This window comes from Clupea harengus, unplaced genomic scaffold (assembly GCF_900700415.2).
Source record: "Clupea harengus unplaced genomic scaffold, Ch_v2.0.2, whole genome shotgun sequence".
Lineage (NCBI taxonomy): Eukaryota > Metazoa > Chordata > Actinopteri > Clupeiformes > Clupeidae > Clupea > Clupea harengus.
The window spans coordinates 24,448-96,536 of record NW_024879663.1 but is presented as its reverse complement, the minus strand read 5'-3'; the positions used below and the strand labels follow the sequence as shown (position 1 = coordinate 96,536).

At 45.2% G+C, this 72,089-nt stretch overlaps 2 protein-coding genes across 2 annotated transcripts; one reads left to right on the top strand and one right to left on the bottom strand.

Annotated features, from left to right (window-relative positions):
- The first annotated feature begins 23,126 nt into the window (after positions 1-23,126).
- On the top strand, positions 23,127-31,588 carry fscn1a (fascin actin-bundling protein 1a). The gene is made up of 5 exons (XM_042704426.1): positions 23,127-24,133; positions 27,933-28,089; positions 28,400-28,521; positions 28,725-28,892; positions 29,148-31,588. Exons 1-5 carry the CDS (start codon positions 23,311-23,313, stop codon positions 29,354-29,356), a joined length of 1,479 nt encoding a protein of 492 aa, XP_042560360.1. The 5' UTR covers positions 23,127-23,310; the 3' UTR covers positions 29,357-31,588.
- A 7,290-nt stretch (positions 31,589-38,878) lies between these two features.
- Positions 38,879-65,418, bottom strand: rnf216 (ring finger protein 216). The gene is made up of 17 exons (XM_042704425.1): positions 65,314-65,418; positions 64,019-64,186; positions 63,574-63,719; positions 62,560-63,261; positions 61,434-61,510; positions 61,212-61,311; positions 60,910-61,071; positions 59,727-59,841; positions 59,430-59,563; positions 58,958-59,008; positions 57,515-57,652; positions 56,859-57,007; positions 56,513-56,591; positions 45,550-45,647; positions 43,317-43,539; positions 40,079-40,145; positions 38,879-39,483 (listed from the first exon to the last, which is right to left on the bottom strand). Exons 2-17 carry the CDS (start codon positions 64,083-64,085, stop codon positions 39,194-39,196), a joined length of 2,598 nt encoding a protein of 865 aa, XP_042560359.1. The 5' UTR covers positions 64,086-64,186; positions 65,314-65,418; the 3' UTR covers positions 38,879-39,193.
- Between the last annotated feature and the right edge of the window lie 6,671 nt (positions 65,419-72,089).

Here is a 72,089-nt window from a genome sequence, read left to right as displayed (position 1 = left end):
GCCCCCTTGGAAGATATTAACTCTTCAAATTCTTTGATTCTCAGTAAATATCATTATTTTATATATATAAAAAGGTGTTACGGTCAGGATCATGGAGTATATGTGTGTGTGTGTGTGTGTGTGTGTGTGTGTGTGTGTGTGTGTGTCTGCTGTCCTTGAACATTCTGTGTGTGGAGATGGAGATTTCATGACCATTTTCCTCAAAAATGATGTGGTGAATTTATGTGGAAAGTCAGATACCAAGGTTTTTCCCTCTTTACTGGATCATCTTGAAACTGCAAGGAGCCAGAGATTTTCTTCCATTCAGTTTCTTCTTCTGTTCTAGCATTTCAACATTTTTAAGATGTAATGCTAAATGAAAAGACACAAATAACAATAAGCATTAAACATATTTCGTATACTTTCAGTCCTTTGTCTGCCATCATCATTGTCTGCCTTGAGAAATGAGCACTGACATAATTAGGAGTAGTTAGAGAGGCAAGGCACTGAAAAAAAAGAGTTTTGGCACCCTCCCTGTTTCCCTTGTCCCTAGCTGGCCAGAAACTAGCCAGTCTGCTCTCCCTCTGGCCTTTGTGAGGATTACCCAGAGGCACACCCCATCCTCCCCCAGTCCCTTTGGAATGCTAGGCAGACACTCCCTCTTGAAGTCCAGCTAACAGCACTGAGCCACTGGCCACATCCCCATGACTGCAAATGGAGCATTGATTAGCTATCGTCAGCTATCACAGTCAAAAAATACATTGATCTTCACATTCAAGTCATTTGTGAGTGGTTTTGGGGGGGGGGGGGGGGGTTCTGTGGTTGGAGGTTGCCTGCATAAGTCAGATGCCAGAAGCAACACCAGAATCTTCCGAACGGCCTCTTAGTGGATAGATCGGATTAGCCCACTATTGAGGGTTTAAAAGGATCCATATCCTTCTGCCTTGTCCCCTCACCAGTCCTCAACATGCAAGTAATAATTAGGCCAGCACACATAGCAAGGCATATCAGGGTGGCAGATGACGCCTGGCCAAAATAACGATAAACGTTTTATTAAACTCTGAAGTTACTCTGGCTCCTCCAGAATCAAGGAATTCTTGGAGTGTTTATATTTATTATGATTATAATAACTTCCAACTTCGGACACAATCATCAATAAAAACGCAAATGATTGTCCATTTACCCATATTAAGTTGTATCCAACTTCTAGGAGGTCATTTAAAGACATTTGCTGGTTTTCACTATGAAAAAGAACCTAAAACCTTCCCTAAAACAATCGGCACACAGCTCATGTCTGCCCTTTTATGAGCATAGCTGTGCATTGGTTGAACATCCCCAAAACAAGGAAATGAGCCTGACATGAGTTCCTTATTCACGTAACTTGGCCCCTACAGTAGTGACTGTGTTCAGTGTGCTTCTACATGGCAGCTTCACTTCCTCTTTGCGGAGTTGTCACAAGCGGATAGGCTCACAGGTGCCATTTATGGTGCTTGAGATTTACACGGTGTGGAGAGAAGGTTGTCAGCAGATGCCCGTCACCCACTTGACTCAGTCCGTTGACGCTGGCGCCCTGCTAAGGTGACACTGCCGAGTTTAGACTCATCACCTCAGTGATATACTGGAGCGTGTGGCCACTCAACGCCTTCTCACTTCTGACCCCCGTCTCGCTCTCTCTCTCTCTCTCTCTCTCTCCCTCTCTCCCCTCTGCTTTACATGACAGCCAGCGCAGCTCCTGAGAGAGTGGGCATCCCAGTCTCTCTGCAAAGGGAGATCAGTGGAGATCAGCTTATTAGCGTCCTGCTGGGTTGACAGAGGCCGCTAACTGGAACTAAGTTACCCAAGTAACCCTTCCTCTTCTCCCTGACTATCCTTCTAGTGGCTTAGCACCCTTCCAGATTCATAGAAATAACTGAGCTCACAACTGAATGAATGTCTGTCATACAAATGTATGTGTCAGATGCATATCTAGAAAGTTCCTCCAAAAGCTTTTCAGATAAACAATATCAGTATTCAAGACAGGGCCTGTCAGGGCTGAACAATACTTTAGCGTGTTTATCCGTGATATTGACTGGAATATGCCATTGGACGGCTACACATGCCAAGGTATGGAACACGCCCAGGCCCTGATGGCACAGTTTCCAAGGCAAGGATATCTGCTTTTCTAACCCATAAACCTGGGCTTCCTAATCTGTCCGGCACCATCTGTCCATGCAGTCCAGTGCACCGTAGAGGGGAGGGCGGAGCGGAGTGCAGGGGATTGGCTCAGGGGAATGAATCAGACTAGCACGTCCTCAGCTCTTGCTCACAGCACACGGCCTTCGAATCAGCATGGGGAGAGATTACTGTGCCAAGCAGCCTTCTTAGCATGCTGCCACAGGAAGTTGAGTAATAGCAGACAAGAGGGAGAAAGCACACTATTGCAGAAATCCATCCGGACAAAAGCCATTAACTCGCTTACAGCAGCTTTTGACCAAATTTGTACTATTCTTTTTCTGTGATAAAGGGAATCCTGACAAGATATTTAGTATCTAACGCCCTTGTCTATTTAGGCCAAAGCCCCCTTAATTCAGACATAGGCTGTAGGCCTGGCTCAGCCTGAAAGCCAGATCAGAGAAAATGAAGCATAATCTATAAGTATAATCCCACTGTTGTTCTCAACCTCAGTCCATGCTATGTTAGCATTTGTGTTTCCCTGAGGGTTCTTTTCCAAGTTTTGGTCAGAACCAGTTTGGTGGCCCAATCATGAGCAAAGCCAAATGAACCTGTACTACCAGTGTTGACTAATCACCATCAAAGGTAGTTACTGTGAATGTATATGGTAAGGTCTTGCGTAGTGGAGGTACAGGGAGAGCCCTGAGGTGTGTCGCCTCTTACGCAAAATCCCGCTCCTTTTGAGTCAACTAGGATGGGAACCACTTCAGCCTGTAAGGCGCGGTTCCAGTATCAATATTTGGCTGAGGGCTATATTTGGAAATCTCTCGGTGAAAACATGATTGTGCAGTCCACGGTAGAGGAGCTGGCTATTGCCACTAATATTATGTGTGGGTAAAAGAGTAACTTTATTTAAACAAGTCTAAGATGTTGGGTTTTTAAGTTCTTTTGACTTTCACACTCTTCATTAGACTTTTCTCGCTTTATTTGCTTTTTAAGTTGTTGTTTGATACAGTTGCACCTTATGACAATGCCTTCTAGTATGAAGCTAAAACTGGTTTCCCTTCTAAAAATCACAATCTCTTCGCAAATCATTGAGATATGCGGTTGCGACTACAGGCCATTTTTGGATGCCAAATAAGGGAATGACCCACACATCTGAACAGGAACTGAGTAACTCAGGGATGCCTATTTCTTCAGCAAGTCCTCACAGGAAATCACATTCAGCCCTTTTAGCCCCGAGTGTAAGCTAAGCCAACCCAGGAATGTGCAGCTCAGTGGCATGCCTGCGCTGACTGCTCCTCGACATGCTCTTCAATAAACCTGCCCGTTGCCACAGTAGTGTGAAAGGGAAACACCAACAACAAGCCGTGTGGACAACTTCCACCCCCACGCCCTGCAAACTATGACCCCCCTCATTTAGGACCTGCCATTGTTTTAGCTAGACAATTTTCAGAGCAGTAAAGTTTAATAAATAATCCAAACACAGCTTCTTCAGTCACTAAATATGTGAGGCCTTGAATGATAAGACATGCTCCTATCCAGGTCTGTGTTTCCCAAAAGCGTCATTGACCAACTGCTCTGGTAACCAGGGAGATAAAGTGTTCAAAATAATAGCCCCTCTATCATTTAACTATGGTAGCTGTTCAACTATGCTTTCAGGAAACACAGCCCAGTGTGTTCAGCCTTGTGTGTTCTCCATAGTAAGTTATTAGGGAGTGTCAGGATGCTTGAAACATGGAGTAACCTTTGGTTGCACCTCAGGAGATCTTATGTAAGAGCACGGAGCCCTGTTGGATGTGGCACTTAGTAGTACACTCTGGAAATAAGGCTGCAGCTCTGCCTTTTAGAACATCGTGACTGAAAAGAAGTGTGAGTCTGTGGTTAACCAACTTTGGCCAATATATGAAAACTCCTCATATGAAATCTTTCTGAAATCTAAACTGGCCAACTACTTCTGTCTGGGAATGCAGCAAGTCATGGTTCTGCAATCTTGCCTGAGTAAACAGATGTTTGTTTGTGTTTGCTATTTATTTCACAGTCTCTCCTCATATTTATTTTCCTTAAGGGCTTAGCTTTAAACCATTCGTGCACTTTGGTTACGAGAGGCCTCGCCCTTCTGGTAGTTGTAACAGCAACGACCATAAAAGGAAATCTTTAAGTGTGTCACATGGTAACAATGTCAAGAATTCAAGGCCCCTGTCACATGGGACTTTCTCAAGGAAATCAGATTGAAACTGCCGGGGCCAAATGAATGAAGTAGTGATTGGTGAGATACCGTGGGGAATGTGTGCAGCAAAGAAGATTTTCACTTCTGCCTTTTGATTCAACTGTAAACTGTTATCATTGTTCATGAGAATACTCCCCCTCTCTGTTTTCTGTGGACTTTCCTAGTTTTGATTTGTTGTTTTGTTTTTTTGTGATATGACTGGTTGTTTATGTAAAAATTCTGTGTGTGTGTTACTGAGCTGTTGTTGTTTCTTTTGCTGCTGATTGTTCATAGTTTATTTTAAAGCAATAGTTTACTTTTGTACAGATTCCTTAATCGTGAGCGCTGTCAGCAAGAGGGAAGTGGTTGTGATGACAACAAAGTCTTAGCCTTATATAGTCAGCCCTGACAGGGGAAAGCACATGAGAGGCTCTTTGTCTCAGTGACTGATGGCTGATGTTCTGTTTGTCTTTGGTCGTGCCGCTGTGCTGCCCTGTGTCGCCAGCTCTGCCAATGATTTTCATCCTCACCCTCTGTGGCATATTCACAATCACTTTCCCACAGCCTAGACTTCTGGAGTCCACTGGGCTCTCTCATAGCAAGCTGTCTGATCTACACTCCCTCTGCAGTTAACACACACACACACACACACACACACACACAATAACATTTAAATATCCAAAATATAGTCATACTTGATACTTGTAGGCCAATTACAACTTCCGCTGCTGCCCCCCCCCCCCCCTGTCTCCTCCTTACACTGCTTAGATGGCAGAACAATTGCTCTCACAAGGCCTTTAGGCTAGGAACGCCTCTTTGGTTCTTGTCTCTCAGGCTCCATATATGGTGTGAATGAGCAGGTAGTGATTGCCAAACTTAGTCATCAAAGCTTGCAGTCCATTCATTGCGCAGTCAGCTTGCGTAGTGCTACCGCTATCGAGGAGGCGTGTTCTCCTGCCCTAACCCGTCTCTGCTCCGCGTGTCTACTGGGCTTTTAACTGCTTGGACGCAGTCAGTTGCACAAAAGCTCATTTATGATGTCTTGTGCTGTAAGGACCTTTTTTTCAGCCTCTATGTTGTTAAGGGCTGGCTTTCAGTTTTTAGGCTCACTTCCTGTGTGGAGATTTACAACAGGAAGTGGCATTGTTACACACAGGCGCATACAGCAGTACTGTTTTGTGTCAAGTATAGCTGTGTAGCCCAGCTTGTTGTTGTCGCCATGTGAACAATATTGTTTCATTCATGTACACTTAAGGAAGAGAGGACGCATCCGCATGTAGTCCAATGGCTTTGTGTTGCAAAAGGAAATGCTGCAGGTGTAATGGTCGCCAGCGGGTAGAGTGCTGTGCAGTTAGTGAACCTTACTCCCTGGCACGCCTGTCTCCCACGCTAGAGGTTGCAAATTTGAGTCCGGTGCAGGACTGTGCTTGTCTACGCAACGCAGGTTACATTGGTGGCGTAGACCTGTACGGGAGTGAGGTTTAGGGGGGGGGGGGGGTACAGTGCTGTGCAGTGAGTAAACCTCACTCCCCCATACCTTGGGAGGCATGCTAGCGACAGACACTAGCACCCATGGGTTTTCGTCTCCTTGCTAACACATCTGCCTCCCATGAATGCGGTGGGCGAGTTCGAGTCCAGTGCGGGGTTGTGCTTGTCTACACAACACAGGTTAACAGGGAAGTTATTTTTTAGGTAGCAGAATAGACAGAGTTACATTTCCACATAATAGGGTGACATCTCTACTATACCATATACCAGGGCGTCAGTTCCATGGGAGTGTAGACCTATAATTCCTTAGATTCATTGATTGAAATATATCAGCTCAGGTCAGATTGCGGTGGATGCTTGAATGGGCCCACGGCAAACACATTTTTGGGCTGGGCTTCTGTCCTGCGGAGTGTCTGTAGCCTGAAGATGAAAAACTCTACGAATGCCAGCAAACAGCTGTGTGCAGGGCCTGCAGAGATCCATTTCTCCTCTGTTTGAACACTGAGGAATGAAGCTCTTGTCCGTGCATGTTTGTGTTTCTCAGGAATGGTAATTGTCCCTCTCGGTGAAGGCACACACACTCTGTGTAGTCTGAGTGACTCAGTATTGAACATTACAAAATTGAGCTACGTCCCTTGATTTGTTCGATCCCTGTAATCAAAGTTGTTATGGGGGAGGTTACTGTGGATTGTGGGGGGAGATATCTATTTACAATTTTCTAATCCATTGGCTTTTTAAAATAAAATAAATACGCCCACTTTGAAATCCTACTGCACACTTCCTTTTTAAATTACCCTTTTTCTTACATGAATACAATAGCATATACAATAGTATAGCTGTACTGATAATATGAACATTGTATAACCACTTTCATGTATTCATTCTTGAAACAGCATTATCTGCAGCCCAGTAACATCAGACCAAAAATGAAGACAGAAAATACGTCAAATGTCCCTTGCGTCACTCATCCTGTTAGAGCAACAGCTTCCTGTGTTTTTCAGGGCTGTGAGCGTAGTGAACAAAGTGTCTTTTTATCTTTCTTTTACATTTAAAAAGATTAAATTCAGAAGGTTTTGCAGCAGGAACTGTCGACTCTGTGTCTGTTTCTTCCTGCTTATAACAGATACCATTTCTTCTGGTGTGTCATTACAATTGATACATGTCCCATTGCAGGATCCCCAGGCACTAGCACGCCCCAACCAGCCCAGCATGAATGTAGGTCAGAAAGCATGTCACTTCTCATACTCACACTTAATATGGCATTGTTTGCTCCAAAACTCTTCCAAAACAACGAAACAAAAAAAAATGAAATACTGTATGTCATTGTTTTTAACTCATTCATTTATGCACTGACTCATTCACAAGCATTCACTGAATTGATCGTGCCATACACAGTTTTATTTTATAGAGGCCAAATCCGCTCCAGAAAGGGATACAGTCTGAAGGAGACCAATTTTTAGTCGGCGACCCACATCTAGTCCAGAGCACAGCTTGTTTGTGCCTGTTGGGAGGCACTCGAAAGCCCTTGTGCCTTCTGTGTATCAGTGCACTTCACATTTCAGTCGTTTGCTGTCTGCACTTCTCACTGTGTAGGTTCACAGAGGAGAGCTGCCCATGTAGATGGTAGTGAATCAGACATGCTTAGTATTCCAGCCAATCCTCTCAGGGCCCCCAATCTCCACACACTCCTCCTCTCCTGCCCGACAGCACCCTCTCTCTCTCTCTTTCTCTCACTCTCACACTCTCTCTCTCTCTCTCACACACACTTTCTCTCACCCACACACACACTCTTTCTCTCACACACACACACTCACTCTGTCTTTTTCTCTCTGTCTGTCTGTCTCTCTCTCTCTCTCTGTCTGTCTGTCTGTCTCTCTCTCTCACTGTCTCTGCCACTCACTTTCTGCCTCGCTTTGTTCCCTCGTGCCCTCCTGCCAAAATGAAGTGCATACTTGATGCAAGGTCGTTGAGAGGCCTTCAAGGGTAACAAGGGCTACAGCTGGGTGTTTGGTAATGCAGCTTGAGCCTTACCCCAAGCCCCAGACTCAGACACTAAGAGAGCAGGAGGATATGCATCCATGCAATGGGACACACGTGCAGGCCTCACACCTGATCACCAGAATGTATGTCAATATTATACTTGCCTGCCGCCCCCCCCCTCCTGTTCATTGTCTTCTCCTTTTCCTTCTCTAGTCTTTTCCCTGATCTTGTCCTCGTCTGTAGCAGAGCAGGAGGTTCAACAGGCCAAATCCCCCATCTCCAACAGCCGGTGCTGTAACTGCATCATGAGCCCAGTTGCCTCATGGGAAGTGAAGCTTTGGACGGGCTCCCTCACGGTCATGCTAATCACTTTCACAGCAGTGTGTGGATGCCTCTGACGGTATTTACGACTGCAGATGTTTTAAGACAGAATACAACTGGAACCATCTACAAAATTCTGTGACTTTAAGTCACTGGCAATGCGATCAATCTCTGAGCAAGTGAGGACAGCATAGGGGTGGTTATCAATAATGAAATCACAAATTGCTAATAATTCAGCTGTAATTCCTTCTCCCAAGAGGTAGAGTGAATGCACAGCGCAGTGGGTGGGTGGGGCAGTGAAGCAGATGAATTATGTGGATGAGAAAGGAACGTGTGCAAGAATGAGTAGAACTGTCATCCATCCTCCCACTGCACGAGACAGACAGTGAGATGGGAGAGGGAGAGGGAGAGAGAGAGAGAGGGAGAGGGAGAGGGAGAGGGAGAGGGAGAGGGAGAGGGAGAGCGGGAGAGAGAGGAAGAGGGAGAAGGAGAGGGAGAGGGAGAGGGAGAGGGAGAGGGAGAGGGAGAGAGAGAGAGAGAGAGGGAGAGAGAGAGGGAAAGGGAGAGGGAGTGAGAGTGAGAGAGGGAGAGGGAGAGAGAGAGAGAGAGAGAGAGGGAGAGGCAGAGGGAGAGGGAGAGAAGGGAAAAGGAGAAGGAAGGAAGAAGATGAGAGGATTTGCCTCGGCTCTCTGACAACCATGCCCTTAAAAGGCAATTCAGTCGCTCAGCATGACTGACTGGAGGATGGGCCAGCTTTTATTGGAGCTCACACCAGGTGTCAGGCCAGGTAATCGCAGGCCTTCTCAGCAGGGCTATCCCTGTCCAATCACCTGCCGCCAGTTTTATGACCATTTCAACGGGGGAACCTTGATTGCTGGCTAATCCCTTAATGCCCCCATGTTTACTACAGGTAATCATTGTGGCACTGTCCTTACCTACACCCACCTTTAAGCACATCGCTCACGTTGCCTAAATAAGGCAGGGTTGAAGGTCGTCACATGTCCCCAGTAACCTTTCCAAGACCTCTTGTTGCTCTCGCTCTCTCTCTTACTATCTCTTTTTCTCTCTCTCTCTCTCTCTCTCTCTCTCTCTCTCTCCTGCACCCCCACCCACCTTCGCTCCCGTCAAGTAAGAAAGCAGAGATCGCAAAGCCGATAAGAGGAGCGCACTAGTATGGAAGCCACTCCTTTCCCTGAGGGTGTTCATTGTAAGCTGATAACTGCCATACACTGTTTTGGCCGTTGCATAACATGGAGGTCTATCAAAGACAGGTTTAATGAGGGAGGCACTCCACCTCGCACTAACAATACCAGCATGGACTTTACACTTTCCTCTCCCTGTTTCACAACCTCATACCATGTCTGAGAGCCAGGCAGCAGGACGAGGTGATGCTGGAAGTCAGGATCTGTTTGTGTGTCCCCTGGGTGAAGTTTGGTGAAGTCATGTTTTCTGCAACACTGACTGGCCTACGCTTAGATCACTACTGGCACACAAAGCTCATTTTCATGTCAGAGAATAGGGAGCTTTAGTGAAAGCAGGGAGAGCTGCTGCCCTAGTTTTATCCAGCATGGATGCTCGAATGGACTGGAAGGGACTGTGATTTTTTTTTTCCCTGTTGGCGTTAGTTAATCAAACAGAGTGCGCATGTTTTGTAACCCAGAGCTTTTCTCATTAGCACTAAAAGTCTCTGAAATTGTCTTTAGATGACATGGTTGATGGCGCTCACTTCCCTGATAAGCAAATGGATAAGCAAATGTAACATTAGTCCCACTAGTAGTTGCGCCCCACCAGAGATAGGTGGCAGAGTTGCATGTTCACACACTCCACTGATCTGATTCGTAACTGGTAATACCCAGTATTTCCCAAATGCCCCCAATACCAGCAACACTCCAAGGTTGGCTGAAATTCAAAAACACTGTGCCGCGTGCTCCCCAAAAGGCAGATTCAGATCATGTATGTTAATGTGATTTAATGCAAACGCTACTTTATGTAAAGCTTTCTCCTTATCAGTGGTAAAAAAAAAAACATTCAGGGCCACGATCCAGGTAGCATGAAACATGTGAGCCCAGGGGGACAGGGTGCGTTGCAGGAGGCAAATTGCTTTCTCACTAATGAATGCCAGTTTGTTTGTGTCAGTGGAGCACACGGGACAGATGGGCAGTGGACGAAGCCTCGGTGTCATGTCACAAAAGCCTGGCTCAGCATGAGGGGGGGGGGGTGCCTCCAGGTCCCCCACCCCCACCCCCACCCCCCAACTCCCCTCCCCTCCCCCACCGGTGCTCCGGTACCCCCACGTCCTCCCCTCGGTCAGTGATACTCACCTAAAAGCTGCAGCTGGCCCCTGTGGTCATGCCCTGGTGGACTGGTATGACAAGTGTTCTCTGAGCTCCACCAAATGTTCAGAGAGGCTGTTGTTTTTAGAAGCGTGTTCGCCGTGGTAACTGTGCACTGACTGGCAGAAGTTTGTGTGAATGTTAGACTGTACCAGGCTGAGGCAGGTACTTAAATATAGACACAACATGGAAGAATTTCAACTAGGGAGGGTAATAGTGTGTCTCTCTCTCTGTGTATGTGTGTTTGTGTGTGTGTGTGTGTGTGTGTGTGTGTGTGTGTGTGTGTGTGTGTGTGTGTGTGTGTGTGTGTGTGTGTGTGTGTGTGTGTGAGTGTGTGTGTGTGTGAGTGTGTGTGTGTGTGTGTGTGTGTGTGTGTGTGTGTCTGTGTGTGTGTGTGTGTGCGTGTGTGTGTGTGTATTCTTGGCCATCTGTGCCAGATGTTTATGAGCCATCACCCTCAGCAGATGGTGCATATCACCCGTTTAAAAGCTTCAGATGGATGGCTGCACACAACCAGCCATACTGATCAATGACTTGATCAAATTAAGTTTGATATTGGATTCCCAGTTCCCTATTTGCCTGTCAATTAAAACACCTGATGTATGACATATACAAACTCTATTGTCACACATAACATGATTTTCACAAGGGGGCAGGTTTTCATTTTAGCAGCCGATTAATTTCTTTGTAAAACTATTCCAAAACTCTTCCTGAACTCCTCTCTAAACCTAGTAAACTAGTCTTCACGTGTGTATTGAGTACAAAAGCAAACAGCTGGTTGCTCACAGGGCCTTTTTTAAAGGCTGAATGACCGGGTTTGAAAGATGGGGCCTCGCCAGGGGGCTGCTGCTCTTTGTCTGGGGGGAAGCATACCATTAGCATGTAAAATACCTTATTGACCACAAGGAGCTGTGTGGGGCAACGAGAGGGGGCAGGGACGGATGCCACACAGAGGGAGGATGGGAGGAGGAGGAGGAGGAGGAGGGAGAGGAGGAGGAGGTGGTGGTGGAGGAGGAAGAGGAGGAGGGGCAGGAGGACCTCTGGCTTTAATCACAGGCATCTGGGGGGAGAGAGGGGGCAAACTTAGACACGTGGGTTTATACGTATACAGAGAGGATGTGAAAAGGCAAACAAGCACACACAGACAAAGTCATGTAGGCACACAGGCCTCACAGTGATTCATAAATATCATTTTGTGAAAGAGAGAGGAATGTTGAGTTTGCTCTCAAGCCATTGTTTAAGTATTTTATATGATTTCTAGTAAGCATTGAAGTGGCAAAGGTTTGCATCAGAAATGGCCGCCATATCTGAACATGTGTGCTTCCGCCATGCAGCAGACATGAGGTCATTCCAGACAGTGCAGTTTCAACAGCTCCTCAGTAGATGGAGCTGTAGAGTTCTCCATGATCACTTCCACTGCAAAAAACATTCCCCATGATAATGCAGTCAAGATAGACAGATAGATTTAGCATAGAAGTCAATTATCCTACCCTATGTCTCAACTACCCTATTTTCCACGTAGGAAGGCTTGAAATATTGACACTCGGATATTGATTATGTCATAATGTCTAGTATACTGTCTCGTATGTTGGATATAGACTGACAATGATGGTGTTAATTCTATCCCATCCTATTCATTTCATACTAACTGAAATGTTTGCTTGAAGGGCCCTTATGCGCTTACAAGTTTGAGTGTTCTCATATTTCTTCTTTTCAAGCCTTTTTTTATATTTTTAGTTGGTTAAAAAAGTCTTGAACACTGAATGACAAAGCAAAAAACTCTGCCTTCTAATAAATGATTAAATCAACACTTGATGAAGGCTGTGACAACTTTCAAGGTGGGAAAATATTTACAGGATTGCAGAATTCGGTGGGAAGCCAAAGAAGTCACTCACTTCTCAGCGCTCTCGGGTTTAACACACTGAACTGTGCTGTTGGCACGCCGCGACCTTGGTCTTGGACACAGAACACACAGTGGTGCATCAGCAACTCGTCCTCGAGGTCGGCCTATCGTCTTCTCTCTAAAGCACTGCCTCTGTGTGAGAATCACTTTCTAAACACAGATCAATGGGCTCCGTGAGAAGTGTGTAAGATGAGACCGCGGTCAGTGGAACAGGGCCTTGTTTTGTGCAGTTCGATGCTTAATTCTCTTTGATCCTGTGATCTTCTCTCGCTGTTATCCGGCAGACCTGCTGAATGAGGCAAATCTAGGATCATCTGTGCTGAATTTGATCTCGTTATTAGAAATTAGTGCCATGATTATGTGATATTACTGGAAAAATGTCAAATGTATTATCCTTATCAGTATCAGTGTCACAATTTCTTAAATTTTTTTAGTATTTTCGTAAGAATGTCATGAAGTGTGCATCTTAAGAGACGTCATGAGATAGGACAAGCTGGCCAAAAGTAATGCATTTTTAAAACCTTTAAAACAACACTTAAAACTGGAAGGCAATGTATGAATATATATATACGGTATATACTGTAAATATATCTGTATTAAGGTTTGTAGACCGGGTAAAAGTTTTATGATTTAAAAACATGGCTTGATAAAGTGAGGCTATATAAAGCAATAGATATTATATAGTACAATAGATTTGCACCTTCACAACATGATGTGTGTATCACTGTTCCTGTACTCACATAAACATATTTAATGATTACCTTTTAAAGTTATTATCTTTAATTATTACCTTTAAAAGTCGATGATGATAATGTATTTTTAAGGACACAAAGGCTGTTTACAAATGCTGTTTGCAGGACTTAGACAGACAAGATAATCAATGTAAAGAACAACTACACAAAGCATTTACATACTTACCAGACATTTGATACCCACTATGGCTCACCATGGCCAACAGAAGAAGAGATATAATTACACTAATCCTGTTTTTTTGTAATTAACCTCCACTTCTCCCTCTCCCTGTGTGTGACTAATTACTCCCCTAACTCCATATGGGATCCCATCTAATCTCGAAGAAGCCATTTTCAAAGGCTTTCATGTCTGTGAGTGTGCGAGTGTGTGTCTGTGTGTGTGTGTGTTTGTGTGTGTGTGTGGGTGTGTTAGGGGAGGTAGGAGTCATGGAGATGGATGGCTGATACTCCTCTCTGAAGTTGGATTTCAAGATCAAATGGTCCCCCACCACATTCCCCTAAGCAAACCTGCATCCACTTTAGTCCCTCGGCACTCGCAAACCACACCAGAGGGGTGCAGCTCAAACATGGCCGCCGGTTGGTCCGCCCAGACTCCATTCATCCCCCATCTCCACCCACTCAAGACAGCACAGCACAGCACAGCACAACACAACACAGGCACAGGCACAGGCACAGGCACAGGCACAGCACAGCCCAGGCGCTTCAGTTAGAGCAGCCATAATCGTGCGGATGGCGTCACTGTCTTTGTCGTACTTAGTCTTGGAGTCAGCTGTGAGGAGGTTTTTGCAGTAGTCAGCATCCCTACGCTTTTTTCTGCTGCTTTCATTATCTTGTGTCATGTGTCATACAGTGTTGAAAGACTAATACATACACTGGCATTGTCAAAGGAGCAAACCTACTGCTTGCTCATCTTAGTAAAATGTTCCAGCATATCAGTTTACTATTTTACTTCCACTCTCTGGAGTCTCTTTTCAAAGACAGAATTGAGTATTTGTGTAGTTGTCGAGTGTGTCTAGATACCTCATCATGAGTCCCTAGGGCCATTTTCCAGAAGGCTGTTCTTCTCAAAACTCTGATGGTGTTGTGAGGATGCCACTGGAAGTGACAAACTCCCACGTACGCCCCCATAAGGAGCCAGGTCCTCAGAGAATTGCACCATCAGAAACAGTTTAAAAAGAGCCCATACCCACCAGGGATGTAGATTTTGAAATACAGAGGTCCAGAGAACCAGCCATGCTATGCTACACACACAGTATCTTATTCAAAATAGAGAATTAACTTACTTCCTTACTGAAAACAAAATGGTTGAGTGCTGAATATATAAATGTTGCCTGTATTCAAAAATAAAAAGCCACATTCACCTTCACCCCTACCCACGCTCAGCCACTAACCAAATTTTAGAAAATATTTTGCCAGGCAGTAAACAGAGCTCCTTTTTTTCTTGGATTCCATGTCAGCATGTCCCCGCTGCTCACTTGGTAGGTGACACGGAAAGGCCCACGAGCCATGAGGAATAGAGTCTTACCACAAGCAAAGCATGTCAAAAAAAAGAAAGTGAGAGAGAAAGAAGAAAGAAAGAAAACTTCAAATCATCCATTTTGGACATTTGCACATCCCAGCCTTGGTGTTTCATACCATACACAAAGCATTAATGTGTTCACTTAACTCTGAACGTCACCCCCTCGGCCATAATAGCCTGCACATGAACACAAACAATAATTCAGTCACAACATTGCTGAAACCAGAGCCAGTCAATCCACTCACTTGTATTCAGTCTTTATGACTGCACTATGTGTGCCCGATGCCTGCTTTAATACTGTATTCATAAATGGTCTGTCTATGTAAATATGAAAACCTGTCTCTCCAAAACATGTTTTGAAAGGGCTGTGAAGACAATTTGCTTGAAATGCTTGTATGTGTCTCAAAGTTCTAAAACATTTACAACGAAAGTCAATCAATCTCTCCTAGGTCTCACAAAAAAAATGAGTACACTAGGAAAATATTTGAGGAAAACCATGTTCTATGATCCTGTGAAATCTCAGGCATATTAGGAAATAGGAAATTGACATTGTTTACCTGGAAAAGACAAGTTGTCACCTTACAAAAGCATACTGGAAAACTGGATGTCCCTGCCTCTATTTTATTCTTTCCACTACCAACATCAGTAGTTTTGACATTTATTTAGTTCTACTGTGACTGTGGTATCTGTTATTATTCATTACCTGATTTATTTCATGGTTCTGTGCTTGTTCTATGCCAAGAGAAATCTAGCATTAAGAACTGAAGTTTTCACATCTCAGGTTTTCTGCACATTTCACAAACAAAGTTAACTTTAACTGTAATACATTTATGTCAAGGATGTTTTATCTGGTGTGCTTTTACATAGTAACGCCCTTCCTGTGTCCGTGTAAAGAGATTAGACACATCCTTTGAACAGGGACGTTTCACGCATTAGCAGTTGCCATTACACAGGAAACACCAGGGTGTCTTCTCGGCTCTTCCTGGTCCATCAGCCAAAGGCAACCGGGCATCAAATTACCTCACAGAAAAAAATAGTGTTACCTTAGAAACACACACAGTTCTCAGTGAAAGTACAGGACAACTGCTGTTTGGATGAAGAATAATCTAAAACATGGTACAGGACATGGAGGCTGCTTCTGTAGAATTCCTTAAATAGATCATGCTAGAATGTTTCAGCGTCTGTTTTACTATCCCCTGTCTACAGTGGACAACTGTGACTAATTTCTACCTTTCAATTCATTCTACCATCCCAAGACATTAGGCTGGGTGTTATTGGTTCTTCATCCAGTATCAGGTTTGACCGGGAGCATATTTGATCTACTTAGAACTGTCCATTGAAATGCCATGTTGATAAAGCCATTGAGTATGTGTACATTCCAGAAAGCATTTACAAAATCAGACTGAAAAGCCTTTCACTGTTTTATTTGATCAGGTGATGCTCCCCACATGTAATCCAATCTGTTTTTCCTATGTGACAGAATTTGATTTGCTGAACTCGAGACGCATTCAGAAAAAGAGATTACAATACACGGGTGCAGCCGGTAAGCTGATCGCTCAGCTTTATGAAATGCTCTGGCATGGCCTGGCAGAAGTAGGTCTGTAATTGGCATCCGGTGGGACAGAGTGCAGCCCCCTAGGAACGACTGACGCGAGCGCAGAGTCCTGCTTTACTCGGGCAGCCTTATGCAGACCCCTCCTCCTCCCCCCTACAGACACACACACGCACACAGACACACACACGCGCACACACACACCCTTCCCACCCCACCCTCTCCCGTTGACATCTTTGCCTCATGGCCCAGTGGTCTCTGTCTGCAGTTGACCTATATCTGCCTGCTCAGGGCATAATCTCTTCTTCCCAGCATTCATAGCACACTTCCTCCAGCACATAGCCTCCATGCATATCTGTCTCCTCTACTGCCTCAGCACCACATCAGAGTTTTATCTTTCTATCTATCTTACTATCTATCTATCTATCTATCTATCTATCTATCTATCTATCTATCTATCTATCTATCTACCATCTATCTATATATCTATCTTACCATCTATCTATCTATCTATACATCTCTCTGTCTATCTATCTATCTATCTATCTTACTATCTATCTATCTATCTATCTATCTATCTCTCTGTCTGTCTATCTATCTATCTATCTATCTATCTATCTATCTACCATCTATCTATATATCTATCTTACCATCTATCTATCTATCTCTCTATCTATCTGTCTGTCTGATTGTCTATCTATCTATCTATCTTTCTATCTATCTATCTATTTATCTATCTGTCTGTCTGATTGTCTATCTATCTATCTATCTATCTATCTATCTATCTATCTATCTTTCTATCTATCTATTTATCTATCTATCTTTCCATCTATCTATCTATCTATCTGTCTATCTATCTTTCTATCTGTCTATCTATCTATCTATCTATCTATCTATCTTTCCATCTATCTATCCATTTATCTATCATCTACCCATCTATCTGTCTATCTATCTATCTACCCATCTATCTATCCATCTACTGTATCTATCCATCTATCTATCTATCTACCCATCTATCTATCTATCATCTATCTATCTACCTATGTATCTATCTATCTTTCCATCTATCTATCTATCTATCTATCTATCTAACCATCTATCCATCCATGTATCTATCTATCTATCACACTCATGACTAAGACAGGCTCTGCAGTGGTGTCTCTAGGGACATTCCTCACCTCCCCCTCAGCACATATTTTCAGTACAGCAGCACTTTAAGTATTTCAAAGGAGCACTGCTGGTTGGGACTGAGGGGCAGATCCAGAGTCAGTAGGCTATAGGATGGGCTGGCTGTTAAGCTGCTAGAATGTGCACACCCTTGTAATGATGGATTAAACAGGACACTCTGCCCTCCCTCTTCTCCTTGTCTGGGAAAGAATGAGGGAGAGGAAGAGAGAGGGGGAGAAGAGAGAGAGAGAGAGAGTGAGGGAAAGAGAAAGGAAGACAGAGAGATGGAGAGAGAGAAAGAAGGAGAAAGAGAGAGAGAGATGGAAAGAGAGGGGGAGGAGAGAAAGAGCTAATTTTGGCTCGGAGCCTTGCTGGTTTTGGCCCAGGGCTGGGCAGGCAGGCAGGCTTTCCTGTCGGCATGACAATGGCGGGTGAGGCTGGGAGGAGAGGGGAGCAAGCGCTCTAACAGACATGGGCCCCAGCAAAAACAACACCCTGACCTTTCACCCCACCGCTGCGAGGGGAGGGGAGACTGTTCCACTGCCGAGGCCTCCCCAGCGGTTTCAGTCCCTGGCTCTTTGTTTAGCGCCAGAGGCCCTGGAAGAGGTCCGCAGCCAAGCGGGGAGCGCGCTGGAGCTTCCCTCGCCACATGTCTGGCCCCAATCTGGAGCTTCTTGCTCCTCTCTGCTGAGGAGTTCTTCCTCAGTGCACGTATATCCCATTTCAAGCTAAAACACTGCGCAGCTCTGCTGGTAACTAGTGATGTAAGTGTGGATTCGAACTTGCCGGGAAATAGAGCAACAATGAAAGATTTAACACTGCAGTAAAATGGGTTAGCGAGTTTTCTCCACCACTTCCTCTCAGTGGTTAAAGAGAAGACTGCGTCAGCCTACACCTTTTGAACATCTGGCAAGACCATTACATGAATGGCACAAAAACCACACAGCAAACTTAACAAGACGGAAAACACAGTTCTTTCAGAAATCCTACTTGACTGATACTGAAGTGGGGTTGTGAGCTGTATGTGCTCCATGGTTTCAGAGGGATTTAAATAAAGGTTTGTCTATCAAAGATGTTTGTCTATCTATTCTGTTTGTCTATTGAAAGATCTATCATTCACTGAGTACTGGACTAAGATGAGACGTTTCTATCTCCACTAACTTTGAGCTGATTTGTATACTTTGGAGTATGAAGAAAAGGAAATAATGAGAGAAAGGCTTTCAAGCTTTCAAAAACAACTTTGATCATTGGCATGTGGAAATAAGGAAGATAATGTTTTTAATTTCGGTTTTCGTAACAACAGGAAACTGAAGGAAATGGAGTCAATGCTGTTCCTCTACAGATGGCTTACCTCACCACAGGCTGTTCCTGAACACTTCCTGTGGTCAGTTTGAACAGCCAACAGTTCAGATATTGGTCAGCTTCAGGTAAAATCTGGATCACCCTGGAAATTGTGAGGTGAAAATCGGTCCACTGCTCATGCATGAGGACTGGTGATGGATTGTGTTCTCCAAGCACAGGGGAGGACTGGTGACGGGGTGTGTTCTCCAAGCACAGGGGAGGACTGGTGATGGGGTGTGTTCTCCAAGCACAGGGGAGAGATGACGCAGTTGTAGGTTGTGTAAGTTTAACCTGGTTCATGTGGAGAGTTTGGGATTTATCTGCAGTCACACATCTGTCCCTCCAGCCCTTTTCTTTTAATAATTTCATCCTGGCAGTGCAGGCCAAGCAGCAAACGTAAGGAGATTTAGAAACAAAGTACTAATTCCCAATGATGGAGGGAGTTCCTATTTGAATTAAACTACTAATCTGTCTCTGGTCTGCAGCCAAGGATGCGTCCTACCACCTACCAGCTAGGCTAGGGGCAGCCTGCAATAACAAGAGTCTCCAACAAAAACCCAGAGGATGTGGAAACAATCATTAACCTTGGAGGACAGAAAAATCTACTAAATACTCAGTTGCTTTTCAGAGGCAGTTCATGCAGCAAACTGCTGTAGAGTAGAGGAGCGTAGCAGTACAGTGACTGAACTACAAAGAAAGTGAGTTATATAGGTCACATAGGAGTAGGCCCACCCCATAGACGACCCACCCTGGCAGCTCGGCTCTGTGGGTTGTGACCATACAGCAGCAGTCAGCTGAAAAGATGTGAAGAGAGGCCAGGGCCTCTTTTTTAAGATAGCAGATGAGTACAGATGATGCAGTCAGGCAGCTTCCGTAAATAGAAAATGTAAATAATTTAAATGGATGGGCATATGGGACATATGCGGCCATTCTACTTGCGTTCGCTGGGTTCATCCGCTCTCAGTAACAGCGACAGAGTTTGACAAGAAGTAGCACATATGTCTTGCCCAAATGGTGATAGGTGAGTTTAGGTGAGTAGGTCAAAGAAGTCCAACAACATCAAAAGCTCAGTGTAACGCCACACTAAATAATATGTCAGCAAAGCAGAAACAAGCACTAAATCTAAATGAGTTTCCTCTCCCTGTCTCTCTCTCACACAGTGGAAGGCCATACGCTGACAAACAGTGGCTGGACCCAGTGAAACGTAAATGTTTACAGTCTATTACTAACAATTACCATCATCCATGAAGAGGAGCCCACGTTAACTGGCACAGGGGAAGGGGCCTGGGCGTCATTGAACGAGCTCTTGTCATATTTCTTCCCATGCACATGCAGGAAGAGCTGGGCCTCTCAGAGACAGGATGTGAATCGTGTGGACCAAAGGCTGTCTGAGGATAGTTTCATGACATGTGTTCTGGACAGTACCACCTCAGCTGTGTGGGGGCGGGGGATGGTGGTTAAAACAATGCTTAATGGTCCTTGACCTGGAGTAGATCACTCTCACATAAAGTCGCATTGTCATAGCATGTAGTCAATTAGTTCAAGCTCATAACTATTAATGTTAATGGTTATAACGGCTCAGAGCTAATGGCTATAAGGGGCTCAGAGTTATTTTGAAGAGGACTGTAGGTGCCTTCCTCCGGCCGTGCACAAGACGCAGACATTATTAGGCATTAGTCACTCATGGCTCTTCCATGAAGACAAGCCTTGTGGTTGTCTTCACTGCTGCTGCTGTTCAGACGCTGGAGTGGTGGAGGGGCTGCCTCTGCTTCGCCGGGTCTTGCCCGGCCCATATCCCCGCAGCCTGATTGGCTGACGGGGCGAGGTGTGTGGGGTGAGTTGAGGCTGGGGTGGGATCTGGCGGCGGCTGCGTCTGCTCAGACGGCATCTGGCTGTTGATTGGCTCTCCCGACGCAGTGCTGCGGCAGCTCAGCTCAGCTCAGCCATCGACATGCGTGACTCTGCATCTCCTGCTCTCCTCCACAGGCACGGGCACTCACTGTCTGGGAAAGAAGGATAGAGATAGCCTGATGGATAAGTAAATCAATAGATAGACAGATAGATAGGCAGAGAGATTTTCATCGCTTAATCAGCACTTGAGCCATGGCTAACTGTGAGAGGATTTGCATGTCACTGAAAGTGTGAACATACACACACACACACCCTCATACTCACATGCATGATTTTTCTTTTAGCCATCTGCAGTGTCACAGAGTCAGTGACACCTTAGCCCAGTGGGGCACAGCATCTTAAACCGTCTGGACCTCCACCAGAAGCCTGTTCAGCTACATGAGACAACTAAGATCACACATTTACCATTGTGTTTTGATAAATAGATATATAAATATACCAGTTTACTGAGGTCATGGGTTGTTGCATTGTAGGAAGACTTTTTTTAATGGGGAAGACTCGACGAACATGATGGTGAAATTCCATGGAGACACTATTAGAAAGCCATTATTAACATATTCAAAATCAACAGAATACACCACGCATGCAAATGATTTCCATGGAGCATTATCTTTAATGCAAATATTGGCATGATTTTGAAAGAAAAAAAAAGAAAGACGGTTTAATTTGTGCTCGGCTCCTGTCTGCAGCAAACCCGGCGATTTTTCGCACAGGAGACAGAATGCCATCACCATGGCAACTGCTGTAGCTTTGCAGGGTGTGAACAAAGATAGCCCCTCTCTCACTCTCTTTCCCACTCCCTCCCTCCCTCCCCCTCTATCTCGCTCAGAAAATACAGATGGATGGAACTAGGTTTCAAATAACTGTCTCTGGGAAAGAAAATAAATACAGGATTAAACCAAAATGCAGTCCAAATAAATGTACTGTCTGTCACATAATCTCTTCACCTATCAATATGTACATCTTCAACAGATGATGCCACTGTTGTCTGCATTCATGACTGATGAGTAAAAGGGTGCATGGCTGTGGTGTGAGAATGTATCCCATATCCACAGCAAAACAAATGCACTTTCATTTCCAACAATAGAGCTAACCATCTGGAATGGAAGATAAGTCTGTGCAGGCAAGAGCGAGCTGAATTATAATAGACTGTGAACTGGAGATTGCCTCTCTAACACACCACAAACACGCAGGCATAAACACGCACAAACACACGCTCTAAAACACACACACACACACACGATCACACAAAAACTCTTTCACACACCACCGCTCCATGAGCTGTCTCCAGGATCTGGCTATGACACTAAGCGACTTGTAATTACGCCCCTGTTCAGAGAATAACTCATAACTCCTGGGCATAGTTATTATAACTGTGCACTGTGCCGAGAGTTCCAACACAACAGAGCCACAGCTCGCAGTGTGGGCTTTGCCGTACTAAACGCACTGAATCAAGGTGGGAGTATTTTTTAGCCAGAGTGGGGTTCCCCTGGAATGACCTGGTGTCTGCCCCTTTGTCCTTATTCCACCAAGGACTATCTCTCTGTTAGCATTGACACCAAACCAACTTCACTGCATATCTGCTAAGGCCCTGGGGGGGTCTACTTCGAGAGAATAGAACAGATAAAGGTCACATTGATAGGATTCTTCATTTAGTCGGTTCCTGATTGTCTTGTTTACATGATAATTGTGGTCCTGAAAGAACAAGTAAGTAGATTACTACTTGGTATACAACTAGTACTGCATTTTGTATTGCATTTGCATTTTGGTATACAAAGACGACCATTTGTTCCTAGACCAATGGCAATTAAATGTAATTTTCATTTATGAGTGCAATACACTCCCAAATGTACAACTTTACTTCCTCAGTCTGACTGCCTTTCAGAAACAGTGCAGATGGTAAGGATTGTACACCTATACTTAGAAATACCAAGTGTATCATTGAGACAGGGTGTAGGGAAGTAAGGCATCAAGCTCACCAGGTTTCAAGGGGTGTTTGTGGCTGTGTGGCATGCCAATATTATTTGGCCTGAGTCACTGTTTATTTGACTCCATCTTCCTGAACCTCTGATCTGCATGTTCAAACTATGAATAGATCTTTGTGAGGACAAACACACTGAGTCCTGTTTCCTCATCCTCTCCAGTGGCGAGGAAAGTGGGGCTCATTTAAAAGTCAAAAAGTGCATAAGCATCAGTGTTCAGCTACTGAAAATGTGTTATGGAAATAGGAGTTCACAGTTGATAACTCTCATTACACGTTTCTGACTGGACGCCCGAATTCCAATAATTCATAGTAGAACTGTTCTTGATGTACTGTGTTATAGCACTATCGTCATAAATCAATACAACGCACCATACTGGGCTGATCTGTGTTTGCGAAATCAAATGAACGGCATTTACGGTGGTCGTGAGGTTTTAAAATGAATTGCCATTTATATACAAGGCTGTGATAGCTGAGGTTTTTGAGATTCACTTCTACACGGGGGCGGGGCGGACTGCCTGACATCATTCATCTGTATAAAAGCTGCAGCTGTGGCTCCAAGCTCGCGCTGAGAGAGGCTTCAGAACAGGGCGCGCACGCTCCCCCCAAACAAAGAGACCACTCGGGCATTATTCCATCCACAGTGCGACAGCAGAATCATCCCCCCTTTTCACTCCAACGAAGCCTAACGAGCATCCTCTCTTCCACCAAAAACAAATCACCATGACGGCAAACGGGACCAGCGACATGCTCAAAATCCAGTTTGGGCTCATCAATTGTGGGAACAAGTATCTCACCGCCGAGACATTCGGGTTCAAGATCAATGCCTCGGCGTCAAGCATGAAGAAGAAGCAGATTTGGACTCTGGAGCAGAATGGTGATGACTCCAACGTTTTCTTTCTGAAAAGCCACCTCGGACGGTACATTGCAGCAGACAAAGATGGCAACGTCACAGGTGAGAGTGAGACCCCGAGCGCTGATTGTGGGTTTATTATCACTGCCCATGACGATGGGCGCTGGTCCCTGCAATCCGAGCCCCACAAGCGTTATCTGGGGGGCACCGAGGACAGAATTACCTGCTTTGCTCAAACCAGCTCCATTGCAGAAAAATGGAGCGTCCACATTGCTATGCACCCCCAGGTCAACATCTTCAGCATGACGAGGAAGAGGTACGCTCACCTGAGCTCCAAGCAAGATGAGATTGCCATTGACAGAGATGTCCCTTGGGGCGTCGACTCCCTGATCACCTTGGTCTTCCAGGACCAGAGGTACCACCTGCAAACATCCGATAACCGGTTCCTGATGAACGATGGCGGCCTGGCGCTAAAGCCTGACAAGACAACTGGATACACGTTGGAGTTCAGGTCTGGAAAGGTGGCGTTTAGAGACTGTGGAGGGAAATACCTCGCTCCCTCTGGTCCCAGTGGAACCATGAAGTCCGGCAAAAGCTCCAAGGTTGGGAAAGACGAGCTTTTTGTCCTGGAGCAGAGCCATCCTCAAGTGGTGCTCACCGCAGGCAATGAGAGGAACGTATCTACCAGACAAGGTAAGTACTTTCCTCAGTCAAAATCAAAAGTGTGGTCGTAAATTGAGTGGTTGTCAGCGAGACTGGCAAATCACGGTTTAGCTGCAGATGTAATTGATTTACTGACATTGGCGTAAAACAAAAGACTGCTAATATAACTGCCACTGGCAAACTAAAGCAATTAACCATGCATCACGTTTAATAAAGAATGCCATAGATATGATGTCATATCAAGGAAATGCCCATAGACATATGCAGTTCAGACCCAAATGCATACACCCTAGCGTTTTCTGTCTGTGGTTCCTGTGTGGGCATGGGTGGATCTGCAGCATTTGTAATTATTGTCAGACATAAAACAGGACTCCACACGACTCAAAAGCCATCTTTAAAGCCATGCAAGTATGTGAACCCCATCATTTCACAGATGTAGAGGAGAACCATTTTGAAGCAGAAAGATTATTGGGGGGTAGCTAGGCTCCATTTTGTATTGCATTGTGAGACAATTCAATGAAATGGTTCTCTTCCCTCCCTGAACAGAACCTTTTGAAGTACAAATCGCCTGAAAAATGACTTAACATTGATTTTTAAGTTTGACCTGCAAGATATGCAGGAACTGGCTACTGGCCGGCTATTATTGCCTCATTGGGAAGTTGCCGGCATCTTGTAATTGAATTATGAGCGAACCAGCCCATTACTGTAAAATCCCAAGAGAATGGACAGAAAAAAAATCATGTCTGCAAGAATGTAACACTGGCTTCTATTGGATTTTGAACAGATCTATCCTTTTGAAGTAGCTAAATATTTCTCTGCTGCTTTACCCTGTCATGTACCCCATCAATCTGTTTTTGTTAAAGGCAGCAAAAGCCCCCTAAGGTGACCTGGCACACATCACTGCAGACATTTGACCTCCCTCTGGCATTTGGGATGTTTTACCAGAACAAGAGTGTATTTCAAAGAGAAGTACTAGAGAAGTGCTTGTGTGTGTGTTTGTTTTTCTTTTCTTTTTGGATTTGATTCTTAGCGGCACACTGTCGTGCTTCAGACAAAGATGCTGAAACCTCATCCGGGCTGACGCACAGTAGATGTGCAGGGCTCTTCTGTGCCAGTGGGCTGGCCGGTTGCCAAGAGCCTGGTGTTGGCCGTGGCACGTGGTCTCTGCAGGTCCAAATAGAAAGGGGAAAGATTCACCCGTGTGTAGCTGGCTTTGTTTCCTCATTAGGCCTTTCGCTTGCATTCGTGTTTGGGATTTTCAACAAGCCTTGTGTCCCGTTCTTTTGCTGTATCTGCTTATTGGTTTTGGTTCAGAGTGAGGCATATGCCATGAGGATTTAGGGGGATGCATCTGGATGGGGTGATACAATCAGTATTTCACAAGATAATCTCTGCCCCTCCCCTCTTTGGTATTGTGATCAACCCCACACGACGTGTTGTCCAAATATGGCCTAATCACCAGTTGTAGGCAATCACATTAGGACAAATCTGGAGCAATGCAATGTGTTTTTCCCCTCAGAATCACTCCACAGAAAATTGAATTTAGTGGCTTGTGGAGTGAGATTTGTATTTATTAATTTTTTTAACCTCTCTATCTTTGAACCATGTGCCTGAATTGTTGTACAGCATTTTGTAGGGTTGAGTGAATGGCCTGAGATTGTGCTGTGGAGTGATAAAAGAGGGAGAGGGAGAGGGAGGCTGGGGGCATGTGCCTGCGGAGGGTGGTGTGGTTGAAGGAGAACAAAGGCAGAGTGATCTGTCCTCGCCTCCTCACACTGCACCCCAGCTGCTTCGCTCAGCAGCCTCGAGAGCTCCCCGAACAATGGGGCCTCGCTGGCCAAAGGAGGCAGGCAAAGAGGCAGGCAAGCAAAGAGGCAGGTAAGCAGGCCAACCATTTCTGTACACACAGAGTGCAGGGAGAGAGAAAACCCCTGCATTCTGTAGACCTTAATGTCCATAATGCGTCTCCATTGGCTTCCCTCACCCAATTTATCAGTCTGGCTCGAGGATTAAGATTTGAGGTTTTTTTTTTCTTTATGCTGATGGCTGTCCTCTTATCTGCCCCCCTGGCTGGCTTGTTCAGGGCTTTTGCTGCCAGTTGCCAGTCAAGGTTTGTAGGCCATTCCTCAAGCTGAGCACAGGGGTTTAAGCAGATAGCGCTCTCTGTTTTATGTTTTCTTTGGCTTGGATCTCTGTTGAGGCCATATTCATGACCAAAACACCCCACTGATATCCTCCACAGGAGTAGAATTGCTTATTCATGTTGTCACTTTTTAACTTGCATTGTATTCGCATTCCATTTGTATTGAAATTATGCAGGCATGCATGTGCTAGGGAGGAGGGGGGGGGGGGGGTAAATGGGGCAAGTCTCCTGCTGCTGTCACCAGTTCCACACCAAGGTGATTGCACTTACAGCGGTGCGGGGGAAAGCATGGTATTGAATTGGAGCACATGGAGCTACAGGCCCATGCGATGATCAGGGGGATCAAGTTGGTGTCTGTAAAAATGCCCCCAGGAGTAAATGAGTAGAGGTGGGGGAGGGGGAGAATTGATGTGTGTGTGTGTGTGCCCTGGTATGCCAGTGTTGCTTCTGGTGGCTTCAAAAAGCTGAAAGTGATGGGTGAAGATGCATTGGATTGAGAAGCGATCACGTGGTTTTTTTTTTTGGGGGGGGGGGGGGGGGGGGGGGGGTTCCTCTCCTTCTCCTACTCCTCCTTGCCCTCTTGTTCCTCTTCTGTCCAGCGTTGATTTAAAGCTGGCTCTAAACCCTCTTAGTCATTCTCCTCTGCAGATTGACTGTTAGGAAGCATGTGTTTCTCATCTTGGTCATTTATTTTCCTTGCTCATTCATCCTCGCATATTTCTGGGGAAACTCAATCTGCTCTACCGAGGCCAGGCTTTGGCACGGTAATTCTTAACCATTGCATGTTGGGTTCAATGTTTTAAGAGCTTGGAAAAGTAGGTACATGAAGGCAATCGCAGATTAAAGAGCTGCATCTAAGATTGTGGATTATTAAGACTAACAAGAAGGCTCCTGTCTTTTTTATTGTCTTTGTGGTTTAGCGGCTCCTTTTTTTCAAATCCATGTCTGTTTTCAGGCAATAAGTTGAAAGTACATCATGTCTGGATTTCAGAGCTCTTCGGGATCTTGTTATTGAGGGAAGGGATAACATTAGGATATTTTCCACCCATGCTGTAGAAAAAAAAAGAAAAGATTCTTTGTATTGTCTGCCTGACATCATACACTAAATATACTGTATGAAGGGCTGTATGTGGACATGAATGGGCGATTCATTTGCAGTTAGCCCCCTCTATGCCTGCATTATCCACCATAGCTCCTACCACCCACCCCATTATGGCGCTTTAACTTGATTTCATAGTAAACAACTGGCCCCTCTGGTTTTTGGCCTTAGCTGGAAGTGGACTCTCTTTGTTGTCAACCCGAGCCGGAACGGATGTAGCTTCATGACCCCCTCAAGCCCAAATGTTTTCATGAAATGTCCCATTGAGCATCCTGGCATGTGCGGCAGCCCCTGATTCCTGAGGAGATTACCTCCCCGTGGTGTTGGCAGGGTGTGCCACGGCAGAAGAGTGAGAAGCACTGGCACTTAACGCTTACCGTGCAACCAGTCAAGTCCAGAGGTCAAAGCCGCTGTAATCTTCACTCTCACCATCTCCCTTGCTTGCTTAAAGACTTATTTTGCTCAATTGAAGTCGTCAAGGCAGATCAAAGACTACATTCCTTTCTCTCCGCTTGACAAATAAGCGGGATTTTAGCGGAGTAATCCTTATGATAACGCCCACTCTGCGCCCTCTCTCCCTTTCCCAGGCATGGATCTGTCTGCCAACCAGGACGAGGAGGGCGACCAGGAGACCTTCCAGATGGAGATCAGCAAGGACACCAAGAAGTGTGCCTTCAGGACCTGCACGGGGAAGTACTGGACCCTCACTGCCAACGGTGGCCTCCAGTGCACCGCCTCCACCAAGTAAGCCACAAACAGTCCACTCTTTACTACACTCCTGCACTACACACTCAAAAATATCTGATCCCCAAGCCAAGGTTCTTTCTAATCCTTTTTTTCTGAATGGATAGGTTACCCTTTGAAGATATTGTTACCTATTGACTAACTTATTGATTCATAAGTGAAGGCCGTTTTGAGATTTGAGAAGGCTGTTTACCCCGTTTTCCTGGTTATTCTAAAACATACAACCACACCGAGTGGTTTGGAGGATTTGTTCTGTTTAGAGCCCACGTTTTGCCTCTTGGCAAACTTCTCATTACCATTTTATCTGCAGGACTGCAAATTGCTATTTCGACATCGAATGGCGTGAGAAGAGAATTACTCTCCGTGCTGCCAATGGAAAATATGTTGCAGCCAAGAAGAATGGGCAGTTGGCTGCTACTATCGACTCTGCAGGTGAGAGAAGTGGTCCTTACCACAATTAATGCAGAGAGATTTAGGATTAATTCGGTCTCCGTCTAGATGAGATTGATGCACGGCTGCGGCGGAAGCATCTACGCTGTTAATAAGATTAATAGATCCTGTTAGGATAGAGAACTCCCTTGTTGATTTGTTGTCCCTCTTTGGACGGAGCTCAACATGTCCATTTACCTCCCTAGGAGAGACTGAGGAGTTCCTCATGAAGCTCATCAACAGACCCATCATTGTTCTGCGCGGGGAACATGGCTTCATCGGCTGCAGGAAGGTGACTGGAACCCTGGACTCCAACCGCTCCTCCTATGATGTATTTGGACTAGTGTTTCGGGATGGTGCCTACAGCCTCCAAGGTTTGTATTGGCTTATCTACATCTCTGAAGAAGAGCTGCTGACATAATGGCCACCATTTTGTGTCACTAGTTTAGTCTTTGGTAGATTTCATGATTTAGTTTAGATTTATGTAGATCAGTTGTGATTTTCTATTCGGTTCCCTTTTTGATAGGCTTTTGGCTGGTTCTCTGGTTATGGTCTTCCTTTCCTTATTTGAAGTAATAGCTAATGACTAAATGCAGGTATTAACCAACATGCACATTTTTTTTTGGTAGATTCCACTGGAAAGTACTGGATGGTGGGGAGTGAATCTTCAGTGATCAGCAGCAGTGACACCCCTGTTGAATTCCTTTTGGAGTTCTGCGATTACAACAAGGTGGCCCTCAAGGCCATGACCGAGGGCAAGTACCTGAGGGGCGATCACGCCGGCGTCCTGAAGGCCAACGCAGACGACTTGGACAGTTCCACCATGTGGGAATACTAGAAGCACTTACATTTACCACTGTGGCTTTGTTTGTTTTTTTTGTATATTTCCCTTCTGTTTTTTGCATTTTTAAAAGTTTTTTTGTTTTCCTTTTCTTCAAAGAACGTGCACAAAGAGGGTTTGATTGGTGGAGAAGTGACACTGAGGGTTTACCAGCACACTGCTCTCAGTGTGGTGTCTTAGAGGACTGGTTTTATTTCAAGATGGAGGCCCGCAAGCCATCCAGCATCATGGGATGAATCTGCTCTGCCAAAATTCAGATTTGTCCGTCTGAAGCCCGTGAAATTCTCACAGAGCTGCCCGTTAGGCAGCCGCTCTGAAAAGCCAAAAAAAATCCCAACGCTAGTCTCCTGACGTGCTCACTGTCTGTGCCAGTTCACTGTCTCAGAGTTCAGCATCTAAATTGGGGGTGGGTGGGGGCACAATACTCAAGCTGCTGCATAACAAGAGGTGGATGCCTCTCCTTTCGTATTGCTTCTCTTGCATTTCCAAACACATTTTGATGAAAGGGGCACCAGATCCTGATCCTTGATCTATTTTAGCTTGACGGGATGATGGCTCTGAGTGAAAGAGTGTGATCCAGTATTTGAAGTGCTCCTCAAGGGTGAGCGCACACTCTGCCATATGTACAGTGTATGTTGAAAGCTGATATTCAATATAAGGGAGGATAAACCACAGTCCTGTTCTGTAACCTCGTCTCACCTGAGGGCCTATAGTTTAAAGTAGTGTTTGTACATAGCACAGTAGTCTTCGGAAAGATGCCTTCTCTCTCTCTCTCTCTCTGTCCCTATCCTGATGCCAATCCCTGATGTACGACCCCCTCCTCGTGGTCCACATCTGTTCACATGCCTAGAACACGCTGGCAAAAATACAGTGGTAACTGTCTGAATGTTTGTAGAAAATGTGTTTTTTTTTTGTTTTTTTTTTGTCGTCTTTGCCATTAATTGATCTAGATATTGAAGTAACCTCCCTAAACCACTGGACGAGATGATGTATGAAGACTGGTCAACATGCTGACCAGCTTTGTTCAATGATTGGGAGATGGAAATGTGCTAATATCTAATTAAGAATGAACTGGATGTTATTGTTTGTGCCATTATAATTATTGTTCATTGAGCGGGAAAAAGTAAACTGGAACATCTCTCAATCATCTCAGCTACCGAGATCATGAAGGAGAAAACTTAAGTGTTTTTCGAAACAACCCTGCAACAAACTAAGTGGAAGTCATCATAACATTGTGCCGTGTAGTTGTGGGTCTCACATTGCTCTCCTAAAGTTATGTTGTTGCAGGTTCAACACAATATTTATGGTTAATCAAAAAGAAACCCTCCATCCTTCTTGATCCATCCCAGTCGTGAAGGAAGGTCGTGTATGTGTTCCACTGCACACATTTGTTTTAAAGCATGAGTCTACCTGGAATGTGCACATCATTCACTTGGAAATAATCTCAGAACTTTTTTTTTTTTTTCCTGTTTTCTCTCAAAGGCACAGGCATTATCATGATCTCAGTTGCATAATCGTTACGCGCTATTACCCAAGTTGTAAATAATAATCCTTTACACACAAAAAAAGGCAACTAATCAACTTGCGTGACCGCATACCACTACCGTCCACTGCAGTGAGAGAAGGCTGATTGTTGTGTCTCAACTTATGAAGTCAACCGTTCACAACTTGAAACAAAAGGAGGTCTCATTTTTTTCACACCCTCACAGCTGGTGTGGGTACGTTAGTGTACTGCATGACAAACAAGGGCCAGCACTGCCTTAGTTTTCCTAAATCAGCTAAACTAACCTCATGGGTGCCGCGACTGCAAAAAAATAGATAAACAAAAAGCACCCCAACATTCAACACAAGTCGTTGGTGCTTTTCTCTTTTTTTACAAACACCTTTACTTTACCACTACAGAAGGTGCAGCAGTAATCTAAATATGATTGCTGCCTGCTTAGAGCTTTATCTGAGCACAAGACTGATTTATTAGCCTGCAATTTGAATAATGGAAAAGGAAATCAACAAGGATGCCAGATTTCTGTTTTATTGTTGTTCTTTGGAAAGAAGGGTATGATGATGGCTGTGCCTATGTATACAGTATGGTCGTTAAACATTCCACATCTCTACTTTGTAAAAGTATTTCCTTATTTTTTCTATTATTTTGATATTGTGGTCATTTTTTTCCTTGTGCCATGGATACAACTGAGATTCAATATGAAATAAAGTAAAACATTTGAATATGAACTGGACTGGACAGGTTCTTGGGTCTGTGCCGTATTGACTGTTTTGACATTCACTAATTCAACTGCTATATAAAAACGTTTTCAGGTGGGGTGGGGGGGCATTGAAATGTAATTGAATATTAAATTCTTTGCTAAATTAGCCTAATATCATTTAATAGCATAATCCTGTACACACATCCATGCAAGACCTTCATCCTTTATAGGATTTTAACAATCACCTTACAGTCATGTTTGCAGCATCTCTGGCTTCAACCGTTTCCCTTTTCCTATGACTCGAGGAGACGGAGGAGCCTGAACTCTCTGCAAGCCATGACTCAACCATCCAGCGTTTACTTTGGAACTCGATCTGCTCCCCACATGAGATGGGCTCAGAATGCTTCCCCTCCTTCCCTCCCCTTCTCCTAGGGCAGAAATTGCTCACAGAGTTCTCTGGCTTTTCACTGGGCTTGAGTGCCCCGCACATGAATGAGCCCTTTGTCTCCTGGCTTGGATGTTGCTGCTACTGCAGCCATTTGCATCATGGGCCTCACCCACTCACATCTGTTGAGTCACGGACCACACCACAATCATAGCTAATTTAAACTGCAACACCTTAAAAAAATAAACATTTTGTTCCATGAGAAAAAAATTGCTCTGTAATTTTAAAACTCCTACATTTGGTTATAGTTTGATTGTAGCTCTTTGGACAGCGACGGTACAGTGAACAGCTATTACACTGTTCTCATTCAAAGCCTCTGTCTGTGTGTGACTTACATACATACCTCATACTGCAGGAGGTATCTTCTCCACAGAAAGTTTGGGTTACGCAGAGGCTGACCTGTAGGAGCTAGCTGGCCCAGGGGCTAGCGTGACGAAGGCCAAGACAGCAGCTGTGAGGAGAATGGGATGAACTTATCCACACCACCCCACCATACACCCACCCCCTCTCCGCTGGCTCCTTCTCAGTCTCAGCCTTCTCTCCACCCCCCTCCTCCCCCCTGTGAGCATTCTAATGCAATAAGGCCACCAGAACGGCTCCCTAATCCACTTTGCGCTGCTTTCCAAAAACAGGCCAGGGGAAAGATGTCAGCTGGGTTAATTGTGGATGGTCCCAGAGGTCTGCAGTTTGCACTAACAGATGCATCCATCACTGTTTGACAGCACGTTCCTATGATGAGCTATGGATGGATATATTGCAGGACATAACTTAGAAAGGATTTGAGGTTCTTTCCACATGTTCTAGCTTGGTGATGATATCATTTTTGGTATGCTGAAACTATCCTGTAAAAGAAGTGATTTGATCACCATTAGTACATACACTTGTTGAGGGTTTGAAATGTACCAGTTGAGAACATTTTGCAGCAAGAAAATGTTTTCAACATGACTGTGGCCATTTGGCCCTGCATTGTTGGAATCTTGGATTGCATCTGGCATGACAACCGGCACAGTGAAGACTGATGGTGACTCCTGAGGGATCAAGAGTAGGCAGCTAATGCAGGCAGCAAGATCTGGGAGACAAAACAACACAGATTACAGGATTTAGGTAATGGTGGCTGTATCTCAAAAAGCCTCAATTCTTGCACGTTCATCAACTGTAGCAAGCCATTTTTTCTTTCATGACTGTTTTAGTGTCAGATGCCGTGTCTCTGACACAAATGCATTCATTTGAATAAATTTGCCTCTTCAGCTAAAGTAAGCTGCTTGATGTGTGTAAGTTCAACAAAGCGTAACAAGCCAAGGATCCAACCTTTCTTCAATACGGCAAAGTTTCATTGAGGGTGTTAAGGTAATAGAAACATAACTTCAACAAATGGCTTTCTTTACCTGTGAGACTGTAAATATTTAAAATGTTCAAAAATAAGCGATAAGATTTTGCCACAGATTACATAAGAATGTAAAACAGTGAAGACAGGCACGTCAAAGGTCATGATATTGTACTGTGGGCTGTGTAAGCACAATAAAATAGCAGGGGGTTACAAATAACTGCATGATAACATTGAAATGAGTGGCTGGAAATTCAAAGGGCCATTGATTTCTCCATAAATGTAGCATTCACAACATGCTATAAATTGCTGTGGGCAGTAGGAGCAACAAAGACCCCCTGTATGTCCACAAACAGAGACACACACATATCTCCATCTAGACAAAACATCCCACGCAACGTAAATAGAGACCTGGCAAGCGCAGGGGGCCGTATTTCAACAACTCCCTTTTAATGATCTCACAAGATTAATAATGCCCCAGCATCTCCATCATTCCATCTGGTCACAGACAGAATCTTCAGCTCTCACATGCTCACCTTTGACCTCTCCTGAGAGAGGCCGCAGAGGAAGTGGCACATATCCTGTCACCGCTGACCGCTCCCCGACCCCCGGGGCGAAACGAGCGGAGATGATGACACTCTTATGACTCGCTCCGAGTGGGGTTGGTGACCCTGGGGGGTGGCCATTAAATCTCCATCACCTCATGATTGTCGGCCATCTTAACAGCGAAGGAGACGCGAGACGAGGGGAGAGCCTGATTTAGACACCACATGAGGAGAGGGTGTGATTACACCACTGGGTCACTTGATAGCAGAACGCATCCATCAGAATCGGGTCTGTTTCTGAGACCCGAGACACTAAACTCATTTTAAATGGATCTATAAATATGTGTGTCATTTTTTTGGGGTGAAAGCCCAGTAGCCCACAGCTAGAGTATATAAAGAGATGCCGGACGGCTTGTGTGTGTTTTTTAGGTAAGATTTTGGTAGACATTTGAAAGTACTTGGCATTAAGTTGAGTGAAACAGTGCCAAAATTATTAATGTTGTACTTTGACAGGTTATGTCGCATATATTCCTGGCTAACCCTTGAATACCTGTAAGATGTCATTGCGTATACCAATCCTGGATTGAAGATTCTTGTCAACTAAAACATCCACCCTAGCCTTATGTGTGATTTAGAGTTATAGGCATCGCTGTCTGGAAGCAATGAGGAAATTCGCCAACAAGTGACAAAAGATAAAATATAATTTGGTGCTCCACTGGGGTAATTTCATTAAGTGTTGAGTGTAAAGTTGTGTGCACTTAAAATGTCAGAACAATGTGTGCCTGTATGAATACAGCAGCACGTTGTATTGGTGAATTGTGCTCTTCAACATTATAAGAATTGTAAATTCAATGCTTGTGTGATACAGGAAATGAACGGCTGGATTCTCACAGTTAAATATGTTCTGGTGGCTTCCTCAATAGACCAGGATGTTTAGCTAACAGCTTATATCCTACTTCACCTTCCCAAACAATGGCCCTTCTAAAGCTGAATTCCAGAGTCGCTCCACTGACGGTCACATCCTGACAGGACACAGTGAGTTCCCTGTATCACTGCAGCACTGCTTCAAAACAGATCTCAACACCTTTGGCCTTTCCTGACTTGTAATGGTGAAGGTTCTTGTTTAGGCTGGGATGTAGATGACGTGCCACTCTTTTCTCATTTAGCTTTTACTTCTAAACGACATGGCCAATCTATCTAACAATTCAACTATGACTATTGCCGAGTCGTAAACAACTCGTTGTTTGATTACCCTCTGCTTGTCCCTGAGAGGATCATACAGATGACAAGAAATGTATTGCTCAGCAGGCAAGGCATCGCATTCATTTTTCCAGAAGAGCACACACACAATGGCGTGTTATGCAGTGAGTCACTGGAGTGTTTTTGTTATGATTATATAACTTCACTTGAAATCCCACAGGAGGAGGATGGAATGTCACTAACCTCTGTGATACCACAGCGCAAACGCATTCCTGCCAAAATCCATTGTGAAGAAATCAGACCCACAGCCTAAGAAAGAATGCACTGTACAAGAGGAGGGCAGTGTTGGACAATGATACAAGCTACATCTTGTGTTCCATTTTACCCCGTCTCCTCCGCTCCCCTCATCTACTCTGCCGCTGGCCAATGCACAACACAGGGACCCTGGGATTCAGAGTGAGATGACAACACAGACCCAAGTCAGTTCTGAAAGATACAGCATCTGCATATCTCCTATCCTGGTCAACTTCGGTACTAAAGTAGCCCAGTGTGAGACTAAAATACAAAGATACTCATTGAAACTTTGTGTGTGTGTGTGTGTGTTGGGGTGTGTGTGTGTGGGGGGGGGGGGGGGGGGGGGGAGGTGGCATTAAATATATCTGACACACAAGGCAGGTCATAATCTTGCAGAAGACCACAGTATCTTGTGTGTTCAAAACATTCTTTCATCAGTGATCCGCTCCAGGGTGGACTTAGGCTCTGCAGCATGTGGGCTGAATCCAGTTACAGAGACCTTGACTGTGCTGACCAGACTGTGGGCAAGCTGCCAGGGTCATCCCTTCCCTCCTGACCTACTGCTCCATCTGCTAACCCTTGCTAAGCAAATAAGGGTTAAAAGTGTGAAACCAGGACGTGTTTATGGCATCCATCCTGTTGCTTGCAGGCCAAGGAAAGGGTAGGGCAAGGTAGGTAAGGTAGCAGAACAGCTAAGGGAAAAGATGTACGATTCAAAAGAAGGACCAATGGAAAAGAGAACCAGAATGTGTAGAATCTGTTTTTAGTATGAAATAGAGGTACACTTCAAACTGTCAACAGAGTTAGCAGCAATAACTGTCAGCAGCGGCAATACCTTCGGCCACATTTCACAAGTATAGTAGTTCAGCACATCCATGCAGCACCAACTCTGTAGCTGTCAGGGAACGGTGGCCCTCTCTGATTGGTTAACACAGATGGCCTGCTGAAATTGTAGATGCTGCTTACAGAACTGAGGAGAGTTTGAAGGACATTGTACTTCCAGAGCATCTGTTTTTGTGATGGTTAATATAAATGTTAAGCACGCTAGCTTACGTGTACCATAAGGTATTACTTACAGCAGCTCTCCATGTTCTGCTTCAGTAGCCTCCCCCATCCCCCCACCATCAACCAAGTCTCCCACACTCTCACACCTGTCTAGCCTCGCATTTCCTCCAATCCATAGGGAAAGCATTTTTACGTAGCTCTGAAATGGAAAGAATGAAGGGAACATTATGTCCTCCAACAGGCACTGCACATTAGCCTTGCGTTACAGAGAAAGAACCACACTCTTAAACTCTTACTGTGATAATGAACCCACAACACTTAGGAAAACAAGCAAAGAAAAAAAAGAAAAAATCCACGTTGGCACAGACTGGAGACAACTGTCCTCACATTCAGAGCACTTGGCAAGACTGCAGGGTCAAGAGCCAACTCCAATCTAAATGCCTTCACCATGGTGCATGGAGACCCTCCGTAGGCCAAGCTGGTGGTGGACAAAAGCCCAGCAGAGGGGCCTGGTGCCAGGGGGAGGGGAGGGTGGTCGGAGCCCTTGGTCTGTGGTGTGGAGGAAGGATGGGCTCAGTCAGCGGGCGTCCTTTCTCTCAGGGCTGTGCATGAGAGTCAGGGCCCAGCAGGGCGCACAGCCATGGGGCAAACAGCCACGCAAAGGCAGCCTGGGAGCTGGGCACAGGGGTGGTAGTGGTGGGGTATTTTGGGGGGGGTTGGGGTTTTCCCAAAAGACTCACGCAACCTGCCAATCCCCCCAGGTCCTTCTATCCCAAATAAAAGGGTGGCTGTTCCGGATTTACAGAGGCACTCTTCAAAGCCTTCTGGGATTTCCAAACCGATCCTCCTCACAACCATGACTGAAACCACCTCAGGCAAAGGGCTGACCATTGATCATGTGTCCATCAGCGGCATTTTAGAGCCTCAACTATTGAACTGTACCGTGTACGGCCACCCCACTGCGCAGCACGGGGGTCAGCAGACCACAGCAGGAGTCTGGGGCACCATTTTATGTGTCAGAGCTGTACGATCATCCACATCATGCTGAAACATCTAGAATAACTGCCTTTGATCCCCTGAGCAGGGGCACAGCCATCATACAGGGGTGAATGGGTAACACTGCACACAACAGGGGTGTCTGTGGGGGGAAGGGCGTCCCAGATCTGAACCCTGTTTATGTACACTCCATACACGGGGTTTGCATACCAATCATTTTTAATATTTGAATATCTGTGTCTGTGAATGGTTATGTCAGGGGGGATGGGAGCACGTAAGGCTGCAGTACATGGGAAATTCATCAGGAAAGCAGTGACACTATTGTGAGTCGGAATGCCATTCCACTCCATGAACAATGTAATCATTCTAAGCGGGTAACCTCATTTTGTGCATGCGTATAGTAGATACATAGGGACATTAACATTCGAATAGTTAAGCTGCAAACAGTTATCCAGCTATTTGATTATCTGTGCGCACCTCTAGTTCTCTAGTCTTGTGCACACCACTTTTCCATGATGTCAAATAGTAAAATCTTGAAATGCACCGATTCATTTCTGTGTTTGCTGGGTGGTCCTGTTAGCCAATGTTTTGCTTTATGTTTTGTTAGACCTCCACTGCACTGACAGAACAACACAAGGGTTTCTGGTAGGTTCTGAAGCTTCACAGCAATTGAACATCTCTCTTTCTCTCTCTCTCTCCCTCTCTCTGTCTCTCTCTCTCTCTCTGTCTGTCTGTCTGTCTATCTCTTGCTCTCTCTCGCTGTTTCTCTCTGTCTGTCTCTTGCTTACTGTCATGTGCCCTTGCTTGCTCTTCATCTTTCTTTTCGATTTCACCGTGTTTTGTCTCTCTTTTCTCGCTACATGCTACTCTGTGTCTGGCATTCTCTTCCAGGGTTTACTTTAGGCATTTCTGCTCTTCAACTAAAAACTCTTCCCCCAACCCCTACCCAGTTGTCAGAGCTCTCTAAAAGCACCCCTGTGAAAGAATCGCATGAATCAGCCTTTTTCTTTCTATGGCGCAATCTCTGTTGTTTATGGCTCTCTGAGCGATGATAGACACACCAGGCATGCAAACCAGACTACTCAAATGTCACCACAACAATCCCGAACCAGCCCTGAGATAGGAGAAAGAGACATTATAAAACACGGAAATTCCTTTTGTATGGTGAAAGCAATTTGCATTTGGGCACAATGCACAACTTTAACCTGGTATGTCTGAGGTAGTGACTGATCTAAATATGGCTTATTCATCCTCCGTGAGAAGCAGAGAGCACATCATTGTGTCTGTTGTCTCTCACCTGAGGCGCTTGTTCTGCCCCAGATAGAAAAAGCATCCAATTTCGTCCCTCTTCTTTGCGCACTGTGTTGGAAACAAGCCTTCTGGGCTATACGGTCTCCGTCACATCCCTGTTAGGATGTGTATCCAGACATTTCAGACACTCAACGGACAAACGTAACGCCAATCACGAGGCAATACAAACCTTTTGGATTCCCAATGAATTAAACAAAATCAGTTTGCCTCAAAGGTTTTATTTTTTTCTGAACAAAGTTATTCATTTTCTAACAGATCAACAGTTTGTGCTTCTTTCAAAAATATACTCGATGTAAAAAAAAAAAAAGAAAATAGCCCAACAGGCACTCGGCTTTGTCTCCCAGCCTCTGGTAACAGGCTTCTCAGTCCCTCGACAAAATTAGTAGAAAAAAACCAAGCCAAGCCCCCTTTGGCTTTAACGTGGAAAAAGCCAAAGGGGGCTTTAACGTAGAAAAAGCAAAGAGCTTATGGGTGGCAGCAGTGAGAACCCCCATGATGTCACCAGGAAGTGTTTCATAGAGGCCTGAAGAAGCGCTGATGGGGTCCATAGTGCATAGGCAGGTTGAAGTTGAGGTGCATGTTGCGGGGGATGTGTGGGGGCAGGTTGGCCATGGGGGGCACATACGGGGCCGGGATGGGAGGGTGGAAGATGACGCCGCGGTGGGGGGGGCCCGGCAGCATCACCTGGCGGACCAGCAGCGGGGGCTGTACCGGCTGGGGGAGAGGGTGGGGGGCCAGGGACGGCCGCGGCCGCTTCGCAGCGATGGGCTCTGGAGGGGGACCCACACGCTTCCCTGCAGAGTCTGAAGGGCAGAGATAAGGAACATGAGAGAGAGAGAGAGAGAGAGAGAGAGAAATGAGAGAAAACAAGAAAGAGAAGAAGAGGATGTATGTGAGAAAAGGACACAAAGCAAAGTGAGAAGTGCTTATATACATTTCATTTATCAAAGTTCTATTAACATTATCATGTGTCTGAACAACAGGCTAAGAAACAGAAGCTACAGTACAAGAGAACATAACAAGGAACTAGAGACTGATATTTCTGATATCATATTATGTCTGTTATCTAAATGGAAAAATGATCACACTTCAATGTATTAAAGTATGTACTTCTCCAGCTAGCTATGGGTCAAATTACATAATGTCTATTTGTCTGTTGGTCTGAAACACCTTAGAGCTAGAAACATGCAGTAACATTAAAGTTGTTGTATTGGTTCAGAGTGGTTAGTTTCAATAACTATTGGTCAAAGCACAGAACGTGATTGCAGCTGGTCAAACAGCCTTTGTGATATTTTCCCAGCGACTGTTCAAAGAGCAGATACAGACATAATGTGGTTCTGTCATGTCACCCTCTGCATTGACTGACAGCCTTTGCTGACAAGGTGAAGACTCCCTGACCTGAGTTTTTGTTGAGTTCGGCCTCGCCAGTCTTCTGGATCTCCTGAATGATCCGCTCGTCATCTTCCTGCAAAGGGCAAAAGAAAAAACAAAGAAAAACAGAGTGGTGGGTGAGCACAGAGAAAGATGTATAATAACAAAGAAAAACAAAATGGCTGCTACCCGTCTCATTCGTAGTAAGTAAGGGTCTACTGGGGAGGAGCACAGCTGTGTGATGGTGCCAGGGTTGGACTGAGACAGACTGCTCATCTGAGGGACACTTCATCAGGCAAACACAAAGTGCCTCCTATCACACCACCGCCATCATGTGACCATTCCCCTGTTGTTCACTTACAGAGACAGTAAGCAAAGCTGAGTGCCAGGTGATTAGCCTGTGCTGTGGGTGTGATGATAATTGCTCCTCTGCTGTGCCGGTGGGACTGAGACGGGGCCAAAGCCCTGATGAACACGGCCTACCGAGCAAAATTAACCACCCCACAACAGTGCCTTACAGTTAGAGTGCCTTATGGGCCCTACTGCTGACCTTGTTGTTGTTGTTTACTAAACAACAATGCTGTTGTTTGCCTCAATCAACACCTCGACGTGCAAAATCTGCGTGTCTTCCTTCATCACGTTTGACCCAAGGATGGACTGTGCGAGTGTGTCGAGGCAGAAACTTAAGACGGACTAAGAGCAGGCAGGAGTTTACATCATCAGGCCTGGACATGGCCTATTGTCCGCATCATCAGGCCTGGACAAGGCCTAGTGTCCACATCATCAGGCCTGGACATGGCCTAGTGTCCACATCAGCTGACTCATCCTCCAAATGGCAGACATACATAACCAGCTGAGTCACCATTCAGCTTACTGAGGGGCTTATTTCCAATGACACACGATTGAATGCAAGAGCGATGACCTTAACAAGAGCAAGACACAAGCCTTGTTAGCGTTATGCTAACTGCTAATAATATTACACATGAAGACTAGAAACAAGAAGCTCGAGGGCAGCAAGGTTGTGTTAACTGCTTAAAATCCTACACTAATCACTGGTGAGAGATCTAAATTAAAAACAGCTTCTCTGCTGAACTTGTCCTGCTGTGCAGTTTGCTGTAAGACATATCTGCGGACTGCAATCGCCCACCACAACCCCGAGGGTCATCTCAATGAGAATGCCACAGACAGCACATGAGCTTTTCTCTTTACATCACCACCCAAATCCTTCTCTGATCTGCAGCAAGGGACTGGGCTTTTAATCTTAAACCCATCAGGCTGAGATCCTCATGAAGCATTAGATAAACCGCATCAGATATACAAAGGATATTAACTAGCTTTCATGAATATATATATATACACATTCTTACAGGTTTCTCTGACATAGACAGGTTTCTTTTGAGCCTGACTTGTGCAGCTATTAATAGAACACTATTGGGATGAACGTGATTGGCTATTGTGACAATACAAGCTCGTCTAGGGACGATTAAATCATGGTGATGGTTAAGTAACACACAAAACCCAAAGCGATTTTCGGGCAAGGTATAAAAACAATTAATGGCAACATATTTTGGCAGCTGGCACTCCCACCAGATGTACCAATTAGGGTTAACAACAACCAAATTGCTTCCCAGGTAAACCCAGGAGGGCAACACAGTAACAGGGGGTTACATAACCTAAGTAGGTCTTTGAAAGCTAGGAGGAGCTGTTTGGAAAGCAAAGCTGTCCTGAGCTATAACCAGCGGCGTTGAGCCCACTCGAGCCTGGTAACCCGAGAGCCAGGCCGCACAGGGGAATCACACAGAGTAAGACACTTATCAAACACTCCTATCTTATCACTTTTACACCAACAAGGAACGGGTTCTTTGAACCTTGGTGCCATCTAGCGAACCAGCCCGTGTTTCCACCAGGTTCGAGCGGAACCACTGTAATCAAGGATGCGTCGTCAACGGAGGGCGTAGTAGTAGCAAGATGGCGGAATCGCATTGACTACTTGCCAGCCCTTGCTTGCATCTTGCTTCCTCTCCAAACTGTAGAATGACACGCCCACTGATCGCACTTGAAAAAAAAAAACAGCTATCCTTTTGTTCCAACTGGGAACCAACTTTTCTGGTTCTGAACCGAAACCTTTATGTTTGGTTCAACGGATCAAAATCTGGTCTGCAAACCAAAACCCAAACCATTCCCTGTTCAGGTGAGGGGCGAGAGAGAGAGATAGATGGGGAGAATGTGGTAGGGATTCAGGTGAGGGGTGGGAGGGAGAGGGAGAGAGAGAGAGAAAGAGAGAGACAGAAAGATGGGGAGAATGTAGTAGGGATTCAGGTGAGGGATGGGAGGGGGAGAGAGAGAGACAGAGAGAGAGAGATGGGGAGAATGTACTAGAAAGTACTACTAAAGTGAGTCACGTTGCCAAACAGATACACAGTGAGAGCCCAGGTCTCCATCTGTTCAACTTTCAACACTCATTATATGGGAGTCTGCTTTCCTATTTGATGGGCACATCATGGCAAAGAGGCAGTTTTGTTGACCTGTACATACAATTCACACAACTGATGTAAGAGTATGTACAGTACCAGTCAAAAGTTTGGACACACCAGTTTTTTCTTTACTTTTATTATTTTCTACATTGTAGATTAATACTGAAGACATTTAAACTACGAAATAACACATATGGAATGATGTACTAAACAAAAAAAGTGTTATCTACCATTTAGAAAATAATAAAAGTAAAGAAAAAACTTCTCAAATACTGAGAAGGTGTGTCCAAACTTTTGACTGGTACTGTATGTTTCAACCAACCCATGTCAGTAGACCACCCGATATATGGTTGAGTTTCAGGATCTATGAAGACTGTGTGTGTGTGTGTGTGTGTGTGTGTGTGTGTGTGTGTGTGTGTGTGTGTGTGTGTGTGCTCCTCCTCTGGGCTCCATCCAAAGGGAATCCATCTTGCAAAGCCCACACGTGAAAGTCTTTCTTTGTTTGAGCATGTTTGTATATAAGCATACAGGATTACAGGCTAGCGTTTGGTGGACTGACAAACCGATCAAGTATGTGTGTGTTCTTCGGGTGGGGGACTGAGGGAAATGTGCGTACTCTTTTAAGTGCATTTGTCTCTGTACAAATGTGTGTGTGTGTGTGTGTGTGTGTGTGTGTGTGTGTGTGTGTGTGTGTGTGTGTAATTCTGGTGTTGGTTTGTGTATTTATTTTGAGTGTGTTTTCCTATGTATACGTGCGTTAGTGTGTGTAGTTCTGGTGCTGGTGGGCTCACCGTGGGGTCCGACCAGAGGGAGCACTTCTTGCAGTTCCTGCAGGGGGCACCGGGCGAGCGGGCGTGCTGGCAGAAGTGGTTGTAGCCGTTGATGGGCTGGCGGCAGAGGTAGCACATGAAGGCACCGCAGCGGCACGACATGCGGTTGCAGCCTTCCGCCTTCACCAGGCCAGTCCCGCACTTGTGGCACTTCCGGATGCGTGCCGCCGTCATCTTCTCCTCGCTGCGTTTCATCACACACACACACACACACACACACACACACACACACACACACACACACACACACACACACACACACACACACACACACACACGAAAATTACAGTGGTGAAAATTGAGACCTCACAATTCAATATTACAATGATATTTAGTTGCCATGTATTGTCATTCTTCTGAATGACTTTGATTCTGTAAATATACAGATTAGAAATATATTTTCCCAACAAGTTTATTTTTTACAGAGCCCTTTCAGACATCAGAAGTTATTTTGGATAAGATCAACTGGGGGATAAAAAGCATCTGCACATACCTAGATATTAATGCATTTTTAAGCTTTTGGTGAATTTAAGAATGAATCAAGAATCCTGATTTGTAACTGAATCGACCTTTTCATTCACCCCTAATTGCAATGCACACCATAATGATGTCATCATGGGACAAGCCATTTTGCTGTCCATGATACAGAGAAGGAGAATCTCCTGCAGAGTAATATATAGTGCTGAGAATTACTACCTGTGCCGTAATGTTTTTTTTCTGTTTACAAATTAAATGAAAGTAAGAAATTAAAGTGCATTGGGTCTTAAAGATAAATCAATAGTTCTGCGCCATCACAAACCCTTATTTTGGCGTTCCAAAGAGACTGAGGAAAAGAGTGTCTTAATGGGTCATGCATTGATGGGAGAGTGCCAATTAAAGTGCCCAACTATTCGGTGGGAAGTGGGTCTAGACCACCAAAACTGATTCATCACAGGTGGCACTGTGGCGGCACTGTGGCGGCACTGTGGTGGTTGTTGTGGCTATGGAAAGCTTGTCTGTTAAGAGACACAAGCAATTGATGGAGAATGGATTAGCAACAAAGGGAGCAGTGATGTTGACAAAACGTTAGAACATTGACTATAACATACATGATAAGGTGCGGTCGTGTAGAATATTGACTATAACATACATGATAAGGTGCGGTCGTGTAGAATATTGACTATAACATACATGATAAGGTGCGGTCGTGTCAAAGTCAAAGGAAGCACGTGATTTAGTTGCGGCAAGACAGGCAACACTAAAATGTTTTACTCTTATTTAAACATTTTTAAATTGATATTTCAGCAGCATTTCCTATGAATATTTCATCAATTTAATTTGTCTGACAGGTCATATTTGTCAAGTCTACCAGGCCTGAATGCAACTTCTAAATTGAAATGTCTTTTTTCACAAAATGAATATACCATTTTTAAATGATTTGCTAATGCTATTTACATGGCATTATAGGCATTTAGAAAGCACTAGACAGGTTATGGTACTATTCGTACATTAGCTATAATTACACGCTCAACTATAAAATTTGAGCTGAAAAAAGAAAAGCTCAGTTTGTTCCTGTTTATTCTGATTCACTAGGGACAGGTGTGTAAATATCCAATCTGTTTTTGCACTGTTATGACAACAGTCTGGGATTCCGGCCTTTATAAAGGAAGAGGGAAGTTCACTAAAGGTGTCAAGAGAATCAAAAGGAACAACAGGACGTGAGGTCTCCATGGCCTCTGCATTCAAAATGGAGGGAGAGGAAAGAAAGGCAACAGGCTCACTTCCTGTTCAGACCAGGAACTGGAGGAACACTGTGCCCATCGGAAAAATAAACAAAATCCGTTGCGTTGCATTAACCAAATTCTGTGCAAATTTTCTCATGATAAATAATGCAGTTATTTTTATCAGAACGTTGGTTCGCACGAACAATCTCCGATGGGGAATACAACAGAAAGGCAGCTCAGCGATATTAATGAACTTGGTATGAAGCAGACATGAGTGTGTGAGATTTTCCAGGGGATTTCAGAGGGGTGTGCATGTGTGTGAGTGTGTGTGTTGTAGAGGGGTGGTGGTGGTTTCTGCTGCCTCCAGGGCGAGAGTGGCTGACGCAGCAAATGCGATGGTAATGAGGCTAATGAACTCCCCTGTGGCCCATTACAGCTGTAAAGGACCCCAAATATTAGGCTGGCTAAATTATTTAGAGACAGGCACTCACAAAGCCACCCGCAGCCGGATCTCGTCTCTCTCCACCACCTGCTCGCAGGTCTTCCCCACGTGGTCCTTCCACACCACCTGGCACTTCCTGCAGCTCTCCTGAGGAAGGATACACACACACACACACACATTAAACACACATATAAAACACACATATAAAACACATCCACACCTGCATTCCTGTCCACATCTGTGAACAAAACAACTAGACAGTCAGTAGTGGTATTATAACTATCAAAGTTACACACACACCCCTATATAACTTTGTACACCCGTGAACAAAAAAACAGTAGACAGACTGTAGTGGTATTACAGCTATGGAAGTCACACACATAAACACACACAAAAGTAAGGAAGTAGACTGGGTTCCCTTTATTGTTTATTTATTACCCAGCATCCCTCAGTGGCAGATGTAGTGATCGTGTTGCCTGTATGGACCATCTGGGATTAATAATATCGGCCATTAAGGCTTAGAGCCAAGCCCACACCCTGTAGGCTAAAAGCACAGCACTCATAACTACAGCCCACTAGACAGCTGCAGAGAGGACAAAAGAGTCTGAGAGCGCTGGGTGGATCTGACCCTGCTGTCTGCTCAACCTGCAGTCATCAGCAATGATGTGACCACACCTGAAGCAAGCAGCGGCCATTTCAGACAAAGGATGATGAGGCGTTTCTGACAGAGCCAGTCGGTGCCTGAAATAACCTTCAGGGTTTCCACTGGAGTCGTGTATATTTATATAGAGAGAGCAGACATATACTATTAAGATGAAACAGGCATTTAGAAAGGGGAAAGGCTGATAATAAACAATAAAACACAATTCATGAATCTGACTGCAGCTGCTGCGTGCTGAAAGCAAAGAAGAGCACTCCTTCACCAGGAGCCACTGCCGGCACTGCACCCCCTCCCAGCACGGTTGCCTAGAAACAGCATTTTCATCTGCTCCATTTTAGTTATGCCAGCCCACGATGCTTTGCGTTTCAGCTGACTGCAGAGGACATCTGTCCCCGACACCCTGCTTGGCACAGGGCCTCTCTCTCTCACTCTCTCTCCATCTCTCTCTCCCACTCGCTCTCCCTGCCTCCTCCATCATGGTGGGAAGTGAAGCAAGTAAAAATAGGCACGCTTCTACGCCTCCTCGTTTCACAGCGTGGCGAGCTGAGGGGCACAGAGTGTCTGAGGGGCGATCCGGGTTTGGGGTGAAGGCAGCCCACCCTCTTCTTCTTCTTCTTCCTCAGCCGAAGGCAGCCCACCCTCTTCTTCTTCCTCAGCCGAAGGCAGCCCACCCTCTTCTTCTTCCTCAGCCCTCATTTCATCCCCTCTTCTGCGCTGCTAAACTGGAGAGAGACACGGAGGAGGGCCAGTTCAAGGAAGCCAAAAATATTCATGGCACAAAACAGTACTTCCAGACTAGCAGAGAGCAAGTCAATGAGTAAGTACTGATGGAGGGTTTAGCATGTGAGGCAGAGAATGGAGGTGCTTTGTGTGCGAGCAGCTGCAACGTCATGCTGCTCTTAGTTCACTCAGACCCCCCAGCCTTAACATGCTAACTCAAAAACCCTGGAGATGATCTCTCTCTCTTTCTCCCTCACTCACTCACATAGTTTGACCCAATTTACACAGAAACCCAGGAGACCACAGACACGCACAGACAAACACGTTGACCACCTTTTACTGAGAAACCAGGGAGGTGTCAACCACACACACATATATATATGCACAGCAACTTACTAAGAAACCAAGGAGATGATCCACACACACACACACACACACACACACACACACACACACACACACACACACACACACACACACACACACACACACACACACACACACACACACACACACACAACACACACACACACACACACACACACACACACACACACACACACACACACACACACACACACACACACTCTATCCACAGTCAAGAAGCTCTGCAATCCCAGAGCAGGGAGTTGCCTGGTAACAGGCCCCCGCTAAAAACTGCTAGCGTTAATATTTAATCAGTGGGATGAATATTTATGAGGCTGACATATGACAAGCGTTGTGCTGATGGGGCAGCATGAAGTCAGAAAGCCCACTTCAGACAATTAACACACCAGCAGCTCCTGGGGGGGTCATCGCCGTCCAGGAAATTAACCTGTAACTTTAGAACCATCCCTCTTACTCTCCCCTCTCAGACCTGCAAATGCTGTATGCCACTGGCCTGGACTAGCTTCAAGCTAAGCATGCTAATTCTGCCAAACAAGCACGAGACTGCCCAAAGAGCCAAAATGGCAGCCTTTAAAGCTGATAACAGCATCATTTGTGATGGTGATCACTTGTAAAACACTCAGCGATGAATGCAGCGTGCTCGCAAGACGAGACAATAGCCTCAGCAGTAGCTCAGGGCAGATGGGAGGAGCAGGGAACAGATCAGAACAAGTGGTGCAATGACAGGATGGTGAACTATCGCCCCCTAGTGGGCCTGCAGAGACCTGCAGGAGGGTAGGGCACCAGTGCACACACCCACTCACTCTTACACAAAGATAAAGCATAAGGAGGATCAAACACACTGCAGTAATATTGACACTGTGTGTGTTTCTAGGCATGTGAGAGGCAAACAGGGCCCCATTCTTTACTCATACCCAGACTTGTTTGTGATTATGCACCGATCAGCGCACTTCTGCCAAAAGCAGGAACACAGATTGAGATACTTCCTTTTAAGTCATATGACAAAAGAGGTGCAGATAAACCACAGTCCAACCCACTTCTCTCAAATGTAACACAGTGCTCTCTGTAATGATAATGGCATACTCTATAATCTATCAAACATATACATTAGGCTACATGATAGCCACTGGGTACACTGTATGTTCACTGGGAGGCTAATTTAAGGACAACGAGCTTGAGTTAGCATGTTTGTGGAGGGTGAAAAGAAGAGGTTGACACCACGAAGGACAAAGGAAGCCAACATGCCACAAATCTATATGCTGACAGAACATGTCTAGCAGACAGCAGCAAGTCATGCACACAAACACACACACACGCGCACGCGCGCACGCACGCACGCACGCACGCACGCACGCACGCACGCACGCACACACACAAACACACAGAAAATGTAGCACCTTCCCTTATATAGAAAAGCTAAAATACACCCCTGGTAAAACTTCCTGGACATTACACTGAAAGAGCGTCAGGGGTGTGGCCCATGCAGACTGCCACAGTACTTGCGCAATACTTCCCTTTCTTCATGGTTGTCTGAGCTCTCCTCAGTTAGAGTTCGATGCCTTTGTGCACACATTTTCATATTTTCCAGTGACATTTCAACTTCCCCATAGCACACCTACACTGTGTGGGCTTACTGCAGTCCACTAAGGTAATGAGGAGTGCCCAGAGTTACAGCATTTATTCACCCAAAGACTCAAAGTCCCACAAGCCCCAGCAAAATGCTCTGTGGTATAGCTTTATGTGGCAAGAAACACACACATACCTTTATTCAAAAACGTAGCCTCGTTTCAACAACCTTGCTTGCAAACAAGCTTACTTAAAGCAATTTAAGGGGCGAAAGGGCAAACAGAATTTAGAAAGTTCCTCTTCTAGCGAAACTGAGTGTCTGAGGGGCTGAGCAAGTGGAAAGTTTGAGCGGGTGGTAATTTTCCGAGGGCTTTTAGAGGAAGAGAGGACTGAGTAAGTGAGTGGACTCGGGGAGTCGTGAATCACCCGACCTCGGCCGGCCTCCCACAGGAAGTGTGCCGCAGCTGGCACTCTCGCACACCTTCCCCGACGCGCCGTGCGACGCGTTTAGAAACGCAGCTCTCTGCGAGAAGCCTGGAGGCAGGAACCCCACTGACCACAGAGGAAATAACTCACAGTGTGCTTGTGCTTTTGTGTGTGTGTGTGTGTGTGTGTGTGTGTGTGTGTGTGTGTGTGTGTGTGTGTGTGTGTGTGTTTGCGTGTTTGTGTGTCATTCACCAAGGTAATCGGCCCATATTTGGCAACTTGTAAAGGTTGCAATGCAGTGTGGTAGGCGCACCAGAGATTAAAAACAAGTTTCTGGGCAGAGAAGAGAGTGAGAGAGAGAGAGAGAGAGAGACAGACAGATAAAAAAAAAAGAAAGAAAGAAAGAGAGAACAACCGCCGTTCACCCATGTCCTCCTCTACAAAGGACTGTTATTTCCGTCTAACATTCATGTCAGCAAAACAGATGTGCCTACACCTCCTCTTTGCCTTGGAAAAAATTAGATCTCAGACTGCCGAGTAGGAGACATTGCAGTTACACACACATCTGACACACGTTTCAATACGCCTGTAAATCCACACATGACTTCAAAAATAATTCTCACACTACTCCAAGAAGAAAACTAAAAATAAATAAAACCGAACCCAACAATCTGCCCCCTTGTCCGTGTTCAGCTGCTGCATGTGTAACACATGTGGGCCTGTGTGGCGGCCCTCTACCCTGCTCTCCTCTCCCCTCCACCCTCCTCCACTCCACTTCACTTCACTTCCCCCCCTCCTCCACCCTGCTCTCCTCTCCTCTCCTCCACTCACACACCCCCCCCCCCCCGCCCCCCTAGCCTGAGACGGAGCCCGGAGCCTGAGCGCGGGAAGCTGCAACAGGCCTTATAAGGGAGAAGGAGAACAGAGCGGCGCGTCTGATTGGGGGGCTGCTCCGCTCCTGCTCTGTGCTCTGTGCTCTGCTGCTCGGCCTGTGCTCAGCGCAGCAGTGGAGGAACGCTGGGCCTGAAGCAGCCTCCGAGGAGACAGGGCCGGACACACCCACCGGCAGGCTCAGGCAAAAACACACATAGGCAAGCACAAAACACAGACTTACACACACACACACACACACACACACACACACACACACACACACACACACACATGTACGCACACACACAGACACACAGACATGTATACACACCCACACACAGACACGTACACACTCAGACATGTACACACACACACACACACACGTATATGGCCTTTAATACTCAATATATAACTAGCTCTAGACGTGCATAAACTGGTAGGCTAAATTATCCAGCACAAAGACTTGTGCACTCCGTAAGAATACAGTGAGAGATGCAGGGGAGAGCCAGCTGTAACCACACCCAAAAGCACACAACACATGCAATCCTTACGCAGTTAAGACTGGAACAAAACAAGACAAAAGGAAGACATTAAATTATTAAACCTACTAGTTCCACTGGATTTTTCCCACTGCACAGTACAACATGGAGCCTGATCTGGGCATGTGTAAACCAGTCCACTACACAGCATGAAAACCAACACAATCCCTCACTAATAACAGTACAAAGACTGCAGAAACACTTTCCTCCAGGTTTCCTCCATGAGGCTCAGATAAATTAGCATTGCCTTGAGCATTTGCATTGCCTCGATGGCTATCAGAACTTGTCTTGGCAAGACTGCTTATGCAAACACAGTAAAAAAAAAGTCTGAGTTTAGGGGAAAAGGCATGCAAAAGCATGTTGGGACACAGTGGTCCCTAAAACCAGGCACTGACAGCGAATGAAAAACAATGAGAGGCCCTGGTCGAGCGCCCCAAAAAACAACCCTCTAACAACCCTGGCATGTGAGTGTGCAGAAACACCGGCCTCCGTGCCCTCCATCAATATGGACCAGGACCGCACAAACATGGAGACGAGAGAATGTGCAGATAACACAACAGAGAGGCGACGCCAGAGGAAAAAAGGAAGGGGGGGGGGGGGGCGGGGGGACGGGGGGGAATAAAGTTGGCGCTGGCTGCCACATGTGAAAGTCATTGACCTAAATGAGAACCATGCTTGCACACTCGATCGCCCTGCATAAAAATGGCACTCTTTGAAATGTGCATACTTCAGAAAAATACAGAGCGAAGGGGAGGGAGGAAGGGGAAGAAAACAAAAACTGGGTCAAACATGAACTCTACCACATTTCAAATCTGCAGGAACTGGGTCCAGCCAATGGCGGGGTAGAGACAGCGCAGAGGGGGGCGGGGTTTCTCGGGGCTGTAATGCGGAAAAAGTGTGTCAGTTATATAACTCTCATTCATGCCCACCAGAAGGAAAGAGAGGGGGGTGGGGGTGGACTAGGAAAGGGAGAGAGAGAGAGAGAGAGAGAGAGAGAAGGGGGATCAGGTTACCCCTTTGAAACAACGCCTCTTGTGTTTGTCTAAGGAATGGGCGCCGGGAGGGATGACCCTCGTCCTTGATGACGAGACTAAAACGGCAGGAAAAGACCCACAGCCCCTAAATGCTGTACCCCCCCACCCCGCCCACGCCTCCCCCAGAAAACACATGGAACACTATTACTGCACAGAGACTGAACCATCAGTGCCGAGTGCTTTCTTCCTCATTGTTTAACTTGTTCTTACCATTTCCCTTTTCCGATAGTGTTGCCCACCCCACTCCAATGCTACAGAGGACACAGAAGTCATGCTTGTTGTTTTCTAAAAAGCTTTTTCTAACAGTCATCAGTGCTATATCAACAGTTACAGTAATCATATGCATGCAAACTTAGGATAGCCTGTTTGTTTTAGCTTGTACCCAATATAAATGGATTATAATACAACACATTGTTAGCACAAGCTCTTGGATAGCATCAGGAAGTTTCACTGCAGGGCATTCCGTTGTTAACATTTGGATTTGCCTAACCACATCATAATTTATAATTTACTCATATTACTTCAACACCACTGACAGGACGGGTCATTCCATCTTATGGGGGGCAATCTGCAGAATCACTGCCTTGGTATCAACCTTCTCGCTCATGGCGCACACACACACACACACACACACAGGGTCAGCATAGGGTAGTGGGCTGGCACAGCTGGGGCTCTGACTGACGAGATTCAGTGTGGCAAAGAAGATCTCACCAAACCAGAGGTGGCCCTCCGACCCCTGGGCCTCCGCAGCGGTGCGTGGAGCAGCGTGGCTATTTGTGGATGCCACGCCGGTGCCCGCTGGCTCCCGTACTCAAACCCCCTGCCTTAATGTGTGAAAGCAGTGGGCGGAGAGGAGAGGAGGAGAGGAGAGTTCCTTTCAACAGACATTTCCTCTTGACCCTCACGAGCAACGAGGGAAGATGAGAGGAGGAGGAAGAGCAGAGAGGGGGGATTTAGGGAGTGAGGGATGGAGGGGCTCTAGGCCAGGGAGGGAAAGAGGGAGGGAGGCGGCGTGTAATCAACAGCAGCTGTGCAGAGGGGCGGGCCTGCAGAGGGGGGCAACATGGAGCACTGCTGCTCCCTAGTGGAGGAGCAGAGTCACTGACCGATCTGTCTCTGGTCAGATACGTTCTACTGCATCTGAGAATGAGAGGGGCTGTAACCTGCTTCCTCTACCCACCTGCTCCAGCTCGCTCTCCAGAGCTCAGATACTCACATTTCACTGTTTTACTTGGCAGCAAACTCACTGCATGGTACATTTACACTTGGGCTAGATGGGCTTCAAACATAATGCACAGAGCAGTGTCAGTAGATCTGGTAATGATTAGTACTATCTATACTCTAAGGTTGTAGTTCGCAACTTCTTTATAGAGATGAAGAATTTGTTAGGTTTCACTGATGCTGGTAATGGCAGGACTGCTCAGAGAGAAATCAAGCACAGCAGAACACTATTACACTCTTGCATTCTAAAATGGAGAACCAGATCCAGATTTTCTGTGTGGATTTCTGATCAATGTGCTTCAGAAATCAGATTTGTGCCGGTCCCATTTTTATTTTCAAACTACACAAACTACAAACAACGGTGAGAAACCCACGAGTGTCCCCGCTGACGTGCACATATATACCGTGCTTGTCTATCCCTCACGGTCTCGTCCCCACAACATGCTGGTTATCATCCCTGAGCAGGAGGACCATGGCGCTTCGCTAACACCAGGAGGGAAACTAATCAAGCCCAGGCCATTGCACCACTCTGTGTCAGCCGCTCAGATCTGGCTGCTTTTCCATTGCAGCGCGGTTTCATCAGGACCACCCGGCTACTGATTTCCATAGCGCTCTGGAGCTGTGTGATCAGCAGAGTCTACTTACTCATCACATTAGAGCCTCAGGATGCCAAGGGAGCGGGAGAGAGAGAGAGGGATAGGGTGAGAGAGAGAGAGAGAGAGAGAGAGAGAGAGAGAGAGAGAGAGAGAGAGAGAGAGAGAGAGAGAGAAGCTTTTCAGCCCAGGGAGATATGGAGGTTTGCAAAAATGTGTGTCAGCTTCACCACACATGAAGAGATCAAGTGGGAGACAGAAAGAGTGAATAAGAACAGGAGAGAAAGAGGGAGAGAGAGAGAGAGAGAGAGAGAGAGAGAGAGAGAGAGAGAGAGAGAGGTCAGAATGGGAGGCAAGACACTTGACGAAAGGAGTGAGAGAAAGAGAGCCCATGTAAGACAGAATAAGACAGACAGAGTACTAGTAACACAGAGAGTAAGAAGAGGGTGAGTACATCTTTCTCACCAGAGCCCCTCTTCTCCACCTCTCTTTTCTGATCAGTCTCTCTTTCTCTCCTCCCCTCAATCTCTCTCTCCCCGTCCCTTTCTCGCTCCCCCACTGACAGAAACACACAGCGTAGGCCCTGTCCTCCTCCAAACAAAGCCTCCTCTGTTCCAAATCAATTCAATTAAATTAAAGGGAAACTTCCCAGCTGGGCCCAAATGCTCAAACCCCCCGCTCTTATTAAAATGTCTGAGCAAGGAGGAGAGAAGAGAGGAGAGGAGAAGAGAGAGAAGAGAGAGGATAGAGAGGAGAGGAGGAGAGAGAAGAGAGAGAGCAGAGTAGAGGATGAAAGACAGCAGAGGAGAGAGAGCAGAGGTGAGAAGAGAGAGAGAGAGGAGAGAGAAAAGGAGAGAGAGCAGAGAGGAAGAGGGGGGGGGGTGTTCTAAAAACAGAGAGGAGAGGAAAGGGGAGCCCTGTCCACAGCAGACGGACTTGTCCTCGTGTTGACATCCATAGCGTGCCGAGCATGCAGCATAAAGCTGATTCAGCCTGACAGAACTGTAGGCACCACTGTTCCCTAATTGTGCACTAAGCCAGGGGGAAAAATAGGCCTCAAATGAATCGATGGGCTCCGAAATAGGAGCCTTTTTCCTCCTCTTTGTCCTACAACAGAATCGCACAGCAGCAGGGGGTGGACTGAAACTCGGAAGAGCGGCTCGCTAATGTGATTTGGTTAAATTTTTTCTGGGCCTAATTGATACAAAAAAACCTGCTCAAATGAGCAGACTGACTGCAGACTGTGGAGAGGAATGGGAGCCGAGGCAGAAACAGCAGCCACCGCAGCACCAGAAGCAGCAGCGTTCACCCAGTCTGTCCTTGGCATGATAATTAGACACCAGTCCCCCTCTGTCACACCTGGCAGCACTGCTTCAGGTATGTGTGTGTGTGTGTGTGTGTGTGTGTGTGTGTGTGTGTGTGTGTGTGTGTGTGTGTGTGTGTGTGTGTGTGTGTGTGTGTGTATTTGTGAGTCTTTTACTTCCCTTGATAAAAACCTCACAAAACCTTCAGTTACAGATGGCTGACACTGTAACACATGATGCCACATGGCCCCAAAGCGCTCAGAGCCCTTCACATTTGACCCTTCACCTTTGACTGGCGTCCTCACTTCTAGCACTTAATTTAGCAAGCAGCATGGCGACACACACACACACACACACACACACACACACACACACAGACACACAGACACACAGACACACAGACAAGGACACTTGGTGTTTGTGTTCTCACTTCTGCATTCCCCTAGCCTGTGCTCTGCCCGCCTACTGCCATCCAGTTGAGTTTTCGCAGGCGTGAATGTTTTATTTGTCTGTGCCATCCCAGCATCCCATGACCCTATGGGGTAATAAAAAGTGGCAGATATTTCCAGTCAGCCTGACCTCCCACTCGCCTGAATCAAACTCCTATCAAAAGCACTTAGGCCTTAAAACAGCCCCCATTATGGTAATACCTGGCAAGCCTGAGGCAATTTCAGGCTGATCCTCACAGCATGGGGATGTGGGAGGACTGACCTTGATTAAAGTCGGGGGAGGAAATCGGTCCTTGTCGCTCAGCTGCCCCACCCCCACCCTCCAGCTCTGAATGTAATAAATAAGATAAGGCTCCTGATTCAGGGCTTTGCTGGAAGAGATAGTGCCTGACAGACGGCAGTGTTGGGAGAGGAGGCCAGCCACCCACTGCATTCCTGCCTGATTAGGCTCTCCTGGGGCAGGGAGGGGTGGGGAGTCTGGGGCAGTCTGGGGCAGTATGAAACCCAAAGCATACTCAGTCATTCAGTTAAATATGAACAGACACCCTCTCTCTCACACACACACACACACACACACACACACACACACACTCATAAACACAGACACTCACAAAAGCACATTCCTGAGACAATATCACAGCAACACCCTTTGGGGTGAAGTTCTGGTTCCCCTCAGTAACACCACATTCCTGATGCCATCATAATGCAAGGCATTTCTTCCACTGGTAACCTACTGCTGTGAGCACACTAGTGAGATGGGGAAGAGAAAAACCAACGGAAGCGAAGCACAACGGAAGGACCCCTGATAATGGAAAACCATCTCTTCACCATTTCAGTTACAAACTCCAAAAACTTGGAGAAAGAAATCCACCTTAAAACCTGACGAGACTCACAACCTCAAGGCTAACCTCCTCAACTGTTCGCCTTGCCTCTGGCCAGACGTGTTGCACAAAGTCTAGACTTGACGGCGAATGTCCCTGACTTCTCTCCAACCATCAGACTAAACACAAACTACTATCGGCAAGGCTCAAGGGCCATCATCACTGTTTTCTGTCCTCTTTCTGTTTTTTTAATGGGTGAGACTCGCTGTCGTTGATCAGCCTTTTCCTCCGGTATTACAGTCTCACTGTACCATCTAGTGGACACTGGAAGATTTGCAACTCAGGTTTTGGCCTGGTGCCAGGAGCTTGATCATGCTTTAACTCCCACTATGCACATGGGCAGCTGGGTCGTGCTCACCTTTCTGCAGCGGGGGTTTGGGCAGCTGAAGAGCGAGACGGCCTTGTCCAGGAGAGCCGGGAAGCTACAGGAAGGACACCTGCAGAGGATAGGGACCAATTCAAATCGATGGCCACAATAACTTCAGTGTGTGTGTCGTCTAAGAATAGTTTGGATACATTATGACACATTTAAATACACCTCTAAAAAAATGTAATACAACTTCTCATAGATACAGAAACTTCCAGAATACTCAACTCAGTCCAGCTGGATGAAAAGAAAGCTGGGTAGACAAATGTTGCCACAAGTGTGTGCAACAATCTAATATACACAAGGATGCTACAGGAGGAGAGAGCAGTTCACGTACCTGACCAGCTCGTCTCCGCAAGTCGCGGCCACTGCCTCCTCAGCCTGCCGCTCGTAGTACTTGAGCAGAACGTTCTCCGGTAGAACTTTCTCTAGCTCACTTCCAGCGAATGAACACGTGCAACTCCCGTCCATACAGCTGAGCTCCGACTGAAAGGGAGAGAGACAGAGAGACAGAGACAGACAGACGCACACACTCGTTCACTTGTTCATTCATCCATAACACAAAGCATAGACCAAAGCACAGACTGACTCCGAACAGTTAGTGGAAACTGGTTATGGTAACGGCATTTTTTGGTGCCTCATCATCACAAAATAAGGAATTATCTTACAACCACACAACTGACAATATATACATGGAAATATTGGTGGAATTTACTTTGTTTTCCTCTTAAGAAGGCCAGTTGAAAAGTTCCAACTACTAGTACTACTGTAAACAACAAAGCACCTCAGCAGTATGATAGTTTTACACAGAGGTCAGGTATGAGCATCATCTGTGGCATACGGAGAGAGACTATGAAGCCATGGAGCCGTTGTTTATCAGATTTAGTTCCGTCTGGCCTACATGAAGGACACTGCACACCCTACTAAACTGCAACCCTGAACAGCCCCCCCCCCCCCCCCCCAATCCCCAATCCATGCACAAACAGGACTTACCCTCCCTGAGCCGAACACTGCCTCCTGGGCATACTTGACCAGGCACTCTTTGCAGAAGAGATGGCCGTCCGTGCACTGCGTCATCTCCTCGAAGGCAAACTCCCCGCAGCAGCAGCCGCACTCGATCAGCTGCCCGTCCTGCACGCGCACACAATCAAAAGGACAACAATCTCAACACGCGGAACGCTCTGCATCCAACAGCAGATGTTATCTTATCTGTAACGGCCAAATGACCGCTACGGCTATGTGACCGCCAGACTCACGTGACCACGTGATTGGATGATTTGAAGACGGTGTGGTACCGGAGACAACAATTCAAAATGGCGCTAGAAACCTCCTGAGCATCACAGGGTCCACACTCACCCGTGAGAGTTATGGGGTCACTGGTTCCAGAAATATAGCCAAACCATCAACAACATAATCAAGCAGAGAGAAGATGCATAATACACTCCTTCAGAACTGTTACAAATGATGTTACTCTGTTAAATTATGCTGTTCTCTTGCACTTGGTTATGCTGCCTTATGGTTTGAAATGGGCTGACAAGCTAGTAGTTGTGATCATTTGACTGTTTGTGTTTAGGGAGTCTGTGAACACACATATCTACTGACTCCTCAGATTGAGTGGGAAATACTCAAAATACTTAAGCCTATTCATACTCCCTCAGTCTTTTAAAGCCATTCCTACATGGGCCTTCTATTATAATAACGGATAATGGTTCTTTTAAATGAGTCGCTGGGTATTCAAAAGTTCTTCTGTGGATTAATTTGGCCCCCCTTGCCTAATAGCACCAGGGACTGGCTATTCATTACATGACTAAACCATTTTAGCCCTTTTCTCTGTGGACACTGAAAGTATTAGCATGAGCGGGCAAGACACAGAGATGTCACTCTTTCACTCTTTGCACTTGCACTGAACCAGTTGTCTTCATTTATTTCTGTAAAGGTGCTCAGTATTAGAGAGGAAAGACTTGCATTGAGCTTGACTTATAAAAAATTATATTCATTTTAATCCACTCAAAGCCGTAGTGCCACACACGACACGCTGTTCTGACTGAACTTTCTACATCTAAAGCCAGTGGTGTGGACCATGAGAAGAAATCCATCTAGGTGGCACAGATATTACAGCTGGATGAGGACAACTCTACGACAGGGGCAGTCTAGAACTGCTTGGATCAGCAAACGTCTGCGCCAATTAAGCTTTCCATGCCGCCCGTCCAACGCTCAGAAGAAGTTAAACTGCCTGAACCTGAGGTTTGGAAGGCTGAGGATACATTAGTCAACGTTTCTCACTTCATCAGCATACTGCACATGTGTGTGTGGGGGCCACTAATGAAAGCAAAGGTTCCAAGGTCTGTAATCTTAGAGGCAAGAACCGAAGACAAGCGATTGGATTCACTTTGTCTGACGCCTCAGGACATCCATCTGGGTTCAGAGACCACATACCTTTATGTACTGCTCTTCATTGACTTGCAAAGCCAGTAAGAAGTCTTCATGCTGAGAGAGAGAGAAAGAGAGAGAGAGAACGAACAATGACTCGTCTTGGATGAGTGTCCAGACAGTAAATAAAACATAACTTCTTGTGCAACATGTTTTCTATTTTCCTGAGGACAAATACCAGACATTCTCAAAAACTACTTGGAGGTGGTTCAGGACAAATCCATCTCGTCTTGACATACAAGGCATTAACGGTCCGCAGCGCGATAAATCAACATAATGAGTTACAGACACCGCATAAGTATAGGGAGCCGCTTCATAAACAATGAAAACAAACCTTCTTTTTGTGGTTGTTTTTACTTGTATTTAGCGCTGTCCACTTGTGATCCGATTGCCCAAGCCACATGTTTTAAACCAAGTGTAAACGCAGCCAAAGAGGCGCTAACGGGCTAATCATTTTATGTCCCACCAGGCGCCTCACCTCAGCCATCTCCTTGGCTTTCTGCTGGTAGGCCTCCAGCTCTTTAGTCAGAGAGGGGTCCAGACTCCCTGGCTGGCTCCAGCTTTTACGCTTCTTCTCCAGAAAGTACATGTGCCTCTCCAGCTTCAAGGAACCTGAGAACACATGGGTAACAGCCAGGGGGGGGTTGTCACTTTTACGTCTCACCCGTTTCTAACAAACACCAAATGTGTCAAAGCCATTTGGGAAGCACAGAATGATGCCAGGACTACTGGTTTGAAGTGTTATCGGATGAGGAGAAAGGCAGTATGCGGTCACCCTGCTCAAACTTGAAATCCATGAAGAGACGCTCGTTCGTTTCTCTCCGCCTCTTTCTTGCCTGTGCGAGGTCTGTGGAATTTTCCTGCCATTTCTTAAGGGCATCAAATAAGGCCTTGAAAGGAAAGTACAAGCTTTGTAAGATACACTTCAACAAACGCTTTAACAGGTACACTTTTAAACCACTTACTTTAGAAATTACATGCTTCCTTCCAACAATTTGATTTCTCAAGGCCAAATGTTATTCACTAAAGCAATTCACCCACACAAGTCCTACAGTAAGCACTCTTGGTCTATTCTCACCTCACTTGAATTAACTCATCACTATCACAGTAAACAACTACAATGGCCCACAAATACAACAGGTTTTAAAAGCTACCTCAAAGACCATATACGTTCCATGCTACGTGTAAGTGAATAAGGTCAGGCAAGGGGACACAAACAGCCTTGCCAGACACACCCTACATTTATCAGTGACAGAGCAGTGAGGCCCAAGTCATGCAGCTTAACTGGTAGAGCATATCTTGGGCTATGGCTTGAACTACACAAAATAAACTTTAAAATGTAAGCTGCAAAAGGTACTGTTCTTTTGCGATTTTGAAAGACTTATGATACACTGAGCACAGAAGTTATTGCCTAGTATTTATTGTGAAATATTTTTCCATAAAGTCAACTATGAAAGCAATAGTTTGTTATTGTAATAGTCTTCCAGTGGGGTGCAATGCGTTTTCAATATACTGAATAATAAGCACCAAGATTTCTGCATGCCATTAGGGATGTAATGTGTGAGATATGTGAATGTGTGATAACTGTTCTTAAAGTATATCAATATAATAATCAAACAATACCACAGACACAGGCACAAGGGGATGGAATCGGGTGGCTGTACTAGCTGATCATTTTGGAAATGATTTTCTAAAATATGATGACTTTCATCTGTAGAGTTAAACTGAGCCCTTAATACACACTGGTCAAGTCCCAATGCAGCAGTACATTTGGCAGCATCAACAAAGAAGCTGCTCTGTGTGTTATTACTGTGTGTGGATTAAGAGTACCACTGCATCCAGCATGGGCCACAGGCCTATGTCCACGTGGAGGATTAGGCAACCCTGATATGCTGTATCTCTGAGCTGGTGTGAGTAAAGAACCCAGTCAATGACTGAATGTAAACATGGCTGAGTACCTTGCGGGTGATTGCATAGTGTCCTTTGAGGGAGTTCAGGGTCCACCTGATGTCCTGGCAGCTGAGCATTCGGAAGTCCCTCATCAGCATGTCTGAGGCCTGCATCACGATCGTAGGGCTGACTTGCGTCAGCTTGGAGAAGACAAAGTAGTTCTCACTTTCCTGTAAAACGAAACCACAAAAATCCTACTGAAACCAACACTCACAGCATCGACCATGTGCTGCTCCAACAACATCAACTAGTACCAACGGTGATGAAAGGTCACCAAAAAAAAAAGGGACCAAAATCTTGTGTCACAAACCTGTGTTTCTTCACTTGGTTCCAAAAGACTACTTGAGTGGGCCAGGACAGCATTTTCTTTCCTAGGGTAAATGGGGTTTTCCAACAACAGATTGCATATGCTACAGAAAGTGGGAAGACACATGACAAGGTGAAAGGTCAGCTGTGTTTTTCCATTCGCTGAATGAAAGGGAAGCTTTTTTTTATGGAAGCTAGTTTAGGGAACTGAAGTTCTTATGCTTACGTATTTGAATCTTTCACTTCGTTCCTTGCGATCAAGTCAGTTAAATAGGTTTCCTCCACATCGGGGAAAAGGTCCACCTGTGTGCACAAACATACAAAGAGGAAGCTGAGGTACAGATGGAAGCCAACAAAAGCGATGGCAGTCATGAAGCAACCAAAGTAATGACAATAACTTCCTTGTGAAACAAGACAAACAATTAAACTGACAACCAACTCAATGATGGCACCAGGGCTGGGCAGTGGTTAAAGGGGAAATCCTCAATTCTGGCAAAAGGGGGATGATATTTAAGCTCAATAGACCATCAAATAACGCCCCCTCTCTTCAACGCAGCTGAGGTAATATGTTGATTGGCTGGAATAGTGTGCAGCTCAGGTCGAGCCACATTGTTTGTCTCTCATTTACAGCCAAGACTGCGCACGAACACCAGTTTTTTTAGTGCGTACACTGAATGGGCAGCTAGAGGAACGTGAGGAGAATTTTGCTGAATCGGACAGAAAGTTAATGGGTTATAATATTGTTGGCCATATTGTTTGTGATGTCGTGCTGTGAAGGCTTAAGTTACATTTCCGCAGGGTGCTCCGACCCAAACCAGAGAAGTCCATAGTGCACAGCCTGAATGGCTAGTGGGAATGGCAGGTGTGTTTATATGTTCTTCACATGAACATAATCAATCAAAATGAATTTGAAGATGATACCAAAAGTATTTGCTCATTAAGAAAACAACTCAAAAAGTGGCAAATTGTTGCATAGTGTTGCTTTAACAAAACTTTTACTGATATATAATGTGCAACCTCTTACTGAACCAGATTCATTTATCACAATAACTCAGATTCAGACCAGTCGGGTTGTGATCGTTTTTTATGTTAAATTATGACAAACAGATAGAAAGTAGAACTTCCAACCTCAAATTAATAAATAATGTTGAGTGTTGAGGTCCGCTTAGCAGATAATGATATTTGCCACGAATGTTTATTGTCCCCAAGGTATTTTTTTAAGTGGTATTTTAAAATTTATTTTGAAAAAGATCATGGAGTCATTGTCACTGAGGTAAATCTGTGACACCCAGCCCTAGTTCTGACTGTGTGACAAGTGCATCACTGCATTTCACTCTTTCACTTCAACTCACCACCTCCTTTACTAGGTTCTGTACGGTGGCCATATGCGTCTGCAATCGCTCCACCGGACCTTCCCTGGGTGCAGAGGGCCCGGGCCGCTCATCGTCCATCTGTGCTGGAGGCTCTACGGGCCGGGCAGGGTTGACCTCAATTCTCTCCGGCCTTTGTGCGATGATCACCACTGGGTTCAACGGCACGTGTATATTCCATGGTGCTACAGCAGCTACAGCTTCTACGGCAGCTGTTGTTGCTGTCACAGGTCTTTCCTGAGGGAGGGCAATGGGTGCAACTGCAGTGACAGCCTCAGTCCTACTATGCCCGCCACCAAGCACAGTCCCATACACTCCCTCAAAAGGAGGCCTTAGCACAGGTTGAACTACAGGTTGAACTACAATCGGGGTGGCCTGGTGGGCAAACAGACCAGCAGGTGCAGGTGCAGGAGCTACGTACTGGGTCTGAGAGTTCTTAGTAGGCAAAGGAGGTCTAGGGAAGGCTTTAATGTCTCTAGATGTAGAGGGTACAGCATTGTGGTCCACATTCAAGACATGTATGGCTTTGTTTCCTGATGTGGGGTGCGTCGTCTGCGGGGGAGCGTTTGAGGCTTGAGGTGTTTCCACGGGGATACGGGTCGATGCGAAGGATGTACCCTGTGAGGGCTCCCCACCCCATTTGGCAGCAGGTCGTATCAGCTGCTTCGCAAGCGGTACGGGAGGCTGTGAAGAGTACAGTGTACAGTACAGTCAGTCAGACCAGCAAGATACAACAACTGCCCTCACAATCTAACGCCATCAGGCCATTTGAAGTGTAAAAGCTTCATCAGAACTATTACTGGTACGGGGGAGTTTTCAAGGAGTAATAACAGCCTACCGGCTTCCTTTTGAGTTACAGATCCAACAACAAAACAAAAGCTTTACTAGATAGTTTCAATAAATCAAGGCCGTAATCACTGAAAGTGGGAAGTCATTAGAACATTCCTGGCCTGGAAATTGATGCTACGAAGTAAGATCTCAGTATAACCTGGTTACCTCGAAGATGCTAACTTCATCGTCTTCTTCATCATTGACCAGAACTGGAATCCGAGGTGCTACGGCGACTGGTTCATCATCCGAGTCATCAGATATTGTAATGGCCAAGTCTGTTGTAGCATGCAATCTTTTTCTTGCTCTGTTACCTGTGGAACATTTAGCAGAGAAACCCCATGGATATCCACACAACAAGTGACAGTATGAGCAATACTATGAACTGAAAACCACAGAGACAACATTTACGCTCTAATTTTTTCATTTTTTCATTGAGCAGATGCTTTTATCCAAAGCGACTTACAGTACAGATATACATTTTCATCAGTGTGTGGGTTCTGAGTATCGGATCCATTATCTTGGTGTTGTTAGGAGTTAGGACCATGTTCTATGAACAAGACCAAGGTTCAAACCTAAAGTTCTAACTGCTTCACATTTAACAACTACATACCTTGACTCCGATGTGTGTTGAAACTGGCCAGGTGAATGACGTCATCGTCACTCATTCCATCAGCCATGGCCACAAAGATTGACTCCCTGAGTCCTCCACTGTTTTGACCACACCGGCACAAGCATGCACACACACACTGTGTCCAGGCATCAAATGGACATAATGAACCTGGAAAAACCCATACATCACAATCAATATACAACTAAACAACTCAGAAGCAACATTTTCAAAAGCTCAGTAACAGTGACTATGTGTCAATGAAGCCTCGAATGCTCAGCTGACACATCACCAACTGTTTTACAGTCTATTACATCTACTACACAAAACTGAACTGGTTCAGATTCAACCACATAACATCACATGATGGTACACGAGGGTAGTGAAGGGGCAAGACACAATGACAGCTCAAACAAGACCTCGTAGACAGGTCAGAGGGGAATGGCCTACCTACCGTTGAATGACTTGCAGACACAGAACTTTTAGATCAACAAAATTTCGCACGCAGGCCACAAGACCTTTCAGCAGACGAAGGACTACATGATGTTAATTCACTACTGCGCACTCTACACTTGAGAAAGTATATTGATGTTTATTCCTAGCTAGCTGGCATGAACGTCCAACCTACCCACAGGGAAAACCAGCTAGGTAACGTTAGGCTAGACAGCATCAACACTGGGAAACCCCTTCTTACAGCTAACATCGATAACGTTAGCTAACGCTAACTATAACGATAAGTAACGTTCATTTACAACTGTGTCTTAGAACGTGTTAACACAACTACACCACAACTGCACAAACCAGTATTGACTAATTGCAAAAGCTGTCATCATCCGTTGACATATATTCAAAGAGTTTGTTATCAGCATAAACATGGTTACTTTGCAGAGGGTTCCAGTCAATGTGCGTCCTCTTGTTGTTACCTGCCCTAGATCTATGACGTTAAGTAAGCAGCATTCAGTGAGTGTAAGGTGCCCTCTGCTCACCTGTGTCCAACCGTTGAGTCTCTACTGCACCAGCAGGCAGATACCTGGCTAGCTGGATATTAGGGAAAGCTTTACTTACATGCTAGCTAAAGCAGGTAGCTAGCCGGCTAGTAAACATTTACGTTAGCTAGCTTGCTGATGAGGGAGTGCAAACACGTAACATTAGCTAATCGATAGCTTTATGAGGATTACAAGAGGTCCCATAACCGCTCAAAGGAACTTCAACAAGCAATCATTTTTGCCTTACGCATGCACAATCGGAAGTGGTAAGCGGCGACACATAGTCAAATAATTACTTATGTGATTTCTTACCTCCGAAACAGAATATCCAGCTGTTAGCTAGCCAGCTAGCTACTCCAACATTTCTTGTTCTACCACTCGCCGGATATCGAAACAAATAGCCAAAACAAGCCTTGCGTCCTACATCATACGCACGGAGGACTTGGGGGATGTAGTTTTTTGTCGCTAGATGCAAGCAACTGTGCTGATGTCTGTTTCCAAATATAACTGTAGATGTCACTGTTTCTCTCTCTGCACTAACTTGCACTGTTTTATTGATTTTGGTGCAAAAAGTGGACATTCCTCTAGAGCTGTCTCACAACTATATCCCATTATTCATTTTTCTCCTCATTTTTGACAAATTCATTAATTTACTTAGAATTTATAGCATTTATTCACTATAGATAGCAGCACCCTTTAGGTATTTTTTTTTTTCAGATTTACTCTTCTGTGCTGATTTCTTAAAAATGTGAAACACATTGACCACTGTTGTCTTACCTTGTTACCATGAAATTGAATCTGTTGGACAACCACTTCGTCTAGCTGGCCAAACTCCATCATTCGGACCTGATCTAACATTCTGTGTTGCCAGTCTGACTTGATTCTCACAGTGTACATCCTGATGACTTAAATGGGATTGGAGTTTATGTTATGTGGTTCAGTCTAAAGATGGAATCTTTACTTCAAGTTGGCATAGTTTTTACTAATTCATTTTTTTCTATGGGCTCAAATTTTTCCCTGCAGGGTTCAAGACATAACATGGAACTTACACTTTTCTCATATCCCATAATCAGATGAATCAGAATCAGCATGTCAGTTTTCATCCAGTACATGTGTGAGTGTGTGTTAAAGAAAACGGTGTTACCTATCAAGTCATCTAAAAAATCTTACTGGTGTGTCTATAGCAGTAAAAGTCACAAGGAAGGGAGCTGAGGAGTCTACAGTCGTGGTGCCAGACATCAAATGATGTAGTGTGTTAATGTCCCTAACAGGACTATAAGACTTGACTAAGACTTGAATTAAATTCAGCTGGCTTTAGTATTGCGATGACAAATAATCTTTGTACTTAGTGCGATTAAATTGTTTTGCAGCTTTGTGACAGGCTGACTGGATGCTGTTAAACATACTATCATTTTTCTTAGAGGCCAAACGTGCCATCTTTCTCTCCCTTTTGTAGTTATATCCAGCACAATTTAATGTAAATGTTAAATAGATTAGGTACTCACCTATTAGGTTTCAACATTGACTAAGTAGAACACTTGGCAACAGCAGCAACTGTGAAATGTCATTATATCATCTACAGAGAGAATGTCTTGTTTGGGCAAAGGAAATTGGAGGGTTACTACTTTTGCGGTGTACCAATGTCAAGGATAACACAGCCTCCATCAATACCTTCTGGTGGAGACAACTGAAATGTTCAGCAATATGATGAATACCTGGCACCTTCTGCAAATATCCTCTTTAGATTTTCATATAATTTACGTCAACCGTGACACCTGAAATGGTAGACTTAACCCTAAGTAGGTCAGCATGAATTGAAAACCACATGTATTTGAAGGAAGCCTGGACAAAACATCCAGCATAATGAATGGTGCCTGCTGTGCGTCCAGGGAATATCTGTTTTGTCTTGAGTCCTTGGACACCGCTGAAGAAGAATTTAAAGTCTCCCCATCGGTACACACTGTGCAAAAGACACATCGGTTTTTGATTAGCAGTCAGGTTTACCCATTGGATTTGAAATACCTTTTTGTCAAAATAAATCTATCCCCTTCATTGTCACTTTTTTTAAACACATCTTAAATGGAATCGAGAGAGAAAAAACTGCTTGCTTTAGGTAATTATGTTATTATCTCCCCTTGAAATTATGAGATGAGAATTTTGTCCAACTACTAATTGCTGTCATTATGTCTGAAAATACATCAGTTAACACAAAGGTACATGTCTCTTTTAACAGCCCAAGCAGAGAAGCTAGTAAAAGACCGGTAAAATGTAAGAAAAGGGAAGGATAGTAGTCAGAAAAGGTTGTCTTTTCCTATTTCATGATTATTGTTATCTTTTGAAAGTCATGCTTTTAAGTCACAAACTAAATTCCGTGTGGTATTTTTGGACCTCGCTAATGCGTTCAGTGCCAGGGTTAGTGCCACACAGTCTGTTGTGGAAGGCATTCAGCTACTCTCAGGTCCCTGAGAAGCTTTCAGCGTTTCAGCTTTCAGGCAAAGCATATTTTGAGGATATCCAGTCGTGCTTCAACACAAGTAACTACACCATATCCTGGCAGCATTTGGAGATTGGTATCATGGCTGGATGCGCCATTTTATCATTGGCTTTCACCGTGGCAATGGAGGCAATTATATGGGCACCTAAAATGGGTTGTTGGGGGTGAGAGGCTGCAGGAGGGCACCCAGTTACCTCTCCGTATATGGTGATACTTACAACAACTCAACTGCTCCATGTACCCATCGGTTGTTAGCCAAGTTGAGTGACAGTCAGAAATGGGCAAGGATGAAAGTGAAACCAACAAACATAGCAGTGTATCTATCAATGTATTTTTGTTTTACATTGTTCTGCTTGTTTTGTTTTATTTGCTCTTTTTGTGTTTTTTGTTTTGTTTGTTCTGCTCTATGTAAAGCGTCTTATGGCACTTAGAAAAGCGCTATTTAAGTTTAAGGTATTATTATTATTATTATTATTATTATTTTATTGATGGTGAGGTGATTCCCTCTATTGTAGAGAAACCAGTGAAGAGCTTAGGCAGGTGGTACAATTCCACATTGAGTGACCGAGGACAGGTTGGAGTGCTTAGAGAGTACATTTTTAAGGCTATCAATATCATTGATGAGACCTTGTCTGGTCAATTTAAAATTATGGGGCTTGCAGTTTGGGCTTTTGGCTGCCTTTGACTGTGTATGACGTTGCTATTTCAGAGGTGGAAAAATTTGAGAGAGTCAATAAGGCAGTTAGGCTTGGGGTGCACAATGTCTAAGTAGCAGCATTGTATGGAAAAGGAATTTTGGAGTTACCAATGACCAGCTTGGTGGAGGGGTCCAAATATGCTAAGACAAGCCTGGAGATGACTTTGCCACAGTCCAGCAGTGAAGAACGCTACTCCAGTGGTGAAAACAGGGAAGTGGAATCCAAGAGAAGCGGTTCAACATGCAAAAGCCACATTACAGCATAGGGATATCATTTGGCAAGTACAGAGTGGAAGAGCAGGGTTTGGGTTAGGTTACAGTGGGATAAGACTACATTGCCAGAGAGGAGGCAGATGGTAACCAGCTTTGTTCACGAGCAAGAAGAGGAAACTAGACAAGCAGCAACGGCTTCTTAGGCAAGACAAGGACAATGGATGTGCTGGCATAATGTTGAGAAGAGGAAGATCATTTATTCTTCCTTTTCTCAATTAAATTCATTGTTGGAGCCAGTTATGAGGTCCTCCCAACTCTGCCGAGCCTTAGTTAGTGGGTGGGTGAAGACGGAAGCTGCAAGTTGTGTACGGGTATCGGCTCATGAAAACGTATTCCGTCTGGTTGTAAAACTAGCTTGACTCAGGGTCACTGCATGTGGAGACATAATCTGGTTTTAAAATAATTTAAGATCAAAGCACGGACAGTAGGCAGAACATGGGCAGAACAGTGGACAACAGGCACGTACAAACAGTACCAGCCGAAGGGGCAAAGTGTGGGATTATTGACAGGAAGAAGCTGAAGTATGCAGAGCTGGTGGCGGAAGCCAGGAAATGAGGTTGGCAAGCACACACAAGACCAGTGGAGATAAGTGCTATAGGGTTTGTAGCTAAATCAATCACTTGATCGCTTCAGTTGGATTTTCAAGGACGGTCACTCAAAAGAGCCTTAAAGGAGTTGACTGGGGCCGGTGAAAAAGCAAGCTGGTGGTTATGGCTGAGGTGCTCCCAGATTAGTTAGGGACATTAATTAACCCTCTATTACATGAAGAAGACTGTTGTGGCAAGATATTCTGGAAGTTGGCATGCTGGCATATTTGACACTTTGCAAGATCTTCTGGATTTTGGCATATCTAGCATTCTGCATCAATGGGCCATGGGTATAGCTGAAGAGATGTATAGTAGAAGAAGCCAGGTGTATCGGTTGTTGTGGAGAAGTCTCTCATTAATGTTTGAGTGTATCCTGAGGTGTATTTGTTGTTGTCTCTCTCTGGTATTGACATGTGTCCTAAGCCATCATGAATATGGAGGGGGGTGGTTCTGGGATGCCAGACACCACTGTTGAGCCTTCTGGGGGTGTTGTGGGCCTAATTCAATGAATCACAGACGAAGGCCCACTTGACAACCCCAGTGAAATGCCCAGTGAAATGCTCATGAAGATGTCTTTGATGTTGTCGTTAAGTATTGTTACTGTAAGTATCAGTATGACAGTTGCAGTGTACCCTGCTGCATTATAATACTATGAGTACTTGCATGTGACAGTGAGAGGCTTGGTCATTGTGGAAGGTCCCCAACCAATAGCACTAGGAATTTAACATCTTTTCCTATAACTAAATAATTTTTTTAAGTTAAAGTTGAATTCATTCTGGCTAGGATTTCACAAAACCGAACTCACTGTAAGCAGATACTGTGACAACGAATGCATGATATGTGCTGTTAACTGAGATACTTAAGTAGGAAGACGTCAGTCTCATTTCTTGGAAGCCTTTTTTTCCCGGGGGGGTGAGGGACTTTCAATTCGAGAAGAGTGAAGTCAGCCACAAAAGAAGCCAAGTAGCAGGAGGCAGCACACTTGAGTGGATCTTTATTTGATTCTCTCCAGTGGCAGACATGGCAAGACATTCAGGCGTCCCCCGCAAGGGGCTGTTGTCCGCATACCCACACCAATACAAACATCTCCATTACACCATCATTTCCACTCAAAAACAAAAAAAGATTGTCTATCTCCAGTTTTCCTCTCTTTATCAATGTGTAAAACTAGTCAAATATATCAGTGACTGAGAAAGGCTCACTCTTGGAAGTGTTTATGATTTCAGTCGATTAAAAGCATTATTTTACCATTTAAGGCAGCTGTTTAAATACTGTTAAAGATTGTCATTTCCCGATTCCTGAAAAGAAGTTTCCCTAAACATTTTTATTGGAAGCCTGTTGAGTTGGCAGGTCCCTTTGCCAGTCTTGAATGCCTTTTTTTTTCTTTGTCTGAGACTTATTAAGGAGATTGAAAGATTGCTGGATATTACTGTGTCACAGTGGAAATCTCAGTTAAAGTACCACAGGCCTCTTCTTCTCAGAAAGTAGGTCAACAATTCACCATCTGGTTCATTTGATGACAGTTTAGGGAAACCAGTGTACTGAAATTTCATGTGGTGTTGTGGATTAGGTTGGATCCTCAACTCAATAAAAATGCATATTGTCCTTCTGAGTCCTACTGTGCTTATACTTCATCAATGACTTGTACACTCAAATTTCTTCACACCATCTGCTATCTCATCCCATGTGATGGAAGCGCTTTCCAAAGATGAGATTACGCTCGGCTAAACTAACGCACGCACTGCATGCATGCAACAGCTTTCATAGTTCTCCTGGCTGTTTCCTGAGTATATTGCCCTTGTCTCGCCACCACGGTGTGTGTCTGAAATACACAAAAGCATTCACAGTCACTTATTTGCTGAGTGGACACAAGGCAGCTACTGGCTGGCCCCGACCCCAGGGACAGAGAGTCGGTTAATGTAACTGCCATGTGCTCTCTGCTGGCAGCCACTGAACTCATATGGTCATCTTCACTGGAGACAATGGGAACCGATGGGGAGACAGAGGATGTGAATGATTGAGAGGGAGTGAGAGTGAGGAGAAACAGAGAGAGAGGGAGAGAGAGAGAGAAGAAGAGAGAGAGAGATAGAGAGAGAAAGCGGGATAGAGAAGGAGAGAGAGAGAAGGAGAGAGAGGGAGAGAGAAGCAGAGAGAGAGAGAGAAAGAGGGATAGAGAAGGAGAGAGAGGAAGAGAGAGAGAGAGGGAGAGAGAGAAGGAGAGAGAGAGAGAAAGAGGGATAGAGAAGGAGAGAGAGAGGATGTGAATGATTGAGAGGGAGTGAGAGTGAGGAGAAACAGAAAGAGGGAGGGAGAGAAAGAGAGAGTTGTGGGCCATCTGCCATAGAATGTCCTGCCAAAACGAACACGCAATTTGACCTGTGATGATTGCCACATCTGACACATTGTCTGCATATGGAGGTCTGGCTCAGTGCACAACCTGATCGTGTTTAAATTGGTGCTTCACTTCTTGTGGCTTCCTGAATTTGGCTTTGGGCCTACCGTTGGGAAACGCTATACTGATTAAGTAAACATTTCATAGAACGCAAGATTTAATTGAGCAAGAGTGCATGCTGAAGAGACCAAGACTGTCTGCTGAAGCCGTGAACTGAAGAATGCAGAGAGCTGCAATTACCTCAGAAAGAGCCTTCATGGCTCACTGCGTGGCCGTTCACCTCCAGCGGTGTCAGGGACCAGAGGTGCCTTAAAGAGATTTTTTATCTTCAATAAAATATTTCATCCACCGTGAAACTAGACATTTGGAGAAACTTCGTCTTAACCTTGTCACAAAAATTTTACGCCATGCATTTTTGGGGTCATACAAATGATCTCTTCGACACATTTTTACTAAGCGCCCAGAAACATTAAACTGCCGTGTGTTTAACACTCTTCAGACTCAAATTAAATGCGGGCCACTAATTTTTCCTGTTTTCTTGTCTACTCCGTTGACTTGTAACGCTGTTACACCATCTGAATAAACAGCTGCCACTGAAACGGCCACTCTCACCAGCAAAGAGCAGTCGTCTTAGAATTTCAGGCC

Coding starts and splice junctions, on each gene's coding strand:
- fscn1a (XM_042704426.1), top strand. CDS start 23,311: ATGACGGCAAACGGGACCAGCGACATGCTCAAAATCCAGTTTGGGCTC. Junction 24,134..27,932: donor GAACGTATCTACCAGACAAG/GTAAGTACTTTC, acceptor TCCCTTTCCCAG/GCATGGATCTGTCTGCCAAC. Junction 28,090..28,399: donor CAGTGCACCGCCTCCACCAA/GTAAGCCACAAA, acceptor TTTTATCTGCAG/GACTGCAAATTGCTATTTCG.
- rnf216 (XM_042704425.1), bottom strand. CDS start 64,085: ATGGCTGATGGAATGAGTGACGATGACGTCATTCACCTGGCCAGTTTC. Junction 63,720..64,018: donor CAACACACATCGGAGTCAAG/GTATGTAGTTGT, acceptor AATGTTCCACAG/GTAACAGAGCAAGAAAAAGA. Junction 61,072..61,211: donor AACCAAGTGAAGAAACACAG/GTTTGTGACACA, acceptor TTCGTTTTACAG/GAAAGTGAGAACTACTTTGT.